The sequence below is a fragment of the Ylistrum balloti genome, unplaced genomic scaffold, assembly GCF_031769215.1.
Source record: "Ylistrum balloti isolate Yb309-2 unplaced genomic scaffold, AGI_CSIRO_Ybal_v1 Utg370056, whole genome shotgun sequence".
NCBI lineage: Eukaryota > Metazoa > Mollusca > Bivalvia > Pectinida > Pectinidae > Ylistrum > Ylistrum balloti.
Genome location: NW_026782106.1, coordinates 1,679,928 through 1,752,016, shown reverse-complemented (window position 1 = coordinate 1,752,016; position 72,089 = coordinate 1,679,928). Strand labels below are relative to the sequence as shown.

Sequence of the window (72,089 nt, the reverse complement as noted above, 5' to 3'; positions counted from 1 at the left end):
ATAGATTAAATTTGGTTAATATGATTTCCGAGGCATGTGATCCAGCACTGCAGTGAAAAACATGTTTAAAAGAAGAAAAATAAAATCTTTCAACAATTTTTATCTTTCTATTAATGTTCTTATAATGAAACAGCACTGCTGCTGGGCAATAGAGTGTAAACGACATTTTCCAAACCAAAGATTCACTTGAATATTCATCACATTGTTGGTTTCCTGATTACGTCATTGGTTTAAATTTTTTATAGAATTTTTTCCTGATAACAAGTGATACATAAGGACAGACAGACAGATGAATAGACAGACAGACAGATAAATGGTTTTGGTTTCTTAGAGAAGAAATTGTTGGAAAATTGACCCCTGTGATCTAGATCTTGATTCTAGTGCTTTTGGTTCAGAAGAATTTGTTTAAATGTTTCATCAACTTTGACTTATGAGACCTTGAACATAGGTCAAGGACATTTCTTGTCGCAAACTTTGTTGGGTCTCATGCCAGAAACCTTTCATTTAAATACAATGATTATGATTTTAGGAAATACGGTTATTCAGAAGAATATGCTTTAAGGGAAAAGTTGATGCCAGACAGATAACAAATGTCACACCACCACATTAACTCATTTAACCCTTACATACTTAATAAGTCATATTTCAAATTGTGATCTGAACAAATATTAAGCTAAGAAAACAAAATAGTTAAAATCTTCATTGAAATAAAATTCTTGTAGAGATGACAGAAATAGCTTTTTTTTTTAAATTGCATTAACAAACAGAACTTTTTTTTGTTATTGAACATAACTTTGAAATATATTTACAACAAGTATAGAAATATCTTATGATTTGCACTGAAACATTTATGATTGAAGAAACTTTTCAGCAGTTATTTAATTACTCGCTAATAATGGCATGTTGATAATTCTTTAAAACAAGAAGAAACCATTACAAGTGAATACCAGTAATATTTTACAAAACAATGTTGTGTACAGAAGAACAGGTGGTTGTATTACCAGTAGTAGGTAGTAATTATTATTCACACTAACCGTCACACTCCCTACAAATAACTGGTTAAGATAGTATTACAATGTAACAAAGACAGGCTGTTAATGTGTAGAATTATCACCACTGTAAATCACCAGCTGTTATATAAGGCATGATCATGGGATTGCATGCATCATCATCAAGCATTCAATTTACCTATATCATTACAAAAATTCAGTAAAATTATATGTTCTGCTCTGCCCAATTTCTGACTTCATCATTTGACACGGCAGGCAAAACATTACGCAAATAATTCTGTCTGAATCAACATAAAGCCTATACATTATTTACTGATGATGTTCAAAAAAATTTCACGTCAAGTAAAATCCTAAATCCTAAAAATTGTTAATTTTTTTTTAAATTTTTATTCCCAACAAACAGATCTCAATTGAACAAACATTGGCAGTATGATATTGGTTGTATTTTCCAACAGAAATCAAGACAATTCAGCAAAATTACAGTCCCTCGCAAAGATAAACCTATAAGAAAAGCAGAAATTCTGGTGAATAGTGGTGTACATTGGAGATAAAACCTGGACAAACATTTCCTTTTTTATATATGTCAAATGTCAAAATGTAGGTCACAATGTATTACTTTTGATTTGTGACACACCGTCTCACCAAGGTGAACAAATATTCCAAATATTACTATTTTCATTTTTTCTCTCTTTTCATTTTATCATTCAAAAGCACCTATAACATCCTTTATTTTAATTCTAAAATTTTATTGATGATGTTGTGTTGCAGAAATATCCACATAATCTTGAGTGTTAAACCTTAAATTTAGTGTTAAAAGGCTTAGTATGATTTTTTTTATTGACTTCATCTAAACCCAACAGGTGTATATAGAATATTATATTTCAGTGAGATAATATCAGTTTCAAAATGAACATGCTCAATACATTTCTGCACATGGATTAAATTTTGCTGTCATTTCAAATATGGTAAACTAGTTGCATCAAAATGTCTATAAACAAAATGAATCACGTATGTACAACATCTCACTAAATTATCCATCTCCACCAAGATATAAAACCACCATTACCGATAACAAACTTTTCACATTTCTAACCTATGTTGTATTAGCCCCACTGAAAGGCTAAAAGATTGTTTAATATCCATGAAAATTGAAATCTTAAGTATACAACTACCCAACTAAAAAAAAAATTCATATACAGATACAAAGTATAAAAGTCATACATAAATTATGTTCATTTCCACTCTACCAAGATATTCATTTACAAAAATAATCCCAGCCCAATCACAAGCTAGATTAAATTGAATGTAAAATGTATATAACATGTTAAACAGCAGAATGTCACAGGATCTAACCTAGAGAAACAGAATGTCACAGGATCTAACCTAGAGAAACAGAATGTCACAGGATCTAACCTAGAGAAACAGAATGTCACAGGATCTAACCTAGAGAAACAGAATGTCACAGGATCTAACCTAGAGAAACAGAATGTCACAGGATCTAACCTAGAGAAACAGAATGTCACAGGATCTAACCTAGAGAAGCAGGATTTAATAAACACCAGCAAGATGACCCTGGATTTAAAAAACACCAGCAGGATGACCCAGGATTTAATAAACACCAGCAGGATGACCAGGATTTAATAAACACCAGCAGGATGACCAGGATTTAATAAACACCAGCAGGATGACCCTGGATTTAATAAACATCAACAGGATGACCCTGGATTTAATAAACATCAACAGGATGACCCTGGATTTAATAAGCACCAGCAGGATAACCCAGGATTTAATAAACACCAGCAGGATGACCCTGGATTTAATAAACATCAACAGGATGACCCTGGATTTAATAAACATCAACAGGATGACCCAGGATTTAATAAGCACCAGCAGGATAACCCAGGATTTAATCAACACCAGCAGGATGACCAGGATTTAATAAACACCAGCAAGAGAGTCTTATCAAATAGTTATAAAAGTAAGGTCAGCCCAAAATCAAGACCTTGATATCATGAGCATAACATTAATAACAACACAAAGTGTTGAAGAACTTGTCACCATCACATCTGAATGTGAATCATGAGTAAGATGAAAACAAAGATATAATGTCTATTGCGTACAGGAAGATAACTTTGATGATGTGAATTAATATCAGATTCAACACAGAACAACAAACATCTTCTGGTAAGAAATCTGTTTTGACAAAGCATGCATACATTCTTTTAACAAAGGTAAACTCCTTTTCATAAAGTTACAGATTTCAAAACATTGAATTATATGGTGTGGTACAGTTGGAGTAATTTGTGAAAAGCATGTTATATAGGTGTATTAATGACAGTGCATTGATCTAGTGATACTCATACTCTCATCAGTAACAAACACATTATACATGATAATTGTAGGCCTCAATTAGCATCAGCTTAGCAGATTAGTAATTATCTAAGCTACACGGATAGTTTCATTGCTTCTACCAGATTCTCTGTCTACAGACACTGGAATAAAAAGTGACGTCTAAACCAGGTACGACATTTCAACACTTTTTTTTTCATTTCTGATTTGCCAGCATGTAAAGTTGATACTTTAGGGAAGCATTTTGATGCAACATAAGTATTGAAAGTTAAATCATCTATAAACAGTTAATTTTGGTATACAAACACTTAGCATGGAAATTAGACCAAAAAGAAAAAAAGTGTGTTTTTATTTATTAATTATTAATGGTTTTTTTTTTCAATTTCTTTTGTTGTCATCCATATTTCCTTTTGACAGACAAATCGTAAGTAATTTCAATATTTACACCCAAATTTAACCTCAGGGCTTTGTAAAAATAAAAACATCTAACAGTGAAACAAGTGAAAAATAGGTATATCTCGGAAGTTGACTGGCTATCCTCAGTATGTTACTACATCATTGCTCCTACAGAACACCCATGTCAAACATTAGCAGACATTTCTGAGGATAAAGATTAATGATGATCAGTTCTGTAACTTGATGCTTTAAGCAGATATGCAGCATAATGAGAATATATAATTTGTAATTGGGTTGAATATTAGTATGTTAAACACCACAAACATGGAAGATAACTATCACCATTAAAAAGAATCTACTATTACTGGTATGATTTCAATAACTGTTGTGCCCATCAAAGTAGCTATTCTGTCACCATCGTCAGTGGCCCATCAAAGTAGCTATTCTGTCATTGTCAGTGGCCCATCAAAGTAGCTATTCTTTCATTGTCAGTGGCCCATCAAAGTAGCTATTCTGTCATCATCAGTGGCCCATCAAAGTAGCTATTCTGTCATTGACAGTGGCCCATCAAAGTAGCTATTCTGTCACCATCGTCAGTGGCCAATTATAGTAGCTATTCTGTCACCATCAGTGGCCCATCAAAGTAGCTATTTTGTCATCGTCAGTGGCCCATCAGAGTAGCTATTCTGTCACCATCAGTGGCCCATCAAAGTAGCTATTCTGTCACCATCAGTGGCCCATCAAAGTAGCTATTCTGTCACCATCAGTGGCCCATCAAAGTAGCTATTCTGTCACCATCAGTGGCCCATCAATTAGCCAATCTGTCATAGTCAGTGGCCCATCAAAGTAGCTATTCTGTCATCGTCAGTGGCCCATCAAAGTAGCTATTCTGTCACCATCAGTGGCCCATCAAAGTAGCCAATCTGTCATCGTCAGTGGCCCATCAAAGTAGCTATTCTGTCATTGTCAGTGGCCCATCAAAGTAGCTATTCTGTCACCATCAGTGGCCCATCAAAGTAGCTATTCTGTCATTGTCAGTGGCCCATCAAAGTAGCTATTCTGTCACCATTGTCAGTGGCCCATCAAAGTAGCTATTCTGTCACCATCGTCAGTGGCCAATTATAGTAGCTATTCTGTCACCATCAGTGGCCCATCAAAGTAGCTATTTTGTCATCGTCAGTGGCCCATCAAAGTAGCTATTCTGTCACCATCAGTGGCCCATCAAAGTAGCTATTCTGTCACCATCAGTGGCCCATCAAAGTAGCTATTCTGTCACCATCAGTGGCCCATCAAAGTAGCTATTCTGTCACCATCAGTGGCCCATCAATTAGCCAATCTGTCATCGTCAGTGGCCCATCAAAGTAGCTATTCTGTCATCGTCAGTGGCCCATCAAAGTAGCTATTCTGTCACCATCAGTGGCCCATCAAAGTAGCCAATCTGTCATCGTCAGTGGCCCATCAAAGTAGCTATTCTGTCATTGTCAGTGGCCCATCAAAGTAGCTATTCTGTCACCATCAGTGGCCCATCAAAGTAGCTATTCTGTCATTGTCAGTGGCCCATCAAAGTAGCTATTCTGTCATCATCAGTGGCCCATCAAAGCATCTCTTTGTCATCGTCAGTGACTCATCATCAGTAGTTTTTCATTATGCCATCGTCCGGTCAATGTAGCTAATAGTTTCTGTCTTTGGTCAATCAATATAAAAAATTTGTCAAAAAAAAAGCCCCTGTCCAAATCAATGTCTAAAAATGAAATAACTGTTCTATGTAGATAAAGCATTCAAGCTAACACAAAAGGCAACTAAGAAACCAAAAGTAAACCAGTGGTATGCAAAAATAAATCATTCCGTGACTAGCTTACCTCCTCATTGGGTATTTCTTTGTCATCTACTGCCTACAAAGAGACGGGGTTATTGTGGTTTTTTTTTTTTTTTTTTTTTTTTTTTTTTTTTTTTTTTTTTTTTTTTTTTTTTTTTTTTGTTTCTAACTTTTTGTTTTTAGGGGATTTTTCGATATTAGTTTATATTATGGCAGATTAGAAGAGTTATTAAACTGTAAAATATATATTATAATTAAATCAACAACCCAAATCCCAGCAAAAGAAACAGTGCAATGAAAACAATAAAGCAGTAAAGAAAACACACAAAGAGCTCTCAACCTGCTGAAACACCAAAATTCAGGGGATATTTTTATTGATGAAAGATGTTGCATGTTTTGTCAATAATCCTCCTCCCACCAAAACCCTTTAAGGTATTCAATAACGGTCACAAATTTTAACATAAGTGGTTCTATGAAATCAATACTGACATTTAGTTCAGGACGAGTCACAAAGATATATTGAAGAAAACAGATTGGCTGCAACAGAAATTTAAGTAAAAGACTTGTGACTAACATCGCAGTAAACCTGTGGCTAACTTAAAAGAAGACTTGGTTAACTTAGTAGGAGACTTGTGGTTAACTTAGTAGGAGAATTGTGGTTAACTTAGTAGGAGACTTGTGGTTAACTTAGTAGGAGAATTGTGGTTAACTTAGTAGGAGACTTGTGGTTAACTTAGTAGGAGACTTGTGGTTAACTTAGTAGGAGACTTGTGGTTAACTTAGTAGGAGACTTGTGGTTAACTTAGTAGGAGAATTGTGGTTAACTTAGTAGGAGACTTGTGGTTAACTTAGTAGGAGACTTGTGGTTAACTTAGTAGGAGACTTGTGGTTAACTTAGTAGGAGACTTGTGGTTAACTTAGTAGGAGACTTGTGGTTAACTTAGTAGGAGAATTGTGGTTAACTTAGTAGGAGACCTGTGGCTAATTGAGGAGGAGACGTATGACTAACTTAGCAGTAGACATGTGGCTAATGTAGTAGGAAACCATGGCTAACATAATAAGTGGCCTGTGGCTGACTTAGGAGATATGTGGCAGTAGTAGACCTGTGGCTAACTGAGAAGGAGATGTATGAATAACTTAGCAGTAGACTTGTGACCTATGTAGTAGAAGACCATAGCTGACTTACCGTTGTATCAATGTTGTCTATGTTCAGATTTTCTAAGTCCAGTTCTAATTCCTGTTCAATGTCAGCCATGTCAGCACTTGATAATTGTCCACCTTGTGTAGGAGCATCAGCAGGCTGCTGTGAGGATTCTTTCACCACCTTGGCTGCTACTGGTTCCTGCTTGAAATAAAACATGACACTCTTAATTACATACATTATCTATATATAATATCATTAAATCTTCTCCAGAATTTCTAAGTCACAGAATCCTCAAGAAATAGCTGTTAATTTGATCTACATCAAACACTCTAGGTATTATAACACCTATGTATGTATAGAATCTACCAAAAAGCTGATAAATATACCATTAGTGCATACTGTAGTCAGTAACCTAATATTACATAACAATAATGTTGGTATACAGATTGACCAACCAATCAATGAGAACCTTAATATGCTCCTGTTGAAGCAACACTCTTCATATGAATATATAACAAAAAATCATGGTATTCACCCTCCTAATGTCCTTTTTACAGAGGTAGGTTAATTCTGTTTCAGCTTGCTAACAATACAAGATTTTTTTCATCCTCCCCACTTTGACTCATTCAAATAACTGAAGTTTTCAACAACATAAAAATTCACAGAAAGTTCTGATTAAACTGAAAACCTCTCTGCAAAATTGATCAAAATGAAACTTCTTAATGTTGGATGTGGATGCTGCGAGAAAGAAATAATTCTCACTTCTGCTCCTCTCTCGTGACGAAACAAGTGAACACTACAGGAGTCTGATCAGATGAGTTTATCTTAAATGGTGACATAACTGATATAGCAGTGATGTGTTACCTGTTGATCAGGAGCTGATGCTTCCTCAAACTCTTCATCTTCATCTTGTGCTCCACTAGGTGTGAAGTTGAAGGCACCTCTCTCTTCAGCCTGAGTCATCTCATCGACTGGGACACGACTAGTGTTAGGCTAAAACACAAGCACAAATAATAGTATTGTGGTTTTCATTACATCAATAAAATTTGATAATCCCAATGTGTATTTACGGACCTCATCAACTACCCACATTCGGCAATAAAAAACATCATGCCAGTGGCATTCCTTGTTATAACAAATACTAGATCATTCATCGTATACATTGTATTATATCCACTGATGCATACAAAGGGTTTTCCTTGGTAAAAATCCAAATCTCATGAATGTACGAGTCAAGGGACTCAAATCACATGATATATTGGAGCAAAACTTCATCAATGTTGGGGGTCCTTTGTTAATTTAACAAGTCAAATGCTTTTTTGAAAGTCAAGAAAAAACCCTCCTTACAGTATAATATTTTAGGAGCAAATCAAGGACTTTCCATGTAAAACAACACTTCTGAAGTGTGATTGACACAAATATTTTGTAGTATGTATTTAATGTTTCAACAGTAAACATGTGACAGGGCTTCTGAATAGTCAATACTCTCATACACAGGTCAACCTGATAAAATACTCTAATTACAATACCACAACCGCTTAGAAAATGTGTGTGTAATGTTTCTCTGTGACTACACTCTGTCAGACAAGGAAGCACTAATAGAGTGAAGTGTAAAACATAGAAATCTGATTAACAGCAATGTTTTGTTTTTATTTTTTTTTAATTATTATTCTGATACGACATCTAGTTCCAAATCATACAATCAAATTATGATTATTCAGGATGGTTCAGTCATTTGAGTGTCATAGGAAAAAAAAAGATAAAAAATATACCTGGATTCCAGGATTATTTTTTGTAAAACTCATAGGATTCTTTTAAGTGTTTACATAAGTTAAAATACAAAGGGAAAAACTTCTACAAAGATAATTAAAATAAAGATACATCACAAGAAATTGGAAATGATCACAAGTGTTAAGTCACCTTAGGTATTTACCCTCAGCAACAAATTTTATAAGAATTGGTTACGAAAGTAATTAGCTATTGTTACTTTGAGAGAAATTTTGACAGTACAAAGACAAGATTCAAGTATTAGATGTATATTTCCTGAAACAGCATTTCTTGGGGGTATATTTCTAAGTCAACAGTGGGTAGGCAAACTGAACCATATAGAGAAGGTTTTATTCTGGAGGTCTGATGTCTGATAGATGGTTAGCATCATTAAACTTGAGAAATTTTCTGTTATGCCTCTTACCGGGACACTTGTGTAGCTGTTGGCTGGAAGAAGTTGGGATCGCTGCGGCTTTAAATATTGTTCTGTCTTTAAAGCATCCTTTAAACCTGGAAACAGGTTTTCGTACTCTCCAGGATCTGCCAACGAACTAGCAGCCTTCTGATTTACTTTGGACAACTGCTCCCTCCAAAGCTCCACAACCCTGTAAACAGGAATATGTCACATAAATCTCATTTTATCTGGGTTTTGTTATTAAAAAAAACATAATTATGTTTAACTTGAACATCATAACTGAAGCAGAAAATTTGAAAACAATGCATATATTAAACTTATAATTACAGTTTATTATTCAAGATTTAGAAATACACCCATACAATAAGACAGAAAAGCATCTTATAATACTGAAGAGATCTTGTGGCCAATCTGATGATTAATAAGTATTCTACGCCAGTCTTATCCAATATTTACCTTGACACTTGGCTGGGTAGGTATGTCCTAGCGAAGAAAGCTGCCTCTGGTATCCGCTCCGTCCTGATCAATACTTCTAAACATTCCTCAAGTCTACAAATAAATCATGTAGATACTTGTAGAGGACAACCATCAGGACCATGAATTTACTTACATAGCAACACACCCATATATGTCTGTAAAAAACCTATCTATATCCGTTACTATTCTGCTGAAATACTAACAAATACTATCCCTTTTTCCTGTAATAATCTCACCAAATTTTTAATTTTTTTTGTCTATCCTCACCCCTAAACTTATTACAGGATTAAAATATCATAATGTTTAAGTATCATAAAGGCATTATGAAATCTTGATATTAGAAACTACTTACCTTCCCAGAACAAAGTTTGAAATAAAGGAAACATTATTCTGTCCAGCATTTGCTGCAGTTTCACCAAGTCTGGCCACCATTTGACTGTTACCAGCAGAGCTTGCAAGGAGAAGGAGGCCACCAAAGTCCTGTGCCTGGTGTAAACATTCCTGGGCCAGTCCAAACTCACACTTGCTGATTGCCAACTCTGCCAGCTGTTTCCACTTTTGTTCTGCCTAAAATTCGGGACAGAATTCATTGAATATCTGTTTATTTATTCATTGCTTATTTACTATCCAGGGTTTAGCCCTTCTACAACTTATAATGACCACATCAAACTCTAAATCTTCATAGCTTCTCAAGTATTGTATTGCTCAGATACACATAAATCAATACATTAATCATAGATGTATGCCACATCAATTTCTCTTTTCATTTTAAAATTTCAAAGTGTTTTCCTGAAATAAAAATCAGGTAATATCTCACCTCTGATTCTTTAGCTATTTGGTATGCAATCTTCAGATCACCTAGTTGTACAGCAAGTTCAAACTTATGTTCAGAGTCACAAGTTACAGCTAGTGCTTGTGATTTAAATCCCTTAAAAACAAAAATGTACTAAGTAAACAGACAGTCCCAATATTCTTACATCAGTAAAGGTTGTAATGAAAGGAGCACGTTGCAAATATCTTATTTACCTTTTTCAACTTTTAATAATTGTTTTTGTGTTCTGGACAAATTAAACATATGATTTGTCTTTAGAGGAATAGCATTGAAAGTGCACATTTCATTTATTATAAAATCAATCATGAGATTAATTTATCGAAGAACATGAAACAAAGAATTTATCAAACCTGTTTCTCCAGGAAGTGGGCAACCCTTGTTCGATGTTCCCTGGGAACAGTAGGCAGAACTTTATCTGCTGTCTCAAAGTCTCGCCTCATCACAGAAGTTTGGTACTCGAGTACCGATAGTAAGAGAGAATAGCTGACAACATTTAGTTCTTTATCACCGAGGTATAGTCTGTTATCCTTCGGTATGTAACCCAAGAGATACATCATTCTGAAATAGTCATTGGTCAAATCTAGTCAATGCCCCAACACAAGTGTTATGAAATGCATTTACAAGGATATTATGTTTTTAGTTTTTTCTAACATTCCAATTCATTTCTATGTAAATATCTTCTGACCAGTTGTCATCTCAACTGACTGACCACAGTGATCAGGTTCCCTGACCAATTATTACCCTAGCTGATTGAGTCATCAGAGGTACTACATGTAAGGTTCCGTTATTAAACACTGTATATACAAAAGTTTTCACATTTAATGATGACAGTATCATAAATACACAAAATCCTGCTCATTTGAGAGAAGAAGTAAGAATGAAAACATTTTTCTACAGTGATCTTACTAAAAAAATGACCACAAATTCTGTTTATGAAAATTACCTATCTAAATGAGCAACTGTGACAATCTCTCCGCCCACGTAATAGTTGAGTCGGTTGACACTGTTGGTGTATATAAAACAGTCTCCAACCCAGATACCAGTCTTCACTGTCTCTTCAATCTCTCCGACAACCTACAAACATAATCACAGTCATACATTTACTTGTTTAAGCTTTACTTAACAATGCTGCATGCTAATGATTTTTACCGTTCTTGTCAATAAATACAGATCTATTACTAACATCAAATGCCTCCTCAATTCCATCCTCAGTGATGTCCTCCTTGTGTTCTTTAGCTTTCTCCACAGCCTCAGCGTTGTACTTTAGAATGAAGAAGGAGTCGTCTGTACAGATACATACCAGCTCACCGTTCTCACTCCAAGACACCTGAAATCACAAATTAACAATCAAAGTAAAATTTGATAAACTAAAACTACATCCTAAGAATACACACACTCACATACCTATCATAGATTGGTATAGTTGAAAGCTGTAAACTTACCTTTTCATTCTAACCAGGAAATGACCTTAAAAGCAATTTGAGTGAAGATTTTCCCCGTTTTGAGAAATGAATGTAAAGAGAATTTTCAAATCAGCTAAATCCAGGAGAAGCTGATATGAGAGATTATAATAACAATGACTCTACATCCATCTATGATTATTTGAAATTTGAATCACCCATATATACATACCAACCAATTATATACACTATACGGTTCTGAAATATTATATCTTTGTTTTCTAGGGTTTCCTAAGTAACGCAATTGAATCCCTTCAATTCTCCAGACACTTAGATCATTGACCCTGTGCTGTCATGTTGTGACCTTGGATGAACTTAATCCAAATTGTTCAAGGCAACATGTAACAGGCCTCCCATATGTTGTTCAGTGAGGCTGCTTATATGTATAGTCACCAGCTAAACAAGGTGATCGTACTTTATAATGTTTGGTCCTTAATGACTCTAATTGTCAAAGTGCCTTTAAAATCAATACAGAAAAAAAAAATCAAAATTACTGTTAATATCTCAGCAGTCAGAAATTGTAGTCACTAGGTATATACTTACAAATTTTGGTGTGATTTCAATTCTTCTAATGAGATCGGTGGAGTCCCACTCATAGAAAGCCAGACCACTGACAGAACGAACACCAAGCATGTAACCACCATATATTCCTATGAAAATGAGAGACATTATTAGAACACGACTTTCCATTTTCATGATCACAATTTTAAAACTACACTATATGTGTCCCATTTCATGATCATAATTCATAATTTAAAAACTACACATTGTGTCACTTTTCATGATCATAGTTCATAACTTTAAGACTACACACTACATGTGTCCCTTTTCATTTAGTATATTTTCAAAACTATATAGAAAGTGGGGTTGTAATGAGTACCAAGTACCTGTTTACAGGTAGTTTGAGAAATAACCGGGTTTGATAACATGTACCCAGGTACCCGTCAAACTAGGAAACATTCTGTCTTTCATCTGTGTTTACATTGCAGATTATTAAAGTAATATAATATCTCACTCATTAGTTCTGTTTTCATTCACCAATGATGACATGTTATCTGTTTGTTACATTTTCACATTAAGCATTGTCACACTTAAGTTTTCTCACAACAGCATTTTGTTTTGGGAACCGGCAAACGTGTGTATACACAGCATACTTGTGTACTATACTTTTACCCTGTTACCATGGATAACACGCGAGGATTACCGAATATCTCATTGGTATCAATTATTTTAGTGTGTTTTGGGTTGAAACTCTTGCTGGTGTTGTTCCTAAGATGTTGTTATTGAGCACGATAACTCTGTCAAATACGGTAATGTCTCAATCCCACTTAACTTCCTGATGTGCATGTAACATCCTGCCATATTTGTGGTAAGCTTTACAAGCACACCTTGTCAACTTTTTGAACTGATTTGATTTGTCTCGAGATTGTTTAAGTTACAGAACAATTGATAGTGCAAAGAATGAAATACAATAATATTATCAGTGAAGCATTGTGTTCATACAATGTATATGTTTGATTTTTATTTATTCCCGGAAGTTACAAACGCTTTCAACAAGGTAATTCCAAAATTTTGCACCCCATGACAGTCCTAATACAAAGTGAATATTTTGTATTAAATTGCCCTTAGGCTAACGGTTTGCATTTTTTTTCCTTATTCAAAATTCATGTTTCATGCAAACAATTTTCAAAATATACAATTAAACTGCATAACTTACCTTCTGCCCCAAAGTCGGGCTTGAAGGATTTTTGCTCCTTAAAATTTTTGAATATTTTAACCATACTGGTGCTCTCTCTGGTAGCATAGACTGACGAGTCGTTACTCCATACAAATTCCTGCGCAGACCCAAAGCTTTTGTTTCTCAGAGCCATAGCTGTATATATGATGTATTCACCATCTCCACAAACTACTACAAACCTACAAATAGCATTATTAACGATTAGTTACACATGGCAAAAAGTTCTCAACATACTTTAACAATGAAATAAATACTCTGGAATTTCTGTGTACACAAATCTATTAATTTCAGGTATTTCTGGAAATATAAACTTTCAAAATGAAAGACACGTTTTATGGAGTTACTGCTCCGTGAAAATTAAACCTATGAAGCAAGAAAATTCACAGAAAATAGCTTAGAATTGTTTTCAAGCATTACAGATAAAAATTTAAGATGACATTTGCCATGGACCAAGACAACATATTCAGTATGTCTAGTTACCTTCCATTGGGATTGTGGGCTACATTTTGTGGGTATATCTCACAGCTTCCCATGTCCTTAACAGCTAGAGGTAATCGCTCGCCATCTTTGATTTCTGTATCACTGATGGCCTTGATATTGGCCTGCTGTATCTCAGAGTGTTTGGCCCAGATGATTTTTCCACTACTGTCCATTGACATAGCTGGTTCCTCTCTTCCAAGCTGACAACACATGGAAATTATTTACATTATTAATTCAATATTTTGTATCTTCAAAATTTCCAATACAAATTCTCTAATCAGTCTGGATTCTTTTCATAATCACACAATTCTACGTCATATCTGTATTAAGATTAGAAAAAACTTCAGTGTTAATTTTCCATGAATATTCATCAGGTACAAAATCAGAATGAACAGAACAGAAATATATATGATGTAACGACTAGATAGTATCCTCTATCTTTGTATTGTGATATAAATATTCATCCTGTCACTGAATTTCCATAGTAGGAATACACATAAACAATATATTTGCTGTATATGGCACTTAATCGTACAGAATAACTTTCTGATTTACTTAGGTCTTTCATTTAAAAACAAAAAATAAAAGTTTATGTAAGTGATTTTATTTGTTGTATCAAACAAGCTTATTTGCGAAAATTCATAAAATTATTTCTGTGCATCATCGGACACAATTCAGCGTAACAACAACGTAAGGTAAACAAACATTGAATAGACCTAACAAACAGCTGAAATTTTGAAAGTCAGAACTGTTTTTAATAAGTATTGGAGGACAAAAAGAATACATAGTCAAATTCTTAAATATGAGCTACATTTTGGCTTGGGACAGGATAACAAAAGTGCAATACAGGTTTTCTTTCAAGACACTGACCATGTATTCTCTATTGAATGATAATAATTTCAGAAATGACCATTACACCACTATCTCTAATCTGTTGTAAAAAGTATATGTACCTTAATGATTATGCTGCCCTCATCATAGCCAAGAGCCACATTGTTTGACCCCTTCTGACAGGCAATAGTCCACACCCTTTCTAGACCATAGTTCAGCGTACTCTCCAAACGGTAGGTGTTAGCATGCCAAATACGAACTGTACCTAGACGCAGAAAAAAAAATGGCACATTATAAAAATCACTTTTGTGTATAGCTGTATAGTCTGTAGTCCCAAAAAGTTATGTTCTATCACCTAAATATGACAAAGTTTATGCAAAGCGGATAGTGCATGACAAAGGACGAAATATGATGACAATAGGTCATCCTGAACCATCAAGTCAGATGACCTCTTATCACAACATTCTAACCTGAACACTTTGTTGAAAGTGTTAGCCCTACAATTTTCTTCCATATTCAAAGCCGCAATACAATTGTTTTCTTAATATATAATAACTTCTAACAAACAGTCAAAAAACTGAAAAAATGTTTTAACATCGCCTAAAACTGTCTTACCATCCTCTGATCCTGTCATGATGATAGGTAGTTCTGGATGGAAGGATACTGTAGAGATATTCTGAGCATGTCCTTCCAGTGTCTGTACACATGTTTTATTCTGCCAATTTACAAATAATGATTTAATTATAAATTCAGAGATTTTTCAACTTTTCATTTTTTTTTTAATGTTTAATCAATTCCTGTTTGTATGTGTGTATTTTTTTAAGATAAAATATGTGTGTATTTCTTTAGGATAGCAAATCTGTGTGTTATTTTAAGACCCTACAAAACAATTGATGATAGTGTCCATGTACTTATTATTACCAGGTGTCTGTGACAAAAAAAAATTTAGGAAATAATCATTGCTTTTACCAATCAAAATTGTCTGGTTTCCTCTTTGTAAACTCACTATACTGACCTATGGTTTTTTTTTCAAAATGATTGATTACCAATTATGAATAAATTCAAACACTGTTTTGCCTTCTATCGATGCTGTAAATCACCTGATAATCCCAGATTTTGATAAGTCTGTCGTCAGCTCCAGAGATGAGATATGGTTTATCTCCCCCTGAGTAATAATCTAGACAGTTAACTCCTTTCTCATGCCCTTCCAGAGTGAAGTTAGGTGTTGGGGAGCCCAGCTGCCACACCTGCACATGAAAGAGATTCAGTCGTGTCAATGTCATAACGAGATTCTTAAAAGTGAACCTCAATTTAATTTTGTGAAAAATTCTGTAAGTTATAGCTTGACATATAACTTCAAAACAAAACTTTCAAACACTACCAACTTTAAATCTACCATGGTGGTCTGGTAGTGAAGTGGATTTAAATTTTTTAAAACAACTGGCCAGCAAGTGATTCATTTTGTAATGTTTCACTAATGTTGTTAAATAAACAAACCTTAGGCTTACAGAAATGTGTATCAATGATTCAGATGATAATTACATATAAGTTATCTATAACCACCACATTGAAAAATATATGTTGACAGATTTTCCTTAATAGCACATATTTTCAAAATGCAATGACTCAAAGTATATAACTTTATCGTTGATGCTACAGAGCCTGGTGATACTTGGCAAAGTCAAGTTATTTCTCCTTTTTCTTGACAACAGTTTGTCTGATATAACACTATTGGTTATTTGAGTATCTAACCTTGACAGTTCTGTCTAGAGATCCACTGGCAAATGTGTTGTTATCCTTGGGGTTGATGATAATTTGCATGACATAATGAGTATGTCCTTCAAACACCTGTGTACATGTCCACTTCTTTTCCCAATCCCACAACTTGATTAACATGTCATCTGTAAATAATAACAATAAACAATATCTGTATCAATGTGTTGTCTGATCAGACAGTGCTCTACTGACTAGGAAAACATGTGTATGACTTATTGATTTTACATGTTAGATCAATATGATATTGGTCTATCACTCTGATATATTAATAGCAATCTGTATTGATAAATCAGGTCGTCACTGATTTAGACCTCTGTCTGCTGAATTTATAGTATATATCCAGCACATCCAATTTTCAGAGGATTTGAAAACGACAAAACATCATCCCAATGTCAGAGGTATTTCTGCAGATCTAATTTTCTGATGTTCAACAAATTGATAAATTGAAAGATGAATGTAATTGCATTTAATAAAATGTTTTAAATATTACTTACAATAATCTAAAATTTTTCATAATTTTAAAATCTTAAAAATCGAAGGTAGCTTTGAGACATTAAACAGATCTAGAAATTTTGACAATTATTTGAAGTTTTAACTGACCACTGCTGCTGAGGATGAAAGGTTGTGTTGGATGGACAGCAAGCGACCGTATGTAATCAGAGTGAGCCTCAAATTGGTGAACTCTCTCTAGCGTGTTGTAGTTAAATGCACGGATAGTCATGTCATCCTTCAAAGATAAAACAAAGACTCAGCTCATTTACAGCATCAGGGTTGTCTATTAAACTATATGAATTGAAACTAGTAAAACATTTTACATATAATGAATTATAGCCATAATGATGGTGTTTGCCCAAAACATTTACTAGTAGAGAACTGTGAATGTTTGAAACAAGATGCCCTGGACCTTAATGGTCATCCAAGTTCTTCAAATGCTTTTGTTGTTATTGCAACATATCAAACCAAAACACTTAAAATTTATCATGGATGATACCTGGATAGTTATAAATCAAGTAATAAGGCACTCCTGACTTTTCAATTGTCCAAATGGGGGAACTACATTGTTGTCAACCAGAGACAACTGATAGAAGTTTCAAAAAGTGCCATACATGAATGAAATAAAATAGTTGTATAAGCTCTGCAACACCATCAATGCACTCAGCTTTTTTTCAGTATTTTTGGAATGACCCCAATGATGTATAAATTTTACTGGGGTAGTCGCCAGGAACAAAAGATTGGGATTATTCACTTACAGATCCTGTTATAATCCAGTTCTTTCTTGGGATAAATCTTGCAGATCTCACAGGCAGGTCACATACCTCAAAGGATTTGATGAGTTGCTGAAGTTTAAATAGAAGTATAAAGTAACTGAAATTTTCATTTAATGATCCATTTCCTCTAAATCAATCTATAGTAACTTGCACATACTGTCTTCACATAAAACGAAAGGTTGGCACTTTAATAAAACCCTTCTGAAAGTTCTGTAAGGAAAATAAATAATAAAAAAAAAATACTCAATAGTTATACGATTGAGTTCAACAGCAATGAAATCCTGTCTAAAGAATACAATTACATTTTTGCCACGTTGATAAAGTCCACTGAATTTCATTTTGATTTTAATAAAATATTGTGCATGTATCTAAAATCAATGACAGACTTACTTGTGATTCATAGTTCCAGATGTGAACATTGCCATTATACAGACTGGCCAACATCCATGGCTCAGTTGGGTGGAGATCTACACATTTTACCCGGTCAGATCGAGCTGACAATTTCCGTTTGATGTCCAAACGAAGTGGCTATAAAAGAAATAAAATATACATGACTGAAAGACGCACAAAACCACATTGCATCAAACTATATCATGTTAACATTGATAAATAAAATTCAGTTGATTTTCTTTTCGGGTTTGTTTCCTGCACATACAAAAATAATAACATACATTGCATATTGTGTACATGTAATTGTATACCAACAACCCCAGTCTCAACTTAATGAATTACAAGGGCCGTTGGAAACGGGTTATGTTTCCTAAATGGGACAAAATTTAAGAATGAAATATAACAAAGGGCAATAATTCCTAAATAAAGCAAAGAGTTTTATGGTTTTTGTACACTGCACTTTTCCTCACCAAGATCGGTCTACCTATTAAGTTTTATGTTAATACCTTTTATAGTTTTGTGTTATGCTCCAGACAAACTTATGACGGACAGACAAAGCTGCGACTATATGCTCTCTTTCCTGGGAGCATTAAAAATTGGCTCTCAAATGCAGTCATTATTTTGTAACATGTCATAGAATTAATCTGAACTTGAAATTAATTGTACACACAATGCAAATGTAAACCAAATATCAAACTAAATTCAACTTTGGTTTTAAATACATATATCACATAATTGCACTATATGTCAGTGCTAGTACGTTTCACACATTTATCAGATAAATGTGACCATGTAGTCATCAAAACATCACACTCAAACCATTTGGTTGTGTTATAAGAACTTCTTTTCTATTGATAGACTCGAAGAAAATGCTCTGAAATAACTGCACCATTTTATTCATTTACGATCAGTCGGAGACCTCTGTCTTGGTTAACGTAAATATTACTATTAAATTTTCAATGTGATGTGCTATAAGTGTGCCTTTTCCATATTATAACCTATACGTTTTTGTGAAAAGTGATCCTGGTTATCCGACCTGTATCATAGAAAGGTGTAAATATTCTTTGGGCCTATAGCAAACCAGGAGCATTGAGCAAATATGCCCTTAAACACTGAAGACCAAGAACAATTTCTTTCCTGGTGAGGGGACGGGGAGTATGCCAACATTTCATTACTTCCATAATCAATGGTAATCGTGCTGTAACCACTCTGCCCCCTTGGCACTTTTTAGTTGACATATCATTTTTCTAGTTTGATCGGTTCGCGTGAACATCTACCAATACCTTTCCTACTGTAATTTATCAACACTTTAGCAAAATCTTACCATTTTTGTCCGTAGTATTTGCAAGCACAGAAATTATGTTGTTTTCCACACCGGCAAAATAGTGTACGTTTGCTGGAATTACGTGGCTTCGTGTCTACCCATGCGTTACCGGAAATCACGTTAGCGAGAACTGCGCGAGATTACTTCAGAAAATGGCCGGGAAACAAGCACAGACACTTTCGCGTTCTTCTCGCTAAATTGGAATTCACTGGTTCTGAAGTATAATTCACGACAACATCTGATGCTAGATGTAGTGCATACGATAATCATTATCGTAAATTTATTTTTATTTTATATAGGAAACGTTACTGCGTTATTTGCAATTTAAAACTTCTTGTTGATAAGGAAGCTGACAGGTGTCTTCTGCCCTGTGAAGATAACTCGCCAAGATGAGAGTAAACGGCCTTGTCCCAGCTCGCTTTCTAACGATCATAGCCCATATGGTCATCGTCATAGTATTATTATGGTCACGAGTATGTTGTTTTATATTTCTAAATATGTCTCCCGTTTTCGAATTGAACTGGGGGGGGGGGGGGCATTATCCAGCATAACTTGTTCTTGTTAAAAATACTTAACTCCATTTTTACAGGAGGTCAGTGCTGGACATGTGTACGTACATGTAGACTACACGTAGTTTGCGCAGAATGGCAGTTCCAACTGTATGCTCCCTATGGAGTTGGAGAAAAATTAGGACCAGTAGCTAAAGGCCTTATGCCCATAGTCCAAATGGTCCTGGCTTTCATCTGTCTGCGACCAAGACAAAATTAAAACCTTAAAATAGCTGATAGATATTCACAACCCTGCAGACAAATTTGATCAAAGATTACAATTTATGAACCACATGGGAGAGATTTTTTACTGTGATAAAGTGGTATAGTGGTGGATCCTCTGGTCACTATTAGCAAATTATTATAGATTATATGACATTATATATTGGATAGGTTATTCATTTATGAATTTTGAATATTTGACCATTAAAATGTAAAAGGTACTGAAAAAAAATCTCTGACGTCATAATTCTTATTTTTTTTTGTCTTTTATTAGGATGGAAATGTAAAGCAATGCCTTCCCCTAAGTTACACAGATGATGAATACAAGACCAAAGACACAGAGTAAGTATACATGTGAATATTATATGTATTTTTATGCTGCCAAAAATTGGGGGGGGGGGGGGGGCATATAGTATACTCTGTACACATTTAAGCAAGGATATGAAACTTGGTGTATATATTGGTCATGTGCAGTGTACCAAATTCAGGATCGCAACCCCTAAATTACAGAATTATGACCTTTGTTTAAACTTTTGTGTCTAGAGCATAACTTTGTCCTGGTGTATACATTGATCATATGAAGACAATGTGTAGTATACCAATATTAAGGCCTGCAACCCCTACAGAATTATTGCCCTTTGTTAAAATTTGTGTCTGGAGCATAGCTTTGCTTACATTAAAACTAGCTTGCATTAAAACTACAAGCATGAAACTTGGCCTATACAATGGTCATACTAAGATAATGTGCTGTATATCATATTCAGGTCCTTCGACCCCTTAATTACAGAATTATTGTCCTTTGGTAAAATTTTGTGATAAATAAAGTTATTTTTTGGGCAGCATTCATCAATTTCACTGATACTTTTTATTTTACTGTTGTCATAAAAAATCAAGTCAAATGCGCATTTTTATAAATCATGATCAGAATTGTGGTAATTGCTTATGATCAGGTAATTTTTCTATTAATTGCTTGGTGAGTCTAACTAGAGGGTAAAGGGTCCAGGGTTAAAGTCCTGGTCAAGATGTTGCATTGATTTTCCCATCTCATGTGGAATTAATAGGGCATCACAGAAATTTTGAGAACAAGGGAACAAGTTGTCTATTTAAACGCTAAATCTGTACATTTTTCTTCATGTTCTTCATAAATACATGTAGGATTCAGAAAGGTGTGATTATGTATCTGTTTTATTAATTTTCAATAACATTATTGAATGCTTCATCTTTCATCCATTATGATGATTACCTTTCTTTTATTCCAGAATGATCATTGGATTATCAGTGACTCTGGGTCTTTTTGTCATAGAACTCATCGGCTTCATCGGTGGGATCTCTATGTTTATGCCATTCCAAAGTTTACTTTGTATCCTTTTCAAACGAAATGTAAATACCTGTGTAGATAACAGTGATGATATTTGATAAGAGAACAAATCTCACGATATATAACAATTGACATGGTGGTTTCTAGGTTCTTTTTAGTGTTAAACAGTGATTTCTCAGAGTTGATATATAAAGAATCCACTCATTCCTTCTTGCTAGCTCTCTACCTCAAATTTTTACATCTTATAGTCAATCATAACTTAGTTTCTAGTATTTTGTAAGTTCCTGAGCTGTTTGTACATTAGAGACAGTATATTCTTGAAGAAGAAGTATGTCTATTAACATTTGTTGATTACTTAACTTGGTTAGTACAGTGAATAATTCAAATGATTACAAATTTTATATACATATATGTCTTAGATAAGTTCTAAACTCTTTTTCTTTTGTGTGTTAGGTGCTATAGATTTTCATAGTTAAATACATGCAGCATGCAATAACACCTATTGAACCTTGTGATTTGTTTCACAGATACAATCATTGTGATGGGATTTTTTTTATTTAATTTTTCAATAATGCTGATTTACCTTCAATCTGTAACTGACAAGATCCTTGTATGCTTCATGTAGCACTGTGTTACAAAAGTCTAGTGTAACTGCTGGAATTATTCCTCCTTGACTGCTGGTCCAGCTATAAGTGCCCACTGTGGGGCCTGTGTGTCGCTGTCCTATTTCCTGTTTTGGTCTTGGCCATGTTATAGGTACTGGTACATTTTTGCATTCTGCAGTGCCTTACCCACAATGACGGAGGTCATCACCATGATTGGTGTTAGTTTCTGTCGGCGGGGATTATGATAGCAATATAATTTATAAACTAGGGATCCATTATTATTGTCAACATCATGTTAAGGAGATTTATGTTTTGTGTTTCAATAAAGTGTGATAAACTGCTAGAAATAATACTGCCATATAGGTAAAATTTATGACTAGCTATACATTAAAAAATATTGCAAATTTTCTATGAATTGTAACTAAGTTACCTCCCTTCATCATGATTGCCTCCTTGACTATACACCAGCTGTAGCAGCTCATGCCGCAGGTGCAGTGACTCTCACATTCTTTCTCTTCCAATTATGGTCATGTGATTACTACTGGTATGTGTTTGCGTTCTGTGTAGCTCTTCCAGCCGTTGGAGAAATATTGACAATGATTGGAGTAGCATTCTTTAGAAAAGGCTTATAGTGAAGAAAGTGTGTTAAGTGTACACAAACAGTAGTATAAAAGGTTCCTGGTGATGTGACTATAGGCTTGTATAGCTCCTAACACACAGGAGTCATTTAATTATAAACCAGTGAAAATAGCTTGTTTTGAAAGTATGTAGAATTGTTCTGTTTTTAGACATCGTATGAAACCTTTGAGTGACATTTTTAGTCATGATAAAAGTTTCATCCTCAGTATACAGTCATATTTAGGAAAAAATGGTGGCTGTGTAATTACATATAATTATTTATTATTACAGACTTCATTGTAAGTATTGTAAGTACATGCAGGCTGTAGCAGAGTGTAAAAAACACTTGATAATCATTAATTTGCAGGTGAAGGTCGATCTGTTGTTACCTTACCACAGTCTACCTATCTATAAGGTATATAAAAACAGACCTTAAGGTTGGTGATGAATACACATATCTCAGATTTATCAAACAATGAACCGTCCAATATCAGTTACTGTTCAGTAGAGTTACTATCTTCTGTTTTATTGCATTTAGGGTTATCGTGTTGGGCTTAATGAAGGGAATACAGTGTATGTTGTACATGTATACATTACAGATAATGGGTTCATTACATTCAGAAGATTTGAGGTCCAGGGTTAAAGTCCTGGTCAAGATGTTGCATTGATTTTCCCATCTCATGTGGAATTTCTAAGGCATCACAGAATTTTGAGATCAAGGGAACTGGTTGTCTTTTTGAAGGTTTGGGGGTAAATGTGCAAATACACTATGTCGCATATATCTGGAGGTCGGAAATAGATGTATATATGTAAACAATGACCAACAGAGCCAAGAAAAAAATGTCTTTTATTCATGTGCTGATACTGTAGAAGAGGTTTTTGCAGAAGAATTGCTAGAGTTTAGGATATCCACTATAATTAATTTACATGCCCTATGTGTTACTGAATTGTGCAAGCATTATTATTACTTACATAGTAGAAGAGTATTTCTTTAAGCCTCGGTTGGAAGAATTAAATTTCATTGTTTACAACTTAACACTGTACATCTTGTGTTGAAAAGACATATTTTAGAATGTACTTGTATCAAATAATACATGTGAAAATTTAATATTTTGAAGCAGGAGAATTTGCTCTATTAACTGTACATATTTGAAAGTGTCCTTGGTTTTGATTTTTAAAATATCATATGCTTTATTGTCCAGACTCACAAACACTGATGTTACCAAAATGAATGTTTAAAATTTTGTCTATTTTACATTAGTTGTGATACAAGTAATTTTATTTTATATTAATCACTGTTGTTTGTCCTGATGTAAGCGTGCAAGTGGTCTTACTGTTGGAGTAAACCAGGGTGGCTGAGGTAACCCCACAGGATCGGAGAGGTGACCCTCATAGCTTTTTAGGTCATCTGACCGAAGGGTCTGATGACCTATTGCGATCACCTTTTGTCTGGCATCGTCCGTCGTGAATATTTTCAAGTTCTACATGTCTCATTGAGCTGAAATTTACCTGAAATGATCGTGACATGATCCTGACCAAAGTTTGTTAATTTCGGGTTGGTTCAAAATCCAACATTGCCGCTATCTTGAAAACACATTTTCGACTTCTTCTCAAGTTCAAAATTTGAAATCTTGTATTTTATGTTAGATGATCATTAAGGCTAATGGGCCTCTTGTCTCATCTTTTTGGGGAATTAACATACAGGTGTCTAGGAGAAAGGCAAGTGGGTAACTGCAGTGCCATCTCACCATCCAGTGGAGGGCAATGGATTACATGAAACACTATGCAAATATATTTTTTTCTAGATGAAGGCAGATTGGACGTCTGCCTTTATTTCAGTAAACAAGCACACAAGTTACCATTCTGATCAGAGATTGTTTCTTAGGATAGATATTTCACTGTATCTTTATAATGAAGCATTGATAACAACATACTAAAAGGCTTACAGTTTCGATAGTTTATTATGCTGGCTTATGGAACAAAAATTCAATATATTCATTGAAGGATGCAAAACAAAGCCATACAGCCTCTCAAATCAATTCTATCGCGAATGGTAGACAAAAAAAACTAGGATTGTGAAAGGTGAAACAGCACATTCATTTTGTCACAACAGATTTTTGAATGTATACGTAGTGACAGTAGGTGCAGATGAGTGAATGTATCTGTTGAATTTTGAAAAGCAACGTCATTATAATTTTCATGTATGTTTTTAGATGTTTTTTTGTTAGTGTAATGAGAACCAGCAGTAAATAATATGAAGATTTCGCCATGAATTTAAACTTTCTTCATCAGATATTATCATGATACTTACATCTAATGTCATATGTATCAGCAACATATGTATGTGTGGCATTTATATCTCGTCTAGAATTGATATTAAAAATGGTTTTAGATATACTAGAACTTTAGTTATTTTTTCTTTATCTTTTATCAGAGAATTCATGAGTTTCATCTAAAATATACTCGCGGAATAGAGGAAATGTGCATGTGTAAAATGTACATGTATTAATCATTTCTATTAATTAAAGCTTGAAACTTTACACAGGCAAAATGTGTATGGCTCTCTATCATTATCACTGCTCAGTGCATGAGTTGCATGGGTAGTTTGTCTGTCTGGCCCAGGTCTTTGTTTTCACGTTCTTTTTTGGCCAGCAGTCAACCGCAAACACATTTGTCACCTATGTAAGAGCATAGTGTAAATGCCTGTTACACACGAAACCAGTATATATTTGATACACCATGCCAATGTTGAATGAAAGTGACCGATGTCGCATCATAGGCATGATCAAAGCTGGTGTACATCATACTGATATTGCCAGACAATTTGGTGTGCAATGAAATACTGTAGACGTGTTGTGGAGACGGTACCAACGGTTTGGGACCACCGGCCTCGGTCAGGACATCCATGCCTAACATCTAATCACCTGATTACTTATATTTTTGACCGCTAGAAGTATTCCTGGCCTCCGAAGAATTAGTCCCCGAACAGTACATAATCATCTGCTTGAATGAGGTATACATCTATGATGTCCAGCCATTTGTCCAGTTCTCCAGGAATTTTTTCATGTAGCACATGTAGCCTAGTGTAGACGACACATACACTTCACGCAGCAGGCCTGGGCACATGTTTTAGCAGATGAGTCCAGGGCCCGTATTCATGAAAACATTCTCATACTCAAGCATAGATTTTATGCTAAAACAAACTTATTTTATAATTCATCTTAATCATATAAAATAATACAAATGTCAAATATAAACATGAAATGTAACTTTGATTTGAAATCCCTTCAATTTGTTTTTTTTAATCTTTAGCAAAATCAGTTGTATTTATTAATTTTTAACTTATACAAGACATAAGGCTTGAGCACAAAATTCATTCTTGAGCACGAGATGGGTTTCATGAATACGGGCCCTGGTTTCATCTCAACAGCAGCGACAGTTGCTCTAGATTGTAACATGGTGTTGGTGAACGTTTCCATTGTGTGATTTGCTGGAGGTAGTGTCATAGTGTAGGGTGGCAGAACAGCTCTTGTGGTTGTGGACAGCACACTTACAGGCATCATATACCATGACAAAATCATTCAGTCTCACATCCTTCTATTTGTGCAGCAACATAACACCCTGCTGAAATAGGATAATACTTGCCAGAAGGTAGGGGCTGTCAAGTACATTGTAAATGTGCTGCCCTAGCCTGCAACATCATTGGATATGTCACCTATAGAACATGTGCAGGTTCCTTTTTAGTTTCTAAATAAGCAGTTGATTTTGAACTAAAAGACTGATAAGGAGAGAAAAAAAAAGAGATCCCAGAGAAATTTTGGCACCCACTGTTGTTTCATATGCAGGTTCCTTTTTGTTTCTTTTTGTCATTGTTTGTTTTCTCTCTTAATTACATGAAATTTGAAAATTCCTTTTAGCAATAATACTCTGTACCTGCCAAATCCAAGATGGTCGCTTTTCAGCGAATTTGTTTTTCTGACCAGTACCAAAATCCAAAGGGGAACCTACTGCTAAAATGAAATTTGAGAACATCCTGTCCAGTACTTCTCTAGAAATAGTGATAAAAAACTAAAAAATCCAAGATGGCCTCTTGTCAACTGTTTTGTTTCCTTATCAGACTGGAGCAAGGGGGAAACCTTCCACGAAATCTGAGAAAGGTCAAACCAGTACTTCTGAAGAAGTACCAATAACAAATACAGGTATTCATTCTTAAAATCAGAGATGGCTGCCTGTCAGTCTTTTTAATTTTCCTGGTCAATCCCAATATCAGAAGGGCACAACTAGTGACCAACATGAAGCTACAAGTTATGAAATTTGAGAAAGAACTTTTCATGAAATAGCTTTAAAAAGTTTCATTTTCAAAATTAAATACGGCTACCTCTCCCACAATTTTTTTCTGATCAGTTCCATACTCAAACGCGCATGATTGACCACAGTAACATAGGAAACGAAAAGATACAAATGATATTTCAAAGGTATGTAACAGAGGTCATTACTTCATTTCAATGCAACTGCTAGGATTCAAACCCAAGACCTTTGTCTTACTGTTCTGAGGCTCTTGAACCATTTGAGCTAAAGGGAAGTTCTCCCTAGCTGAGCGTGATATCGCAGTTAGTACTTTACCAGCGTTACATACTCCCAGTCCAGGAGATAATTTGCCCTCAAGTTTCCAGGGATTACGGCAGTACTTGTGAAAAAAAATCCTCATATTGCCAAGTCCTTATGGGGCACAAAGTACAGGTCATTATTTCATTTCAATGCTTTCACAAAGATTAGAACCCTTGATCACTACCTAATATCATTAGTATGACACTTACCTGATCTAGGTAAAGAAAATGTCTCCCTAGCTTAGCAGTATATTCTGTCTAGTATTTTACCAGAGTTACAGGTATACCACCATTTTCACAAAAATGATCATGATGAAACTTTGCAGGTCTGATTCCTTTAACCCCTAACTATACATGCTCAAATACAACATAGAAAAAGACAATTAGCTTTTCCACTAAGTGACCATTTGGGATTTTACTCTCCAAATGTTGTGCCTCTAAAAAAACTATTAAAATCATGATGAAACTTGGTATAGAAGATCTCCATGTTAGGACATTAACAAGCTCCAATTTGAGATTGAAAAAGCAACTGCAATAGGTCATTTCAGACTTTGTCATGGGTGACCAATTAACAAGTTTTAAACACAGAACACCATCTTTCTCTTTGTGTGAAAACAAACATATCCACTCTTGTCGTAGTAATAGATATATAACATAGCAAAGTTCCTATACATAAGAACAAATTTGTATCATTTAACATTTTTATTGTAGTAGCTTTTGGATTATTACAAGCATAAAACCTATATACACATCAGTGAAGTACACCCTAGTGAAAAAATCCTGTGAAAACTGCAGCGATCACAGCAATCTATCAACTTATTTTATAAGACCGTTTTTTATTGTATCTTCTGTACAGGTATTTCACTCTCTTATTCATGGCTGCATATTTGGTGGGATACACCACCTTCATCTTGTTTCCAGTCATTCGCAGCCTTCTGAGCAGTCTCTGTAGTTCTGACTGGTCTTTCTGTCCAATAAGCCAAGTTGGACCCTTCTGAAGGTCAGCAGGGTGAATATCGCCATCCCCCAGAATATCTGAAAAACAGGGATTTGTTTACAGTTATGTTGGCAAAGTTTAAAAAAAAACATAATTTTGTCATGTGCTCCTTCCTGTCTTTTGAAGATGGGGTTGTCAGAATTCTGTTACCAATGCATATTGTATTCCTGTCTAATAATGTCTTCTGCGAGTCCTAAATCAATTCCTGATTCAATGACAATTTTCTAGTTGTTGCCTGTAGAACCTGATCAAACTTTGCAACTAGTTAAAATATAAGAATAATTATCTACTCATTCTTAGGTGTATAGAGAACAAAGAGTAGTAGAATTTTGGAATCACTAGTTTGACGAAGGTTGATGAAAATTATTGAAAGGTTTTACGATTGTCATCGTGATCTCACTGAAAAATATTCTATTTGTCAGTTGGTTCTGCTGACACACCTGGTCTTATTCTTCTTGCATTTTTCATGAGTCTCTATGTTTCATATTTTGCCCTAGTTTTTGAGTTTATAATAATAATATTAAAATGATATTTTAGTTGAACATAACAGGACAATGTGATAAAGTCAGTGTCAAACATTGCTGAATAGTTGGACTTACAGGGTCGGAGATATTACATAGGAAAGTATTAGTTCTAATGTATATCTATCTATATATATATGAATAAAGCAACTACAGTAATACACATCAAAACATTTGTGTCCCAATCTACAGTCTCCAGCCATTACATACCTATGTAATCATTTTGTCCAAATAAAGAATGCTTTTCATCCCATCTATCCTTCACTTTATACTTTTTCATGCTCCGAAGTGGCTTGTCATCACGGGGAAGAGTACCTTAAAATAGATACAAAAAATCTTGATCTTGGATCATAGACAATAGGTAAGGAATTAGCTATCACCGATAGCAAGAAAGGTGTTAGTGATCACAGACAACAAGGCAAGGTTTTAGCGATCACGAACAAGGAAAGGTTTTAGTGATTACAGACAACAAGGAAAGGTTTTAGTGATTACAGACAACAAGGAAAGGTTTTAGTGATCACAGACAAGGAAAGGTTTTAGTGATCACAGACAACAAGGAAAGGTTTTAGTGACCACAGACAACAAGGAAAGGTTTTAGTGATCACAGACAACAAGGAAAGGTTTTAGTGATCACAGACAACAAGGAAAGGTTTTAGTGATCACAGACAACAAGGAAAGGTTTTAGTGGTCACAGACAACAAGGAAAGGTTTTAGTGGTCACAGACAACAAGGAAGGTTTTAGTGATCACAGACAACAAGGAAAGGTTTTAGTGATCACAGACAACAAGGAAATGTTTTAGTGATTACAGACAACAAGGAAAGGTTTTAGTGATCACAGACAACAAGGAAAGGTTTTAGTGATCACAGACAACAAGGTAGGTTTTTGTGATCACGGACAAGGAAAGGTTTTAGTGATTACAGACAACAAGGAAAGGTTTTAGTGATCACAGACAACAAGGAAAGGTTTTAGTGATCACAGACAACAAGGAAAGGTTTTAGTGACCACAGACAACAAGGAAAGGTTTTAGTGACCACAGACAACAAGGAAAGGTTTTAGTGATCACAGACAACAAGGAAAGGTTTTAGTGACCACAGACAACAAGGAAAGGTTTTAGTGATCACAGACAACAAGGAAAGGTTTTAGTGATTACAGACAACAAGGAAAGGTTTTAGTGATCACAGACAACAAGGAAAGGTTTTAGTGATCACAGACAACAAGGAAAGGTTTTAGTGATCACAGACAACAAGGCAAGGTTTTAGTGATCACAGACAACAAGGAAAGGTTTTAGTGATTACAGACAACAAGGAAAGGTTTTAGTGATCACAGACAACAAGGCAAGGTTTTAGTGATCACAGACAACAAGGAAAGGTTTTAGTGATTACAGACAACAAGGAAAGGTTTTAGTGATCACAGACAACAAGGAAAGGTTTTAGTGATCACAGACAACAAGGCAAGGTTTTAGTGATCACAGACAACAAGGAAAGGTTTTAGTGATCACAGACAACAAGGAAAGGTGTTAGTGATCACAGACAACAAGGCAAGGTTTTAGCGATCACGGACAAGGAAAGGTTTTAGTGATTACAGACAACAAGGAAAGGTTTTAGTGATCACAGACAACAAGGAAAGGTTTTAGTGATCACAGACAACAAGGAAAGGTTTTAGTGATCACAGACAAGGAAAGGTTTTAGTGATCACAGACAACAAGGAAAGGTTTTAGTGATCACAGACAACAAGGAAAGGTTTTAGTGATCACAGACAAGGAAGGTTTTAGTGGTCACAGACAACAAGGAAAGGTTTTAGTGATCACAGACAACAAGGAAAGGTTTTAGTGATTACAGACAACAAGGAAAGGTTTTAGTGATCACAGACAAGGAAAGGTTTTAGTGATCACAGACAACAAGGAAGGTTTTAGTGATCACAGACAACAAGGCAAGGTTTTAGTGATCACAGACAAGGAAAGGTTTTAGTGATTACAGACAACAAGGAAAGGTTTTAGTGATCACAGACAAGGAAAGGTTTTAGTGATTACAGACAACAAGGAAAGGTTTTAGTGATCACAGACAAGGAAAGGTTTTAGTGATCACAGACAACAAGGAAGGTTTTAGTGATCACAGACAACAAGGAAAGGTTTTAGTGACCACAGACAACAAGGCAAGGTTTTAGTGATCACAGACAACAAGGAAAGGTTTTAGTGATCACAGACAACAAGGAAAGGTTTTAGTGTTCACAGACAACAAGGAAAGGTTTTAGTGATCACAGACAACAAGGAAAGGTTTTAGTGATCACAGACAACAAGGAAAGGTTTTAGTGATCACAGACAAGGAAAGGTTTCAGTGATCACTGACAACAAGGAAAGGTTTTAGTGATAACAGACCACAAGGAAAGGTTTTGGTGATCACAGGAAAGGTTTTAGTGATCACAGACAATAAGGAAAGGTTTTAGTGATCACAGACATGAAGGAAAGGTTTTAGTGATAACAGACAACAAGGCCAGGTTTTAGTGATCACAGGAAAGGTTTTAGTGATCACAGACAACAATGAAAGGTTTTAGTGATCACAGACAACAAGAAAAGGTTTTAGTGATCACGGACAACAAGGAAAGGTTTTGGTGATCACAGACAACAAGGAAGGTTTTAGTGATCACAGACAACAAGGAAAGGTTTTAGTGATCACAGACCACAAGGAAAGGTTTTAGCGATCACAGACAACAAGGCAAGGTTTTAGCGATCACGGACAAGGAAAGGTTTTAGTGATTACAGACAACAAGGAAAGGTTTTAGTGATCACAGACAACAAGGAAGGTTTTAGTGATCATACAACAAGGAAACATTATAGTCTATATACATTGAGGTAGTTCCAATGAAATGATTCAGTGTAAAGTTTCTGTTGTCTTCAGATGCATTATAGGATAATACTGCATTATCTTAAACTTTTATCTCAGCAAATTTTATTATTTCCATAGGTGTACCAATCTGTAATAGCTCCTCTACAACGTTATTCTTTACTTCACCTTCGCCATCACATAATATTTTTGTCACTTACATTGATGAATTATAATGTTTTAGGTTGGTCATTTTTTTCATTTTTCAAACTTTCATGGTTTTACTGAAATAAGTTTGAAGAAAAAAAAGGATTTTATCTCAAAGAAATCATGACTCACACATTATTGTTTCTTCTACTGATTTTATAAGTAACTATTCTTTTGCAGCTTCAGTGCAATATATCCCATTTGTGAAAATATGTGCAATAAATATAATCACTCAAAAATAACCTTTGTATTATAGGCAATGATTATTCTTACCTCCCTTGAACAATTTTTCATGGTATCCATATGACCTTGGAGTACTGATCTTGAACGGTGATTTTGGCTGGTATTTGTTTGGTCCATCTTTAAATCTTGTCCCAGGAATCTGATTAAGATCTTCATTTTCAAGATTTTTCCTCTTATTTGATTTGGGTTTTTGTCGTTGAGTCCAGGAGCTACAACACGACACCGGGGTACATGATGCCAGTGGCTGGCGTATTAGTGAAGACTGATGGTAGGTCAACAATGGCCTAATGTTATATGGAGCGGCACACTTCTTCGTGAGGTTAGAAACACAAGTAGAAAATGACACAGCACAAGGTGTTGTTAGACAGCTAAGTAATTTTCCTAAACTACATGCCATTTTGTTTCCTTTAAATGACAAGTTATCAGCTAAATCTCATCTCACTCAAGGATCATCTGAAAGAAAAGAAAGGAATGTAAATTTGCATCTGTCAATTGTATCATGTTTTTTATTATTTCTTTTAATTGTTACCCTACATCAGAAGGATATCTTATGACATGCATCATCCTTTATTAAACAAAAAAGTACACAAACACAACCCTCTTATCTCAGCAGGATCCATAACAAGAGCATGCCCATTTGCATTCTAATCGAGACAAAGGATATGTACAATGTTAATGTAAAATTCTGTCTAGAGCAGCAGTAAAACCACAATTTTTTTCTATTTTTTAGCTAAGATTTGAATTACAACTCTGTCGTGTTGTATGGCATCACAATTACATTGACAGAGTTTATATATACAATTTCTACATGCTAGAAAACAAGCCACATCCCTGTCCGAAATGTGGCTCATTTCCAAGCACGTTGTATTTTGGAAGAAGTCGTTTTAAGGTTTTAACACATTTGACCCCTGTGACCTTGAATATGGGTCAAGGTTTTTTTTTTGCAAACTTTGTTGGGCTTCATCAAAAGAACCTTCCAGCCAAATATGTTAACTCTACGCCTTTCAGTATTTCAGAAGAAGTTGTTTAGATTTTAAATGAAAAGTTGATGGAGGCAGGACGGACAAACGACGGACACCTCGCTATGGCATAAGATCACTTGGCCCTTTGGGCCTGGTGAGCTAACAATACGGATACTACTACTACCAATATGATCACCCATATGTTGAACGATAATGTGGCTCAATTTTGAGCATGCAGAACTCATAATGTTAACTATGTCAATGCAACATATTTCTAATGTCTCGTTTGTATTGTCAATACCACATGATATAAGACAATTGTAATTATGTCATGGCTGAGCCTTAATTTTAATCTTAGCTATGCAAATATTTTTATTGTTGTTCTGTGTTATATATGTCTCTGATCAAATAAACAAGTTTTGATGGATCGATTTTCATTCAGTGGTGCAGGAGAAATAGAATACATGGTCAGTTACTTAGAATGTAAGCTGTATTTTGGTTCGGGACGGAAAGACAAAAGTGGTTACCCAGTGGCTCGCCACTTCTGTCTGTCTTCACCCTCGCCAAAATACACCTTTTTTAATGCACTGACTATGTATTCTCTTTATCTGGCTATTGAAAGAATCACGACTCCGAATTGAAACACAAAAATGAGTGAAATGAGGATACCAAAATTGTGACGTTTCACAAACATTTTTTGGAAAAATTGGGTCTGAATACTTTTCACGAGGGATTTTAGATTTTGAGAAAATTTCTCGAAAACTGTCACGAATCAGGCAGACAACTTATAATTTGTCGGTGGAAAGTTAAGATCGTCGGCCTGGGTTGGTTATGCATTGGAAGGTAACCTTGATTCTAGCATAGAACATTCTTATTAAATACGAGAAATCGGCAATTCATAACGAATGATGATATAATTAGTAATAAACGTACAAGATAACACGAAACATTACACCCACGTTTTTTCGTCCTTCTCGGTCCTATAAGCTTCTTTTTAACAGTGATCATCCTTCAAACATTCATGTGATCAATAGTAGACTAAAATATTTATTATAATACAATTCGCCCTTGTGGAAGGAATGGGGAATTAGCTCAAGTGGTAGAGCGCTCGCTTAGCATGTGAGAGGTACCGGGATCGATACCCGGATTCTCCACCTGTTTATTTTTGTGTTTTATCGTTCATATTTCTATTTATCTTTCTTTTATTTTTTTTTTCCATTTTGATGGTTCGAAACAAGAAAAACTATATGCAAAGACAATCCATGCATGTAATTAAGTGGATAATTTATTTTGTAAAAGACAGGCAAATATTCAACAATTATCAGTGATAAAAAGCTAGTACACATGAAGAAGAGACATTTAGATATTATATAGCATTTCAAAAATATTTAAAAACAAAATTGATAAGCCTACGCTATAAATCAAAGTACTGATAGACTGATAGCTATGTCGAGAGATTATTCTATTCTACATAAAATCATCTATTACGTGACTTTGCTCCATATTGTACACTCTTTATTGAATCAAACACCAGTTCAAATGGATAAATGAATTATTTACATATAAGCAAAGTTTGTAAACTTATTTTTTCAGTGTAATAAGGTGTAAACTAACTGCATAAAAACAAATGGCCTTGTATTGCTGGCCTGGTATTCATCACCAATGTGTAATGTTTTGTGATGTAATGTGTCTGTCCTTAAATTAATTTATCTTAAATTAAGAATTATGTCCGAATAATATGCTTGTAGAGAATAGTATTACATTTAAGTGTTATGCCAAGTTTTCCAGAGAGTGTGCATGGTCAATTTCATAATTCATGTACAACAATTCTTAAAAACCAGCAGTCAGCAAAACCTAGATTTGTTTGTTTGTTGTGTTTATCGCCCCGTGAACAGCCAAGGTCATCTTGAGGCGGGGGTCTCCTTGTAGTAGTTTGTGACTACCTCACTGAACAACACGCGGGAGGCCCGTCGTATGTCATCCAAAGAAATTAGGGTAAAGTGTCTTGCCAAGGACACAACCAACGACAGCACAGACCGGTCAGTCCTCAGGCAAAAAAATAGGTTTCATTTACTCTGAATGCTCTCTGAATGGCATGGAGAGGTCATCATCACAATTATTAAAAAAGATGTCAGGCTTGTTTTTTTCCCTTGGAGAACAAGTTGACAATAGGCATTAAAGATAAGGATTGATTCACATAAATTTGCTCGTACATGTAAGCGAGTAGTAGATAGCAGCTACTAGGAAAGATGAAACATTTTTTTTCTCCTTGGCAAAAATCACATTGTTTTAAAACAAAAATAAAAACACAAGAAAAATATATCTTTTTCAGATTTAATAGACTAAATACCCCAGATAAATTTTACATGATGAAATTGTACAATTAATCTTAGTTCAGAAGAGAAGGTACAATGTACATGATCATCGGAAGATAAATCTTTACTACAATTCCTACTGATAGATGTAAGGACCTGAAAACAAGCTAAACCAATAATAATATATAGCTGGACATCAGGATTATATATATTACAGTAATAATTCCATCAATTAATCCTTAGATACTACCATTTAATATTGTAATAATTGAATGATCATCATGCATGATTTCATATTTATATTGTGCAACTATCCAAATGGCCCTTTTCAATCCTTCCTGAAACTGATTTATCATAAAACCGAGTATTATCAATGTCAGTATAGTCAGCACATCAGTTTTAAATTTCCTGTCACGTTCATTTGAATCACAGTTTTCTGCACTCTTGACAAAACCAGTCACCTTTTGGTATTCTCCTATTTTTTACACACTTGAAGTGGAGCCATACATAGGGACAGTTTTCATTGTCGCATCCAATTACAGAATCTGTATCTGGGTTGTATACAGACTGACACACACATATCAACCTGTTCGAATCTTTACTGGTGTCCTGTACACTTACACTGGGAGAAATGTCTGTTCTTTGTTCCGCAGAGTTCATGATAGATGATGTAGCCAAAGGACGAGAGTATAGCTTTCTGATCAATTCAGGTAAAATCGCCCTCAAAAAGAAAGTCGACGACTTCTTCACAATTGCCTTGCAAAGTTCCTGGTCTACTTCTATTCTCTCTGCATGATAGTCCACATTTGTCCACACAACAAAGTCTGAGTACTCTTTCTCACAAAGAGCTGACACTGGATTTGGTAGTAATATTGGTGGGTCTTTTTTAATCTAAGCTGGTCCCCATGCTTTTCTAGACAGAAGTTGCTATCCAGTGAGTCTTTAATAACTGAATCCCTCTTACAATAAGGGCACTTGATTTCAATACATACTTCACCACAACAGTCACAGGAAGCAATACCATCTGGTGAGGCTCCAATAAAGGGATATTTCTCACTAATAACAAATCCACTGTCCCGTACACTGAAGTTTTCATGGTCCTTTTGCATCAGTTGGGTGTACGACTTGAGCGCCTCTTTTTCATGCTGACATCCCCATTTTGTCGCCTTTGTTGTGAACTTGTTCACGTTCGGATAGCAAATAGACTTCACTAAACTCTGTGAAGGGTTGTCCACTGATGTCTTGCACACGTTCTTCATCCGTGACGCAGTTATTCGTCCAGTTCTGAATCAATGCCATTCACGGCTCTTTGCTTGCTCGCGTGTAAGTTCTTAAACATTTTTGATTTCCTCTGGTTCAATCGTAATGTCTTTCACAACTTCCTCGCAATGTTTTAGCAAATGTTCCTTGTCTACATTTACATATTTCTCATCCTGCAATTCTGACAAGACTAGTGGATATTTCTTGCTCAGCACATTTGGAATGTAGTGTTCACTATACTCTGGTATAAGAGACAACAACACTGGTCTTGATCCAGAGGAGTGTAACGCAGAAAATAAAGTTCTGAGTTCATCACTTTTGGTTTGGCAACATCTGGGACAGATTTTTTAACAGGTGGAGTGAAAGATGCGTTAGCAATACATTTATCCAACTTCGTTTTCTTGGTTTTGGCTGAGGTGAAGTCAATTTCCCGAACTGTCTTACCTTTGACTTTCTTAACTGAGGAAGGGAGAAGCCAATACGCCTTGTCTTGTGTAACTGTCTGAGAGTCTCGGAGTTTCACTGACGCATCACACGCAAACATGAGTGCACCGACATGACTACAAGACTCGCCAAGTCCAACCCTACAGTTACAATGGGCAGCCATGACCTTACCGTTATTCTCTGCTATCAACCACGGGTGTAATGGTGAGTCATTCATACACTGAGAATGGCGGACTCGTGCCGATATCAGGCGTAAATCATTATCCATCTTCACAGAACCGAGATCTCTCACCCAACCACTGACGAAATAGTTGTACGATTCTAGCGATTTATAAGCCTTCAAATCGTCCAGAGTGTAAGCACTTTGAGTGTTGACTAAATATTTCACGATATCTGGGTATGCGATGGCAGGCAGTTCGTGGACATCGTCACTCCATTCTGACTTCGTAAGTTCGTATGGGTCCTTTCCACCGATAATGCTGATTTTCTGGTCATATGTGGCTTTAGAAATCACATCCGGGGTATCTCTGTAACGTTCCTTACTAGCAAGCTTCGGTTTGGAAGGTTTGTAATCACTCATCCTTGTTGACATCAAAGGTCGAAAATTTGCATACAAAATAACGCCCACTGATTTTCCGCTTGACCTACAAGATGGCGGCGTTCAATCGAAGTGTCCGGATGTACGGATCAGTGAAAACTAACAATTAATTATTCCGTAGTTGTCTAGATAAGCGCTACCTGTAGTCATTTGTCCGTATCGTACTGTATTGTACACGTCACAGATCACGTGCACGTGCTATTCGTTACTGAAGTAGAACACTCTCTAAGAAGGAAAGGGGTTACTGTACAACCCGCTAAGAGCTGCTTGACGTCGTGTAACACAAAGTTATATACGTCTCTGTCACCACAATACCTTGCGCGTAACGACATTGTCACAAAGGAAAGTCAATGTATATTTAATAAATACATTCAGATAACTTTGAATCGATAAAGTGCATGTTTTACTGTACTATAACAATGAAAAATATCTGCTTTTTTGCATGTAAGGTTCAAGTTAGAATTTATCAATTTAAATTCTCAGTATTCATTGAACTCATACAGTATAACATATATTAAGGTTGGCGTTGATCTGTTTGGTTGTTAGGAAGGATATATATTTCCAAGGAGGAGAGTATAGTAGAGTAACAAATGGCTGTCTCTCAGAGTTAGACGATAAAATAGACATTTACTCTGAGGAAGCCAAGTCAAAGTGCACAGACATGAACATTAAGATAAACAATGTTAGAAAAGCATTGACCTTAGTTGAGACAAAGGAGGAGATTCAGCTCTGGTCGAACATTTACGAATGGTTAAAGGCGACGGAGAAGTGAAAGAGATGATGAAAATAAAACCCTTGCGAAAAATGGGATTATATTGTCCGCGTGGACTGTTGATGTGAAAAATGAATTTTTCCAATAAAGTACGAACTACTAAAGCGGGGAAACATGATGATGACGATGACGATGATGATGATGACGATGATGATGATGATGATGATGATGATGATGATGATGATGATGATGATGATGATAACGATGATGATGACGATGATAATGATGATACTAATGATGATGATGTTGATGATGTTGATGTTGATGATGATGATGATTATGATGATGATAACACCATCCGTGTGTAAAGTTGATGACTGAATGAACTTTTCCTAAGTATGATTGGATAAAACAGCACAATGTACTGTATGTATCTGACTTGTTTATTGTTATCTACTCTGTACATAAAGGTTACAACTAACTACTGTACATGTACTTATGTTAGCGTAATATCAGTTTTTTGTAACTGTAATAGAAAAGAAAGCTGGTCCCGAACGTTAATATATGTACGTTTACAGTATTTTGTTTCATTTAGGGTTAAACAACATGTTTCTGCCATGTATTTAGGGCAAAGAATTGTACCTGCTGCCCAGTTGGATGATTGTTGGAGGCTTGACTGAATTACGATCTGATATTTTCTCTTTCTTCTTTACAATGTTTTCCAATGTCATCCTTAATATTTCCTCATGTCCATTAGTTGAGCATTAACGATTTAGGTTCTGTCCCTTACATACCAGAGTTTATGAAAATGGTACTTACTATTTCCTACTGTAAGCCTAATACAAGTCTGACAAGTGGTTCTCTCGTTGTCAGTATATTATTAACAGATAGGGAAGCCTTCAGCAGTGTACTTCAGTCTGTTACAGTACCAAACTAGTACAAGGAGGCTTCCACGAATAAGCTTCCATCCACTTGCACTTGGCTCACTCTGATAAGGAAGCATTTTTTTTAAAAATGAGTATAACTGTTGACGGACGTTAAACAATATATAACCATTAATCTCAAATCATGCGTTTTACTGGACAGATAAGGAAAAACAAAAACAAAAACTGCCGTTATGAAATCCTGAACTTTTTTACTCGATTTCTTCTAGGTCGTCTTTATCTTCTTTTTAATTTTTTACTTTATTACTTGGTTCATATAAAATATGCATGCCGATTTTTTAGAATTACAAACATGTCTGTGTGTACTAATGGCGCACATTCAGAATTATCATAGTTGAGCACTGGTAGAAGGTCAGTGTGCGATACAATGCGACGTTTTAGTTTTTAGATTAGTTATCATTTTTCTATGTTTGACTTTTGAGTTATTACAATACTATTATTATTGATGATTTTCAAGCAGTCTGTGCCCACACCATGAAGTAATTTATCAAAAAAACCATATTTATTTTTTCTACAGTTTTTTAAGTTATAAGTATGACTATATGTTGATATTTCATTAAGGGGGAAGTCGTTTGATACACATGTGGCACTGCACAGTAAAATAACTTCATCTGTTGATACCTCCTTGAGAATAACAGAACGTAATTCATTATGATAAAGCGTAGAACACAGGTGATTGTGCTCTTTAATCAGACATGTGTCAGGGGATGCTGTTTTTTGTTGTTAATATACTATAGGGTACTAACACGTCACATGGTATTTTATCATCATACTGAAATGTTTTAATCATGCGTATGAAAAATCATCACCAAAGTAAAATTAATTATTTTTCAAACTTATTGCGTCGCTCTGTATTTTTTGTCATTTTGAATAAGTATCCGAAACCAACTGAAGATTTAAACAAACAACTGAAAAATGCTTCTAATTTGCTCCCAATTTTATTTTGAATGCTTTTCAAAGAACAAAGACAATGCCAATGCCGAAGTTGTACTGAATGAATCTATGACTAAATTTCAGACAGACCATTAGAAAATACATGAATGAATACGTGTACATGTCTGTGTGTTTCTAGAGTCGATCGTTGTATGACTATGGCAGTGCCTATTTCATTTCCATATATATTTACAATTAAATAAATCAATGGTACAATATATAGATTACAATTACATGTCCTGGTTCTGTAAGTCCTGAATTTCCCTAGTCGGTGTGCGATATCAGTGTCTCTGGTTACAATTGGCAATTTTACTTTTCTCGAAATAAAGTCTACCACCTTGTCGTTACACTCGTCTACCGTCTCCCTCTCATCTGTGTCTGGTGGCCCAGCGATCCGTATGGAGTTTTTCCGGCCGTGTTGCTCAAGATCATTCTGTTTTGACTCTAATTCCTCGCATCTAGCAACTTAGCTTTCCAGAAAACGGACCCTGTCTCTCAGACTGTCGTTTTCTGACCCCAGATCATAGATCCTTGACTCAAGCTTCTCTATCAGGCTCTTATTCTCCTGCTTGATGCCTCGTCTCAAGCTATACAACTTAGTGTCCATAAATTCTTTTGTCACCATGGCAGATAGCATGCTGTGAAGTCTCTCAGCAGTAGATTTCCTTTGCTTATCCAACCAAGTATCACTCTCTCTACTACTCTGGTTTCTGGTCTTAAGTCCTGAAGAGGCTCCTGGCGTAGGTTTTATAGTGTTCATGATAAATATATGTATATCACTGTCCGATACAGGAACAATGTATACTAGTATAACACAGGTATAGCATATAAACTTTATTTATTTTTTACAACAATTGCGAAACACGTTATGTCAACTTATACTAATTACTCTTGTTGGCCCGGATGTAAGCACGCGAGGGGTCTTATTGCGGGAGGAAACTGGAGTACCCGGGGAAAACCAACGTGGTCGGGCAGGTGACCCCTTACCTTTTCACGTCCTTTCCGGGAATCGAACCCCGGTCGGCTAGGTGAAAAGTGAGTGCGTTACCACTGCGCCACCCGACCATCCAGGTATAGCAAGGTGAGTTGTGGTCACCGTGGTCAGTTCAAATCGTGCCCATAGTAAGTCCAAAAGTGCGCTAAAATTCCAAAATTTCCACAAAAAAAGTCTCTCGAATGGTCAATGAAACAATTGAATGGGTGGAGGTCACGTGACACTTGGTAATGGACTGGTCTTTTCTGAGCTCCGCTAGAAGGCCTTGATTTAAGGTGTTTTTCCACGGTTTATACCCGAGAAATTTGTCATGAATGTCTAGTGTAGTTCCATGGAGTTGTTAGTCGTAAGTGAAAGATAAAAGGTCACATCTAAAAACGGTCACAAATGAAAATGCCACGCCGGTTCTACCAACTGTGGCAAAGAAGCATGCTTCGAAAGCTCAGTGACAGACACCGTATTTAACATTATATACAAACCACACCAGCCCACTCCTATAACACAACTATGGACCAAGGGGAACATGCATAAAAAAATTGAGAGGGACCAATCTAGTACCTCTCGAGAAATAGCATTAGAAAACGTGTTAACGGACGGACGACGGACGTAGGGCGATCTTATTCCTGTTTGTGATGATATATCTAGATTTGTTTTCGGTAAAGAGACCATCGACCGTCTGTATGGACAGGACTTATGACTCCTAGATTGTTTCATGAAAACCAATATACACAAGATGGTTATATATATATTTAATTTATGAATTGTACAATTTGTTTAATTTCGCTTCACATTTCGTCATTAAATTTATGTGGATATGTCAAGGTCCAGCTGCTAACGATCAATTGATGTCGTTCATAGGTTTTAAGTGATGATGTTTCTGATAAATCAAAATATGGTTGATGTTACCTATTAGAAATGTAAACGATAGATCGTACATAGTCACAGCTCGTTCAACCGTGGCAGTGTAACGTGTTGTTAAACTGGGTTATGATCTGATACAAGACGGTAGCTACATTTTTCAATACCTGTAAAAGCAGAATGTCATCCCAGGAAGGCAGCCGTAAACGAACTGCTCAACTACTGAAACTATGTTTCGTTGTTATGTTATTCTTTGTAACGTTTCAGTTTATATTTTATTTGGTCGTTCAAACAAAAATTATAAGGAAAATATACACTAATATCGACATAATTCTAAACGAAAGCGGCAGTTTTCTTGAAAAACTACATTCAGGTTTTGATATAATGGAAACACGTGCTAAATCTGCAACCGCCATCAGGAATGCAAAACACATATATCTTATCAGAACACCTGAAAATGCAACCAGGATTGTTGAAAATGCAACTCCAGTTCCTGCGAATGAATCTGCCATCAATGGTACAAGAGCTCTTCCATCATGTCCTCCTACCCCGCCAAATAGAGGTAAGTTTTGCGTGGCAATGCAAGATGGATATAAAGAATCTTGATTTACAAATAAGAAATTTGTTAAACATGTAAATTAATTAAAAGGTGGAAAAGTACGAGTTATTGGTGGAGAAACAGAATTTACAGATGGATAAAAATTATTTTACAAGTCAAACATCAACAACCTAACGCGTTATCTTTTGAAATGGACACTGATACTGTTTGTGTCGATAAGTACCGTTAGGTGAGTTTTCCATTAGTCGTCGAGCACTGGGTTGGCAGTAGCCTTCGTATGCGTTAACTGAACTATTTGTCACTCAAAAAAACAATTAAATCGTTTTAAGACTTCCTTTAACACCCATACCCAATGTAAATGCATAATGAGAGATATCTGTATGTCTGAAAAAGTTTAAATCTGTACGGGAAGAAACCTATAAGGTAAAATTCGTCTATCTGTGCTGCTTGGTTATTTTATTTCATTTTTTGACGTTGTTAATTAACAGATTATGCAAACTTTGAAATATAAAATATAAAACAAAAAGTACACCATTTGAAATAGCTAGAACAACGAGGAACAAAATCTTTAAACTGTCACTGTTGACACACATTGTGAACCAGTTGACACGATAAACGTCCGTGCCAATAGTCATTACTCTACAATTAGGGATGGTAATAAATAATTAAAATTTTCGTATACTTATATAGAACTAAATACTATGTAACAAAACAATTCTGTGTAAGTTCCAATATACAAAACTGAGAAATATAATAACCAGTTATTCAATCTGGTGTGTAATTGTTAACTGTCAAAAATATCATATTGATTCAAAATACAATTAAATCGTTTTATGACTTCCTTTAGCACCCACATCCAATTTTAATGCAACAGCTTTTCTTTAGAAGAGTAGAAATGTAGGACTGTATTTAGCACCATACCATATTGATTGCCGAATAGTTTTACAATGGAAATGAAGGTAGGCCCTGCCGTGCACAGTAACAACACGGACTTTGATATACATCCGTGCCAATACATTGTAGTTATACATCGTTACATCACATTGTTCACAACGCCAGCGTTCATGTAACATCTTGGTTTTTTGTAATTATCTAAGTTTGTTTTTTGATATGTTTAGTGACATGGTCTGTGTTCTTTGAAAATCGATTAAAATAAAATTGACGACAACTTCAAAACATGTATCAGCTGTTTATTCATATCTTCTGTCGTTATGTGGCGCAGTAGTAAATAATAGATTTGTTACATCCATTTGTCATTCTCAGATATCATGGCTAATTTGATATCAGTTGATTTACCTCTGCACTACATTTTCTTGTAGAGGGAGTCTATAATTGTTTATGTACTTTAAAAATGACCATGCATCTAGAATTTTATCGTAATATCTTTTTAATAGAATAAAACAGATTTTAAGTTGCATGGTTATCAATTTGTTGCGTATATTGAAAGAAAACAGGCACATTCTGACCTGCTATGAAGGACATTGTTTCTTGGTGGATAGAAATAAATAATACAGAAAGTTTTACCTATTTGTACTTTATTTTTGTATGAGTAAGACAATCTAGTATGCTTTCTTTGGTTGTGGATGGATTGCCTTCAAACGGGAGAACACTCGGAAGATAACCTACAAAATAGAATTGACCAAAGCAATCCAAAGCCTTTCATACAATTAAATAAATCTAAAAAATCTACTGAAAATAACTAATTATCACCAAAGTAAAATTAATAATTTTCAACCTTATTGCACATTTTAGAAACGTGATTATAATTGTCACTTAATTCATGCTGTTGACGTATATAACATGTCTCTACAATAATAATTATCTTAATTGAATACACAAGCTATATGTACGTATATGATGAATATATATATATATATATATATATATATATGGTATATGGAATATCAACTATCGGCAAGGCAATTGCTCAAATCCAAATGACAAGGTTGATATACAGAACATCGCCCACAATAAATATTTAAGATATAAATCTTTTGCATGAAGAACAACAAAAGTATTAATTATGTATGTTTGTGAGTGTATTTCATAAAACATGTCGACAGGTATATAAACAAAAGAGGCATTATCATATGATATTTACAAACGATGACGAAATTGATAAAGCTTTATCAAAACTTTACGAAATGATCATCAATATTACAATCAAAATTAAACATTAAGACATTCAAACATTTCCTATGATATATGGAATATGTTTCTTCATACTTAACAAAGTTTATAGAGAATGAAATTGTTTGAAAGGTGACTATTGTTTAAGCATATCCTTAAACATTTATATGTAAAAAGATGTGTCATGAATAAAAAAATGCAAGAAATGCCAGCTGCTGAGTGCAAACAGATTAAGTTTTCCAGGTAAGTTTACCTGTTTAAACTGATACTACTTTAAGAGAAAGACTATAATCACTATAAAAACTTTCCTGTAGGGGATTAAGATGTTGGCACTCAGATATACACCCCATGCAGTTTAATTTTTTTAATTTCAATTTATTTATTTCTCTTTAACCATACAGTACAGAGAAAACATATTTACAAAGCAACAAAGTTAAATAAAGTTGTTCAGCCAGATAGAAAGTATGAATACATACATTGTATACCATGTACATGCAACATAAGTTATGATATAATAAGTTTGTATACATGTTATTACTTAATGATTAATATATCGTATATATATTGTACATGTATACCATAACATATCATTTCACAGTACAAGTGATACCATTCAAATATATACATATTAATCATAAAACGTCAAAATTAGAACTGAAACAGCTCAGTTCATGATTTGTACTGTATTATGGATGACAGATATTAATAAAGATGATTCTAATAAATTTACAAAGTTTTTTCAGAGTTTTATCGTGTTTAGAGTTAATAAGATCTCTAAATTTTAATACATTGTATAATAATATTTGTTTACATATAATTTTCTATGCTCAACAAGTGACTGGCATTCTAGCAAATAGTGGAATTCGTCCCCTATTTGTTGACTATTACAAAAAGTACAAATTCTTTCGTGACGTGCAGTGGCTGTCCACATTTGTACATACAGGTTGAGGCTTCCTTAAGCCATTTATAATTCATTTGTTTGTTTATGTATTCAATTTCGTATTTTTAAAACAGGGAAAAGCGGTTGTAATTTGGGTGTGTTCCCTGAACGCCAACATTTCTAAAACAATAGGTTCAGATATCAAAGGGACAGCAATTATAGTCTGTATCATTATATACATCTTGTTTTACCTGAGATTTTTACCTGTGTTTTACCTGTAAAACTTCTATAGTCTAGTATAACAAGTATAGAATATATATAGTATATAGTCTTAGATACATTTCATTACTTTTATTATTATTATTATTTATTTTACATATATATTTATATAAACTTACATAATTTTACTCCATTTATTTTACACAAGCACTATTTTCATACTATATATAAGTATGATGCACTAGTTTCATACTTATATATTTTGTACAAACAATTTATAAACTTACATAATTTTACAAATATTTACATTCACACATTATTTTTTTACGTACCTATTTTATGGCTTTTATTTGAAATAAATGAAGTTTCAAGTACTTGTAGCTATGAATACTATCTCAGTAATATACAAATATACAAATATTTCAATTTACATTCACACATTATTTTTTCACACAAACACTACTTTTATACATACATATTTCATATATGTTTATCGGTAATACACAATTAGTTACAATCACTGTTCATAAAACTATCCAAGATGAAGTAACTCTGATGCAGCGTCGGCGTAGGTCATAATGTCGATTATGTTGTTCTCGTATCTGGTTTTCAATGTCTGCCATAGCTGTCTTTAGTAACGTGAAGAATCTTGTGTAGATCGTCTGACTTTTTCCGGGTAAGAGGGCGTAGATTACTGGGAACATGGATCCGTCAATCTCGATGTGGATGCTGTATATTTGGTGGAAAAGGCTTGGGCAAGTGTAGAAGGTCCCGTCGCAGAAAATCCTGTCGGCAGTTGCTAGGTTGGTCAGGTTGTCTGTGGTCGCAAAGGCTAGGATCCGAGATATGTCTCCATCATCAATGAAAAGGAAGCTGTCTCCGGTAGCAGTTTCGGTCCATCTCCCCTCCAGCTGTATCTCGTGCGTCGTTGTCGGTAGCTTTGGTGTCTGTTTACGTCTGGCTCTGTATAAAGTTGACTTCAAGGAGTTGAATGTGGGTATCCTCTCCACTACTGCTAGGGCGGCAGCATCCCACTCGGTGTCACGTAGGCTGTTGAGTTCCTCTTGGTAAATGCTTGGGATGGGTCTGACCTCTTTCTGGCTACGGGTAGTGATGCTGGACATAATCTCGCTGGCAACGACGGTGGCGTGGTCTCCTGGGTGGGTGTGTTGATGTTGTCCATGTCTTACGATGATGTTGTTCCTGGTAGCGATAGTAGCTGGGCAGTTGGCGATGGTGCACCTCCAGTAAGTCCTTAAAAAATATATAATAATGAGTACATTTTTGTAATCATTATTTCGATGCAAGTTATAAACTATTATTACCTTTAACAAATTATTTTTACAATATATATTTTACTGGGAATTTATTAATAAGTTTAAAATTGTTTACAAATTTTAAAGTCCAACATTATAAAATATTATGATATTATACATATTTTCATTACCTTTCCCCTCGAGAAAATTTTACTCTATAAATATAGCCTTGATAAGTCAAGTTTTGACCTCCTACTCTGTTTCTAACAAATCTAAAATCCAACTGACCATAAGCCATTTGAATAGTAGCAGAAGAAAATGAGTTGTGATGTAAAGCAGGATATTTCCGAACATTTATACTATTTTGTGTCAGCTTAGATACTCACCTCTATCTGCCAAGCAGGAAAAGCTTGCCATAATTAACAGTTTTTGTCGCTGCATTTCAATTAGATGAGGCATATGGTTAATTGTAATAGTGTTCACATCTTTGGATAACAGTTCACATTAATACTATGTGATTAACAATCGTTTAATTATCTTTTTTATAATGTATATAATGATATTGTAATTTAAATAGATTTTTAAAAATTCAATAAATATCACGGAGGCAAACAACACTTTTCTATATAATCTTTATTTCTTTATAATTTTTAGTTTTCATTAATATTTTGTTAATTTTGAAAAAATCTACATATACATATATATATAGCAAATTTTTATTTATTTATTACTATCTAAAATGGGTACTTGTACAGGTAGAATACAGGTAAAAAAAACTCAGGTAACTTAACCTTACTTCAAGGAAATAGACTATAATTGCCCTGGACACTTTTTTGTTTTAAAATGTTGGCGTTCAGGGAATCAGCTGTAATTTGTATAATGAGGCCACTTAATTTCTACCCTTTTTGCGTATAATGTACTCAATATCCTCTCGTTTCTTGATTCAATCAAGTTAACCAAGTTAGCTATTTTTGATTTATAATTTTGATTCCATGCATGATATTCTTAAATAATTAAATTACATATATAATTGCAAACAATGCACGAGATGCCAGAATACTGCTCAAACTTAAAGGTTGATTAGATATTGCCAGATTACATAGTCTCACCTCTCCATGCCATATATAGATGATACAATTACCCACCCATTCCCGTATATCAACCAATATATGCTATTCATTTTACATCATTGTATGTAATGTGTATCATCAAGCGTAATAATACTGGATGTATTTCATTTCGGGTAATTTGACACTGTATTGTATTATTTTATTAACTTAAAAGGATTAATTGGTACATTAAGTAAAATATACATAGTAACCGAGAAAATAGTTTTTAAAACTCAGTTAAATTAACTCAGGTGAAATATATGGTTGGTATGGATATTACTTAAATTAATTATTTGCTATTGTCTTTGTAAAACAATTTATTTTCTTTGTCACATAAAAAGTGGACAAATAGAAACAATCCATCCTACTCTGATTCCCTGTCCTGGAAGCTAAATATTTCATCTGCCAACACCAAACATCTTACAAATGGTCAAGTGTACATTCTCGATGTCAGGACCTTTAGTAGATCTCCATAGTTCACAGGCATAACACAGTATGCTAGTAACATAGGTATGAAACAAATGTAACATAGTTTTACAATTAAGATTAAGACTTTCATTTGAGAATTTTGAAAATAAAGCAAAAATTGTTTTACGTCCCTGATCAGATAGTTGTTTCTCAATACTATTAATCTTAAATAAAACACCCAATTATGTGAATTGATCTACACAAGTGACTATTTTACCTTATTAAACCAAATTTCCTCATTTCGAATTTTCCCACCTTTTTCGGAATACCACATTATTTACTGTCAAATTCCATTGTACAGAGTAACTAGCAAGCGTACCCAGTAATTCTTGTAAACCCTCAACAGTCTCTGAAAATAAAACTAAGTGGTCTGCATATGACATAAGAAATAAGCTTAATTCCTCAAAGGTATACTGACTAGTGCATTCCGAAATAAAAAAAGGTTCAAAATCATTTACGCACATAGAAAAAAGTACCGGAGACAAAATTTCCCCCTGTAATAATCCGATATTATTTTTTTTTCAATTTTAATAACTACCATTAAATTTTTCACAAGACTTTACATGTTCGTGTAATGACTTAATAATCAAATGTTTTCCTTAAACGCCTTATTTCGATAATTTGTATCATAGATTAATCCTATCAACATAATCAAGACTTTTTTCTAAAATCTACAAAACAGCAATAAAGTCGTTTATTTTCGCTAAAAGATTTTGTAATTATTGAGTGTAGTACAAAAACAGTATCAAAAGTGCTAAGGCCAGGACGACAACTAAACTGTGTCAGTTATAATATTATAGGTTTCAGATCATTTTATTAACCAATTATTCAATATATACCTATACAACTTACCAGACGAATTTACTCTGAAATTATTTGGGTCAATTTCAATGTTTATGTATATTTAATATACATTGTATTTCAATACAAATATTATATATATATACTAATTGATACATTACATAAACACAAATCAACATCGATGTTTTAACCACATTATGGATACCATACAATATAGTTCTATACCTACATTTTCATTTCTAGATTCAACAATCTTCCCTCTATCTTACTTGTGTAGGATGTTACCTATTTGATGATCATTCTTCGCACTGTGTGTACATTGGTGTAAAAGTAATAGTACACTTCAGTTACAACCAGCACAGTAGTTAACTGGAGTTGACACCGTTGTGCACTGGAGTTCAGACCATAGTGCACTAGGATGTTTACTCTTGTGCATTTGTTCACCATGTGAGCAGCAAAAATGCAATAGATACCAGATAGTTAACTCTCAGCTGTGTCATTTCCACAAATATGATAGCCAATCATTAAAGCAATTTATATATTACATATCCAAACTGTATAACTTCATATTATTTGTGCTTTCCGAAAACAAAACTTTCAGTAAATGTGCCCCCATCAGAAACCGGAAGTTGACTTTTGACACAATTTTTTTTTCTACTAATATCAATATGCAAATGACCAATATCAAAAAAAATCATTTAAGATTTTAAACAAAAATTGACCTTTGTGACCTTTAAAGTAGGTCAGGTCAAAATCATTTATATTTTTAAATCTGATAGATAATAACATGGACATCCAACATATGAAGTATCTATATTCTAGACCTTTTGGAACTTCTTCAAAGTTTGTTACTCAAGACATATTTCTAATATTGACCTCTATCGAGAACCGGAAATTGCAGTTTCATGTAGGGAATGATAAATACAATCAATAGCAATTGATCACGGTATTCTACTGGCAATATTTCACCCTTCAGTGCCTCTTGGTTGTTGAGAAAATACCATATAAGTCTTTCAAATAATTCAATATGAGGCCTTGAGAGTGTGTCAAAGTCATTTATATTATCAAAGTTTACAGCCAATGACAAGAGCTTAGTAAATATGAAATATCCAGGCTCTAAGCATTATGGAACTTAAGAAGAAGTTTTTCAAAGTTTGTTACGTTGCAATTTTCAAATTTGGCCACTATCGAAAACTGTGAGTTGAGTTTGCGGACAAACTTTTATTATTACATTACATAGAAATTGATCAATGTATGCTATTGACAATATGTCATCACCATGTACTTCTTGGTTATTGAGAAAACACTATTTAATGATTTTATCATAATTAATACATGTGACATTTGAAGTAGGTCACGTTTATTTATATTAACAATGACACGAGCTTCCTAAATATGAAACATCAAGACTCTAGACCTTGTGGAACTTGGACAAGAGGTTATTCAAAGTCTGTTACCGAAATAAAAGTTTTCAGACAAGGTCTTATTTATACATTCCGTAGCAATTGATCACGGAATGCTGCTGACAAAATTTCATTACATTTCATTTTCAAAAATTTCGGAAGAGAACAATAATAAGAACGAGAAATCGTTTGCCATCAACCATGTTATAACGACATAAAAATTTACTTTAATGAGATAATTACTATGTTATAACGAGATAAATACCTACTTGGTTGGGATAATTACTGTTACAACGAAATAAATACTTACTTTGATGAGATAATTACCATGTTATGACGAGATAAATACGCATTTAAATTAAAACATTGCCATCCACCCCCACCCCCATCCCTCCTATTATTCACCCATCATCTTTATATGTACACATGGTATGACCATATGAATTTTAACGTTGACCAGACAGAAAGGCTTTCTATAATGCTTTGCTTATTAGAAGGACACGAGTTTAGACACAAATGCCATAGAAAATATTATCAAAACTTACTTATCCATCAATGAATTGTCAACACAATCGTCACTGTAAATAAAAGTGAGGGACCTGCCTTGCCAGTTAGTGTACAGGTTGCCGAACTGATTTTTCTTAGTAACTACGTGTTTTCCAACTTTCTCCTGTGACAATGGCCATTTTTAGCCTGAAGCAGAATGTTCGCCTATGAGGACAACTTTGTCCGGCCTAGATATACAGAAATGTTTATAACACGGTTAGTTACTACCCCCTACATAACCTTTAGCATTATCCTTGATAGTTTCAGCTTTCCCGGCGAATAACCGAATAAGCAGATAACCTGAATACTTATCACACTGAACACTCCAAGCCAACTGCACTCTGTATAAATACAGCGACTGCATCATACTTTATATGTTGAATTTAGTGCTACATTATAAAACTAAAAATAAAAAATGATTTCTGTGCTTAATTTAAATGATAATATGCTTATTAATGTTTATTAATTGTAATCTTCATATGGTCTATCATTAATGTCATATTAATAAAATAAATAAAATGGATTAAATTTATATTATGTCTGAATTTCTTATTACTTACCTTAAAACTGTTACAAGTATTTATCAGATATGTTTTCCTGAGTTTACCTGTATACCACCCCAAGTACCCCTTCTTGGGGCCCCTCAATTATCTTGAACAATAGAAAAATAATCCCTTTGATGTTCTGCAGAGTTGGCGTAAAGGGAAACAGCCTTATCTTTCCAACTTTTCGTGGATAAAAAGGACGATGAAATAACCTTGATTCATTGTCATATCATGACTTTTTATTTGGATTCACTGGAATATTGACCCGGTTCATAATATACATATGTTCTTGACTTCGTTCAATATAATACTATTTTATTATATCATAAGAAAAACTGCGAAGTTTATTGAATTAGGAGGTTAGCGGACCTCCACATTTTTTTTTTTTTTTTTTTCATTTTTTTTCTTTCGATCACTCTGGATTTTCATCAGTATACTCGTAGGCATAATAAACTATGCTTTTGGCGAGTCCTAAAAGGATGACACAGCCGTATGATGCATTAATTCATTGATTCACTCTACTGTATCAAACTCTGAATTAAAAGGTGTTATTCATATGTATGCCTTTTTTACATTATTTGATGAAAGACGAACAACTCCACGACACAGTTAAGTTCGTAATCAGTCGTTTTGTATTGAAATGTGTTATTTTTTACTTGTTTGTCTTTTGTGTGACATTTAACATATTAACACATAATCTTCTAAATTGTTTTGAGAGCGACCTTAAAGGATCATGTACCTTGGTCATAAACATCACATCATACAACACTAATTATGATATGTATTCAGAATGTAAACAATGGCTGATCCGGTGGTTTAGTTTTTTCTTGGGAATTTAGCTTCATCGATCCTAAAGCGAGTTGCTTTGTGATTTCTTTCCAGTTGGCCTATTAGCAACCTACAAGGAGATACTTTCTTTTGAGCAACTGGAGAAAGAGCTGAAAAACGTGAAGAATGGGGGACGTTTTACTCCGACAGAATGTCACACGGAACAGCGTGTCGCTGTTCTCGTCCCTTATAGAAACAGACTGACTCAATTGAGATCGCTCCTACACAATCTCCACAGCATGCTTATGAAACAACAAATTGACTATGGAATCTTCGTCATTGAACAGGTAATCAAATTCATTACTGAATGAACTTAGTGATTTCTATATACTAAGTACATGTAGTGTTTTTACAATGAAAACAAATATTTCTAGATCTTTAATAGGTATATGTCTGTTTTGTGTATAAATAGTGGGTAATACTCAAGAAATCTGTTTATAGCATTAATGACTGTTAACTATTCGTTTATCAGCATCATCAGCCAAAACACACCTCCGGCTTAAACTTATGAATTTATATTCTACCATCTAACCTTTTACTGTTAACCATGGTCGTCGTTGATGAAGAAAAAGCAGCCTTCCCTTCACATTGCCTTGACTTGTTGTGCATTTTCAGGTGTGTCCTTGTAAATCTTTCTTTTGTTCCAATTTCCTTAGTGTCATCGAATTTGAGTTTGAATTAATATTCTGATGACATGACAGTGTTTTCTTCGTTGATTTTGAAAACGAATCATATTTGATTCGTGTTAGAGATTTGGTATTTTTATGTCTAGTTTGTTATCAAATTTGGTTGCCGAAAAGTAACATCTCTTTCTTTTTTATATTGTTCTCCTGGCTAATTATGTAAGTTGAATCTGCAATAATGAAACGCTGGAAATTTCCAATATTTGTATTAATGCTATTGACGAGGTAATACGCACAGAGTTGGTATTCTCTGCAGACGATATGCCTGCGATCTTTAATTGTGGTAACCTACTTGAAAAAAAAATGTGTTGAATTTTTGTTTTTGTTTTGTCACAACCAACTCAAAATGAGGCTGAAGCAAATTCTGATGTGGGGAAATTTTGGAACTTTCATGAAATATTCGAAGACGACACACGAAATATCACATCTTTAACATGTCCATACAGATAGCGAGGACTCACCAGTTTTTTTAGTTTTGAGTATTGATGTTTATTGACAAAAACGAATGTTGCCAACAAAAAGTTTAGGTGCTATCAACATAGATCAATCCAGCTAGACAAGTTCTCGCAAGTATTATCGATAAATACCATGCAATTCTTAATGCAAAGAAACCCTTATGAAAAATAAATCATGATTTAAACTCCAAATGAATTACTTCTTGTTGGATTCATTGCTCCATAAACACCCAGTGTCATTTTTAAGGCGAGGCTGCCTAGTAGTAGCTACCTCATAGATAAAAATTCACACAGTCCGTAGTATGCCATCCAGAGCAATTAGCCCAAAGACAAAAACATATTAGTATAGAAAGGCTAGTTTCTTAGCTCTCTGGGAATAACAGACCGCCACGGTTAGGGAGCATCAAACAAGACACCGCAGATTTCGATCACTTTAGTTTTCTCCGTGTCGCCTTCTAGACTTCAAAATTTTGGCCCTTAGCATCACTGACGCGTCCTAGAAAGACAAACCAGCTGTAAGGCGCAGTTTACTTCATTATTTGGCCTAATTCTAGTTCGAAATTTTTATTAAAAGGTGTTATTCAATTGTGTGTCTTTTGTACAATATTCGAGATTGCAGGTGATAGACATTGCTGTTGGACTTGAAGTGAAACTTACAAAAAATTATTGAATTATGGAACTAGTCCATATCCCCATCTAGATTTTGATTTTTTTCTTTCGCTCACTTTGGATTTTCCTCAGCCGCCTGTTGTGCTTCCAAATTTAGGCCTTCATCATCGCTGACTAGTTCTTTAAGGATGGAATAGCTGTATAATGCAGTTTAATGAATAATCTGGCTCTGTTTAACTCTAAATTTGTATAAGCAGGTGTTATTCACTTGTTTGTACGATATCTAACTGACTGAAATAGAGGTCCCACTAAAGAGAATTGGTTTAACAATGGCTGACATCTGATGTATTTACTAATTACCTCTTGTGTACATTTTGTAAATAGATAATAACACTTTAATAATAATAATGATAATGATAATAATCTGCATTGGTTACTTCACTTACTACTTATAAGAACGTAGGGCATATATAACACAGAAATAAGAAACTCCCTCTTGAGCTGTCCGTTCGTCACATATGATGTCTAATAGTAACTGTTTGTACAACGTTGTGTGTACTTATATGTAGCATGATATATCTGAAGGCCTTCCGAACGTGTGTTACATACGTTTTTGAATGATATTGACTAGTATTTCAAACAATGATATATGTACGACTTTCATTGGTCAATCTAGGTGGGAAATATTACATTTAATAGAGGTGCTTTACTCAACATTGGGTTCGTTGAGTCCATCAAAGCCTACAATTACAACTGTTTCATCTTCCATGATGTTGATCTCATCCCTGAGGATGATCGTATCTACTACGGATGTGGACCAAACCCTCGCCACCTGGTGGCAGCGATGGATAAATACAACTATAGGTACGGCCATTCTGATTATTGCTGTATTTTCACTAACACGTTAGAGTTAGTGATCATTATATCACCATACATAAGTTAGTAACCACACAATATCAGCAATATATGTATGAGCAGGTAGATTTTCTTCTTGATTAAATCATTCATGTTTGATGAGGAGATCTCATACAGTTTTTCCGGAGACGTATATATACGTCTCTGAGTTTTTCAGAGAAATATAGGAATTTTATCGATTTGTTAAAAAAAACTTTTATGACATTTTTTCCAGAGAAATATAGAAATTTGATAAAACATTTTATCATCACTGAAATGACGATGCAAGTAATCTTGCAACACCGACGTGTGTATATTTTGCACTGTTTATGTACTAGGACATCCGTGATAATTGATAGTAATATTGGTTACAATATCGTCACTTTTCTTCCCCGAAATCGCTCATGCTATTGCTAAAGCTCATGTGGCTTGCAAAGCAGTTTACATGTGGTTCCTTCATTGGTGTTGTCAGGAATGCGGTCGTTTGTAGTGACGTAATGTGATTGTTAAGGAACGATAACTCTGGTAGAAATTGGGTAAAATGGTAGAAAACAATGTAAAGTAACCAATTCATAATTGTGCCGTTTTGTTGTCAAACGTAAAGTCTGACATCAGAGAACGCTCTAATACTTCCCAAATGTCTGTGAATATCCCTTCATTTTATATATGAATCGGCTTTTTCATTGTTTTTTTTTTTTTTGATAAAAACGCAATGATAAAAATAATGAATTATAAAAAATATATAAATATTCTATTATATTCGTAAAATATATATATGATGTTAATCGGGAAAGCATTGAATTTGATCAATGTATATTTCGATTAGTCATGAAATATGTTATAGTTTTCTTTTTATATTACATTTCACAATTATTAAAATATATTACTAGTTTATAGATATAAAAAAAAATCTCGAAAATAACAACCTTTACAGTAATTTGAACCATTTCAGGCTACCTTACCAATCCTATTTTGGTGGTGTTTCTCAGCTGCCGAGAAGTACTATTGAAAAAATGAATGGCTGTTCGAACTTATATTTTGGATGGGGAGGAGAAGATGACGACATTTATCAGAGGTAAATGTTTATGGTCTGTATGAATGTTGGTAAAACATTCTGTAGTAACTAATATACAAGCAATGTAATGGCACCCATCCTACCATATATATATATATGTATTGCCTATAAACACATATATGGTCCGTGAATGTGGAATTTACTTTAAAATCTCTGTGGTCACATGTGTGAGATTTCTATCATTTAGAGTATTGTGTTTTTGTTATTATGCTACTATAATTTAAATTTGAACAGCAATCAATTTCAAAACGGATGCGTTATTTATCGGGGACAGGAAAAAACTGAAGTTTACATTAGATTTAATGCATGGGAACCTGTCGTTGATTTGCAGAGTGGTCCGAGCAGGTTTTAAAATAGAGCGGTACAGTAAGACAATAGCCCGCTACAGAATGATCAAACACGGTCGAGATAAAACCAACGCAGTGAATCCTAAAAGGTATGTTACCATTCCCATATCAGAAGAAAAGGACGATAACTTTTATCATCACACACCAGGGTTTCTATTGAGCAACTCGTGAGGATATAAATTGGTTAGAGAGAATGTTTTAATTAAACTCATCGACAAACTATTTTTAGGTCACTGATTTTTGGTTTCTATGATAACTGGATATGATTATGATAAATTTCTGCTCACATCTTTAGAAATAAACATGTACATAATTTCCTGATAGGTATTCTCTGCAGATTTTTTAGTAGAATTTAATTTGTCTCCATGACATGAACTCGAACAAAATTATAGGTAAGTATTCTGTGTTTTATAAATCATAACACAAATATGTCAATTTCAGGTTTTCCCTGCTGCAAAATACTTCATCACGAATGCAGTCTGACGGACTGAACAGTCTGAAATACAAGCTACTTAAAATAGAACATAATAAGTTGTTCACTAATATATCCGTGGAAGTCAGAAAGGAAGACTACGGATTATAATGTGAGTATAAATTATAAGAGACGGTACATCATGGGTAATGTTCTAGTAAATACCATCGTTTGATACTACATCATGGTCGTCATCAACCTGCATCTCAAGACAATAGTCTGTTTATTTACCAGCAGTCGACATTTATCATGCAAAATAATGTAATAGGGAACGATTTCTACCATAAAAATCCATTTTTATTTAGGGAAGCTAAATCTACCTCAGCCAATAGGAACAGTCCCTGACGGGGTAAACGGTGGTATAGAAGGGTCCCTGACGAGGTTAACGGTGGTATAGAAGGGTCCCTGACGGGGTTAACGGTGGTATAGAAGAGTCCATGACGGGGTAAACGGTGGTATAGAATGGTCCCTGACGGGGTAAACGGTGGTATAGAAGAATCCCTGACGGGGTAAACGGTGGTATAGAAGAGTCCCTGACGGGGTAAACGGTGGTATAGAATGGTCCCTGACGTGGTAAACGGTGGTACAGAAGAGTTCATGACGGGGTAAACGGTGGTACAGAATGGTCCCTGACGGGGTAAACGGTGGTATAGAAGAGTCCCTGACGGGGTAAACGGTGGTATAGAATGGTCCCTGACGGGATAAACGGTGGTATAGAAGAGTCCATGACGGGGTAAACGGTGGTATAGAAGAATCCCTGACGGGGTAAACGGTGGTATAGAAGAGTCCATGACGGGGTAAACGGTGGTATAGAATGGTCCCTGACGGGGTAAACGGTGGTATAGAAGAATCCCTGACGGGGTAAACGGTGGTATAGAAGAATCCCTGACGGGGTAGACGGTGGTACAGAAGAGTCCATGACGGGGTAAACGGTGGTATAGAATGGTCCCTGACGTGGTAAACGGTGGTATAGAATGGTCCCTGACGTGGTAAACGGTGGTATAGAATGGTCCCTGACGGGGTAAACGGTGGTATAGAAGGGTCCCTGACGGGGTAAACGGTGGTATAGAATGGTCCCTGACGGGGTAATCGGTGGTATAGAAGGGTCCCTGACGGGGTAAACGGTGGTATAGAATGGTCCATGACGGGGTAAACGGTGGTATAGAATGGTCCCTGACGGGGTAAACGGTGGTATAGAATGGTCCCTGACGGAGTAAACGGTGGTATAGAATGGTCCCTGACGGGGTAAACGGTGGTATAGAAGAATCCCTGACGGGGTAAACGGTGGTATAGAATGGTCCCTGACGTGGTAAACGGTGGTACAGAAGAGTCCATGACGGGGTAAACGGTGGTATAGAATGGTCCCTGACGTGGTAAACGGTGGTATAGAATGGTCCCTGACGGGGTAAACGGTGGTATAGAAGAATCCCTGACGGGGTAAACGGTGGTATAGAATGGTCCCTGACGGAGTAAACGGTGGTACAGAAGAGTCCCTGACGGGGTAAACGGTGGTATAGAAGAATCCCTGACGGGGTAGACGGTGGTATAGAAGAGGCCATGACGGGGTAAACGGTGGTATAGAATGGTCCCTGACGTGGTAAACGGTGGTATAGAATGGTCCCTGACGGGGTAAACGGTGGTATAGAAGGGTCCCTGACGGGGTAAACGGTGGTATAGAAGGGTCCCTGACGGGGTAAACGGTGGTATAGAATGGTCCCTGACGGGGTAAACGGTGGTATAGAAGGGTCCCTGACGGGGTAAACGGTGGTATAGAAGAATCCCTGACGGGGTAAACGGTGGTATAGAATGGTCCCTGACGGAGTAAACGGTGGTACAGAAGAGTCCCTGACGGGGTAAACGGTGGTATAGAATGGTCCCTGACGTGGCAAACGGTGGTACAGAAGAGTCCCTGACGGGGTAAACGGTGGTATAGAAGAGTCCCTGACGGGGTAAACGGTGGTATAGAAGAATCCCTGACGGGGTAAACGGTGGTATAGAATGGTCCCTGACGGAGTAAACGGTGGTACAGAAGAGTCCCTGACGGGGTAAACGGTGGTATAGAAGAATCCCTGACGTGGTAAACGGTGGTACAGAAGAGTCCCTGACGGGGTAAACGGTTGTATAGAAGAATCCCTGACGTGGTAAACGGTGGTGTAGAAGGGTCCCTGACGGGGTAAACGGTGGTATAGAATGGTCCCTGACGGGGTAGACGGTGGTATAGAATGGTCCCTGACGGGGTAAACGGTGGTGTAGAATGGTCCCTGACGGGGTAAACGGTGGTGTAGAATGGTCCCTGACGGGGTAAACGGTGGTATAGAATGGTCCCTGATGGGGTAGACGGTGGTATAGAATGGTCCCTGACGGGGTAAACGGTGGTATAGAATGGTCCCTGACGGGGTAGACGGTGGTATAGAAGAATCCCTGGCGTGGTAAACGGTGGTGTAGAAGAGGTTATCTGTAACATATAGAACAACCTTATTAACAAAAGGTCTTTGAACTTTGATCAAGTAATAAAATATAAATCTCGAATATTTAACAGAATTCATTCAGTCATGCACCTTCCAATGATATTTATTTCAATCACTTTGAATTTTTCCCACCCGCCTCATAGGCTTTAAAATTTAGACCCATAGTATCACTGACGAGTCCTCGACGAACGAATCAGGTGAATTCTACAGTTCAATTTCTGGCTTGGCTCTATAGTATCTAATTTTAATTAAACTAATGTGATATCATGATGGCCGAGCACCAAGGTATTCATGCAAAAAAATAGAACTTATCGGTGTTAGCTGCTAGGAGGCGCAATCGGCACACAGTCAATATGAATTAAAAGTGTTTTCTCTGTGTCTTCTCAAAAAGTCAGCATATAGAATTTAAATATATCGAGAGCTTAATTATTTGAAAAAATATTTTTCAGAAACTATTTTTACTCATTACATTAGATTTATCACCACTAAAATAGAAACGTTTCTCGAGCTATTTGATCAAAAGTATCTAAAAAGTATATTAAAATTTCTTAATGTACCTCTTCACTCGTCACGAACATTAACGTAAAAAACTGAAGAGTATTAATATCAAGCCAAAAGGCAAATGCTGGTTCAATCTTTGGATCCGCTTGTAACCTTGATAGCCTATCTGTTTACATATATGTCGCTCGAGTAGAGCGAATTTCTCTGTAGCTCAATCTGACCCCAGTGTCCAGGTTTCAGATCCTAACGGAGACAATGATTGATTGATTGATTGATTGATTGACAGGGTTTCCGTCTTCTTATCACGCCTTCTCTTTTTCGAAAAACCACAGAGGGATCTTCAGCGTGCGAGATTGGACCCTCACACGGGCCACCGTTTAAATTCCCATCCTCTGGACATTGGTTATTGGTCAGTGGTTAGATCGGCGCAGGTGTAATTACAGTTAACACTTGTTTTTGGGCTTTTTTTCTCGTCTTGAAACCTTGCCAATCACATCAACAAAGCTACTTTATCACTTTACCAATGCCTATTGCTTTCTGTGATTCCACTGCATTCGTTCTGCATACAGTATAGTTAAGGTGATTTGGATCTCTAACCCTGCGGGAGCGACCGATTTGCTGACAACCGCGGCGGAATCGCGGAGAGTTCGCGGGATAAATTGGTAGATTCAGTCGCCGCGACATCGCGGGGAAGACGGACGACAGGGATTACGTTACTGTATACGGTTCAGACATGCCTATGTCAGTCCGCCGGGACATCGCCGCGATGACAGGGATTAACTTACTGTATACGGTTCAGACATGCCTATATCAGTCCACCGGGACATCGCCGCGATGACGGGCGACAGGGATGAACTTACTGTAAACGGTTCAGACATGCCTATATCAGTCCACCGGGACATCGCCGCGATGACGGGCGACAGGGATTAACTTACTGTATACGGTTCAGACATGCCTATATCAGTCCACCGGGACATCGCCGCGATGACGGGCGACAGGGATTAACTTACTGTATACGGTTCAGACATGCCTAAATCTTTATCAATTCATTCGTTGTGACATACATATGTTGATACAGTAGAAGAGAATAATGTTCCTAGATTGTAATATCTACATTCAACAGCTGCCTTGAGCTTCGGTACAAAGTATATACATGTAATTAAAAATACCGTGCATCAAACGCCTACCCCTACCCCTCACCCCATCCTACCTTCTCTCCATTCCTGAATTTTTAAAAAGAAAATTAACCACGTGTATTCCCCTAAGTAATTTTAATTTTCAGAAAGTACATTACATCTATGCTACATTATTCTCTCTGTATAGTCACGCATGCGCAATGCATTTCTGATACTGTTTATGTATTGTATATCTCTGTACCAGTTGTAACGATGTGGGGAAATACAAATATTATATACACATACATGTGTGATCGATGAGAACTGTACACGGTAAACACCCTTCGCAAGCTTCCATCTGGGTCAACAAGAGTTACTAATTTAAGCTGAAAAAACTTGCGTCGCAATTATTGTAAAATAAAGTTTTTTTTCACTATTATAAGTGTTGCTAGAGCAACAGCAGTACTTAGTGGTTCACAGCCAGACTTTGAGCTCTAGCAATACGGGGGGTATTCCCAGTTTGCCAGATTTTAGATTTCAGATTTTATTGTACGTTCAGACACACAGAGTGTGTTACAAGAGGTCACATATAAACAACAAATATTAAACATGGCGGAACACAATAATAACAGCTTTGATACATGTATACATATATACGTTGAGTTTTCATATTTTTCAGAAGTTTTTCAAGTTTTTCTAGAAATCTATTCATATGAATTAGCAAACGAACGTTACACAGAGAAAAAAGACCTTCCATTTTCGTACGACTAGGATATATACAGTAATATTTTGGAATATATGAATGTCGGATTTGACATACCAATTCATGTTCACAAATAAATAAATGATGATACTCATCGCCAAGATCTCTAGAGCACAAATTACACATTCTATCCTTACGAGGTGTACCGTTCCATCGCCCTGTTTCTATGGGTAAATGCAAATTTGATGTACGTAATTTTGAAATATACTTCCTGTCTCTTTTATTTAATTTCATCAGATAATCTTCTATTTGAAACTTAGACTTAAAAATTTAGTATATCTGTCATCTAGATGACACATCGATGTCGTTAAACCATTTCTGAATAAACTGGTCCCTTAGTCTTTGTTTTAATATAGATTTTAAAGTAGCTTTACTTATTGTGCACATTTCCTGTAGATTCCATACAAAGTTTAAACCGGTGTTGGAAAATATATTTTTCACGTAAGTAATCCATTTGAAACTCTTGTTTCCATTTTCGTGTAGATAATACAATAATTTATCAATGTTACTAGATAACTTATTACTAGATATCAAACTATACCAAAACATAACCATTCTACATTTAATTTCGATACTTAATGGGTATCGACCTAATTCACCGTAAACCATATAATTCGCTGTACTGCATCTCAAATTCAAAATACGTTTACAAAATTGCAAGTGAATTTTCTCAATAATATTTGTATTTTCAAATCCCCATATTTCTACTGAATATAGGAGTATAGGTTGTACAAGGGAATCAAAAATCTTCAATTGTAGATCAACTGGTAAAGAAATGTTTCTAATCTTTCTATACACAGCAAATAAAAATTTTTTCGCTTGTTGTGCAAGTTTATCCTTTGCTTTGACAAAAGAGCCATTATAGTTAAATAAAACACCTAAATATGAGAAAGGTTTCAAGATTTCAAGTTCTTCATTACAGAGTAAAAACTGACCTCGTGTATCATATTTTCTTTTAGAGAATATAATAATGTTAGTTTTTTGAGTGTTGACAGTGAGTTTCCATTCATTACAATAATTTTGAAACGTGTTAAGTGCAGATTGTAATCCATCTGCTGATTCAGATATTATAACAGTATCATCTGTGTACAAAATAAGAAACAATCTAATATATATACCTATGTCATTACCCAAGTTTTTAATTGATTGGAGACATCTGATATCATTTTCTAGAAAAAAATCTTCTAAATCATTTAGATAAATTGCAAATAAAAATGGAGATAAATTTTCCCCTGGATTTACCCCGACATTACAATTGAACAGACCTGACATATTGTTTCCTTGTTTGACACATGATTTAGTGTTATCATACAAATTTATTATGACTTTCAAAATTTTCCCGGTAATATTACTTTTCTGGACATTTTTCCATAATCCGATACGCCAGACCGAGTCGAAAGCTTTTTTTAAATCTACGAACGAACAAAACAATTTTTTCCCCAGTGAAAAATAAATAGATATTAGAGAATGTAAAATGAAAATGCCAACACCAATTATCTGGCCCCACTTGTATAAAACATCTCAACTTGAGATTTCCTCAAGTCGAGATTTTCCTCAGCTGATATCTCCTCAAAAACGGCTTGTATAAAATTTTCTCAAGGAACAGGAGGAAGGCATCGGCTAGGATATCCTGAAATTCCTTGAGGAAGTTTCATACAAGATATTTTCAAGGAGATATTAGCTGAGGAATTACATGCTTGAATACATCTGATTTATTAGTAGAATTCCAGAGTTACACGTTTCCTGGATTCTCTTCTCTCGTGTCGGACATACAATACATAAATGTATACACCTGTATACAAACCTGACCAGTACTAGGGAAGTTGACATGTCCTTGGCGGTACTGTGTATTATACGGGGTATAAGGACTCAACATCAAAGTTCTATTGATGTTGATTTAATGTCTGGAACAGCGAAACATGAAACGACACAGTATATTGTACTATAATAGTTTCCATTTTAATTAGAAAAAACCAATAACAAGAAATCAAATCTATAAATCTATATTAGTCTATACTTAATATTTCCATTCATTTTAATTTAATAATTGAATAATAAAGGAGAGTCGTCCCACATATATTTTTCATTAAAATTTTCCATGCTTTGATATGTGTTTGTCCTGTTTTAAACCCTCTATATAAATATTGCAGGAAATCAATCTATTTTTATCGGTATAGTGAAACTTTTCTGAGAAATACTCAATGCGATATCGTGCGTCTGTATTGTTAAAAATTTCAGTGAGAAGTTGATATTTTCATGTTCTACAAACTCCTATACAATATAATGTACGTCCTATTTAGACTAGACCTACATTCTACCTGTGATATGATTTAAGGAAAAGCAGCACTTGCTACTACTACATGTACATGATGTTAGTACCCTCTACCCTCTACCCCCATCTTTTACCATCCTCCCTCTACTCTCAACCCTCTACCATCTATCCCCAATCCTTTACTATCCTCCCTCTACTCTCAACCCTCTATCATCTATCCCCATCCTCTTCCACACTCTCTCTATTCTCTATCATATATCCCCCATCCTCTACCATCCTACCTCTACTCTCTACCCTCTACCCCCATCTTTTACCATCCTCCCTCTACTCTCAACCCTTTATTGTCTATCTCTTATCCTTTACCATCCTCCCTCTACTCTCAACCCTCTATCATCTATCCCCATCCTTTTCCATACTCTCTCTACTCTCTATCATCTATCCCCCATCCTCTACCATCCTCCCTCTACTCTCAACCATCTACCATCTATCCCCAATCCTCTACCATCCTCCTTCTACTCTCAACCCTCTACCATCTATCCCCATCCTCTACCATCCTCCCTCAACTCTCAACCCTTTATTGTGTATCTCTTATCCTTTCCCATCCTCCCTCTACTCTCAACCCTCTACCATCTATCCCCTATCCTCTACCATCTTCCCTCTACTCTCAACCCTCTATTGTCAATCTCTTATCCTCTACCATCATCCTTCTACTCTCAACCATGTACCATATATCCTCCAACCTTTACCATCCTCACTATGCTCTCAACCCTCTACCATCTATGCCCCATTCTTAACCATCCTCCCTCTACTCTCAACCCTCTACCATCTATCCCCCATCCTCTACCATCCTCCATTTACTCTCAACCCTCTACCATCTATCCCCAATCCTCTACCATCCTCCCTCTACTCTCAACCGTTTATTGTCTATCTCTTATCCTTTACCATCTTCCCTCTACTCTCAACTCTCTACCATCAATGCCTCATCATCTACCATCCTTTCTCTACCCTCTATCATCTATCCCCCATCATCTACCATCCTCCTTCTACTCTAAACCCTCTACAATCTATCCCCATCCTCTACCATCCTCCCTATACTCCCAAACCTCTATTGTCTATCTCTTATCCTCTACCATCCTCCCTGTACTCTCAACCCTCTACCATCTATCCCCCATCCTCAACCATCCTTTCTCTACCCTCTATCATCTATCCCCCATCCTCTACCATCCTCCTTCTACTCTCAACCCTTTATTGTCTATCTCTTGTCCTTTACCATCCTCCCTCTACTCTCAACACTCTAGCAGCTATCCCCCATCCTCTACCATCCTCCATCTACTCTCAACTCTCTACCATCTATCCCCGATCCTCCCTCTACTCTCAAACCTCTATCATCTATCCCCCATCCTTTACCATCCTTCCTCTACTCTCTACCCTCTACCATCTATCCCCAATCCTCTACCATCCCCCTCTATTCTAAACCATCTTTCGTCTATCCCCTATCCTCTACCCTCCTCCCTCTACTCTCAACCCTCTATCATCATCTATTCGCTATCCTCTACCATCCTCCCTTTACCCTCTGACATCTATCCTCTACTCTCTACCCTCTACCATCTATCCCCAATTTTCTACCATCCCCCCTCTATTCTAAACCATCTTTCGTCTATCCCCATCCTCTACCCTCCTCCCTCTGCTCTCAACCCTCCACCATATATCCCCTATTCTCTGCCATCCTCGCTCTACCCTCAACCCACTACCATCTATCCCCATCCTCTACCATCCTCCCTCTACTCTCAACAATTTATCATATATCCTCATCCACTACCACCCTCCCTCTTCCTTCTACCATATCTCACCTAATATCAACTATATATCCCCAATCTTCTATCCTCCCTCCACCATATACCAAACACCATATAACCTCTACCATCCTACCATCTATCCCCTCTAATCCACCATATATATCCCCATACCCTAACCTAACTTCTACCATCCTCCCTCCACCATATATATCACCTAATCCTAACTACCATCCTCCCTCCACCATCTATCACCTAACCTCTACCATCCTCCCTCCACCATATATATCCCCAATCTTCTACCATCCTCCCTCCACCATCTATCACCTAACCTCTACCATCCTCCCTCCACCATATATATCCCCAATCTTCTACCATCCTCCCTCCACCATCTATCACCTAACCTCTACCATCCTCCCTCCACCATATATATCCCCAAACTTCTAACATCCTCCCTCCACCATATATCACCTAATCCTCCCTACCACCATCCCTCCACCATCTATCTCACCTAACCTCTACCATCCTCCCTCCACCATATATATCCCCAATCTTCTACCATCTACCCTCCACCATATATCACCTAACCTCTACCATCCTCCCTCCACCATCTATCACCTAACCTCTACCATCCTCCCTCCACCATATATATCCCCAATCTTCTACCATCCTCCCTCCACCATATATCACCTAACCTCTACCATCCTCCCTCCACCATATATATCCCCAAACTTCTACCATCCTCCCTCCACCATCTATCACCTAACCTCTACCATCCTATCCCCTAACCTCTACCATCCTCCCTCTACTCTATACCATCTATCACCTAACCTCTACCATCCTCCCTCCACCATATATATCCCCAAACTTCTAACATTCTCCCTCCACCATCTATCACCTAACCTCTACCATCCTCCCTCCACCATATATATCCCCAAACTTCTACCATCCTCCCTCCACCATCTATCACCTAACCTCTACCATCCTCCCTCCACCATATATATCCCCAATCTTCTACCATCATCCCTCTACAATCTCTCACCTAACCTCTACCATCCTCCCTCCACCATATATATCGCCAATCTTCTACCATCCTCCCTCCACCATCTATCACCTAACCTCTACCATCCTCCCTCCACCATCTATCACCTAACCTCTACCATCCTCCCTCCACCATCTATCACCTAACCTCTACCATCCTCCCTCCATCATATATATCCCCAAACTTCTAACATCCTCCCTCCACCATATATCACCGAACCGCTACCATCCTCCCTCCACCATCTATCACCTAACCTCTACCATCCTCCCTCCACCATATATCACCTAACCTCTACCATCCTCCCTCCACCATATATATCCCCAAACTTCTACCATCCTCCCTCCACCATCTATCACCTAACCTCTACCATCCTCCCTCCACCATATATCACCTAACCTCTACCATCCTCCCTCCACCATATATATCCCCAAACCTCTACCATCCTCCCTCCACCATATATCACCTAACCTCTACCATCCTCCCTCCACCATATATATCCCCAATCTTCTACCATCCTCCCTCCACCATCTATCACCTAACCTCTACCATCCTCCCTCTACCCTCTACCCCCACCCTCTACCATTCCCCTCTAGAGGGTACTACATTTTGTATCATCAGATAATATAAAGTACAAATGTACTTTTGTTTCATGAGAAACTTCTGAAATTTGTTTAACATCGGTTTGTATTGTAAGTGGAGCCTTTATCAGCGAGCGTTTTTTTTGGTATTTTGTGTGTGACAATTCAAACCAACAAGTTTCTGTCTGTCTTATAATCAACTTCAAACGACAGGGTTTATTGAAGTTTATTGCCCGCAATCCATTTACCAAGCACGTGATTAGAGTGAGTTATGACCCGTTGAATGTAATAAAAGCATTTTCCATCTATCACCTAACCTCTACCATCCTCCCTCCACCATATTAAATGCTTCAACTAATTCAAATAAATTAAACAAACATATACATGCATTTTAATGTTTTGAAACGCATGTTACATACAATTCGTTGAAATGAAATCTATTTTAATCATTCAACAATCCCTGTGTTAAGATGGCTTTATTAAAAGAAGACGCGTACTAATAAATGTGTGTACGAATGGAAATAATTGGGCAGAAACGAGAAAGAACAGAGAGTAATTCATCCTGTACTCCTTCAGTGGTCCCCAAAGTAGTTATCATGAGTTGAAATCTATTTTCGTTTCCTTGTATTATGGTAGGTTTTCAGCCTTCATTACATGTATATATGATCATGTTTTATTTGCCGTAACATTGATGGATTCTTTTGATACAATTGACGGCGTATTTTTTTTAATTTATTGTCTAAAGTTCATTCGGTATGTGGTAGATGTCTAATAATTACGGATACATTTTAAAGTCGACTGATAACAAATACAAAATTTTGAACTAGAAACATTAAACAAGGAAGCGAGATGCAGATCAATGACAAACGTGTTTATAATTGTCACAATCATTTGGAATATTCTTTCTTATTTGATTGTATATCTCGCTAGTTTGTTTATTTTTATCTAGTGAGAACCGATGTCATTTCTCTGTTTAAACATATGAAAATATAGGATTTGATGTCACATGACTATGTCTATTACTCTCTTTTTTAAATCATTTTCGAAGTTTTATATGAGAATATGAGATATATTCATCAAGAAATAGATAACATGCCATGCTCCAGTGATTGCAACTATTTTATGTGTGCGCTTTTTATATCTTCAGAGGGCGATTAAATCACCTTGTTGAAAAAAAGGACGCTGTCAGAGCTCCGGTCTACACTAACAGGAAGGACCAGAAACTTGCAGGATTAAAATACACCAACACAAATCTCATATTGTATGAAAAATATGAATGTGTAAAAAGCAAGGAGCTTGAAGAAATGCAACATAATCATCTATTTCATGAATATACATGTTGTAATCTGTAATTATTTTACTTTGACCGAGACTCTTGTAAACAAATCAAATTTGTTGCCCAATTTGTACTTGATTTCATATCCTATTTTGTATCCCACATCAAACGAGCTGATGATTTAAGAAAAAAAATAATAAAAAAAGAGATACATGTGGTTATTAAACTTATACGCCATACTCATGATTCAACTTTACAATAATGAACATGAATCAACCTGTCAGTAATTGGCTACACCAGAGACGTCTATATCACATGTATTATATATGTCTCTGGCCATACTATGTCTTTGAACATTGTACTATATATATGTCACATACATCAATCCTTTTAATCAAGGGATCCGCAGTTTGAGGGACTTTTTTTATCACGTGATAATTGTTTTAATAGGTGTTAGCAAGCTATGATGTACTATATTAAGTTAGACTTTAAGTCTCTTCTATTGGTATATAATACCTGCCTTTTTTTTACATTATTGGAGGGTTTACCTTATTTCCATTGGTTATATAATACCTGCCTGTTTTTACATTATTGGAGGGTTTACCTTATTTCCATTGGTTATATAATACCTGCCTTTTTTTTACATTATTGGAGGATTTACCTTATTTCCATTGGTTATATAATACCTGCCTTTTTTTACATTATTGGAGGGTTTACCTTATTTCCATTGGTTATATAATACCTGCCTGTTTTTACATTATTGGAGGGTTTACCTTTATATGTATTACCTTATTTCTATTCATTATTGACTTTTAGGCATGCTTTGTATATTCATTATACTTCGCCTCTGTTCCATCCTCTGTTGTTTCTTCCCAAGATTCAACATGTTTACTTTTTACATCCAGATCAATGCCATCATGTTTGGCCTCCAACGCTATATAATATATATCTAATTGGGATAATTTTATTTAAACCTTTGTGTTTATATTTGGTATAATTATAAATATTGACTGTGATGAAATATATGTATTCTCTATTTTGTGGGTTTTGATATATGAGTTTACAATAAAGAGTCGAAGACAATAAACAGAAATCATGTGTTTATTTGGAATGATAATGTATAATGTTCAGAGAACAGAGGGCCTGATCTACACCTTAGTAAATAGGCACTCACTTGGGTTTGCATATAATTTAATACTAAAATGTAACAAACTTGAAACATACACAAGTATCCATATAGTTGACAATGACAAACAAAAAACAAAGACCTATTGTTCAGAATGAGTTATGCATCATTTAACCTATAATTTTTGTTGCCTATGTCTTGCACATGGAGATTAATGACTTTTGTCTTTACCTACACAACAAAAGCAAAACGTATTACGTTGATATAGATTATACACTGGGCATTTATTACAACAACAACAACAACAGGACAGAAAGATAAATGGTACATCTATATATTATCTACACTGTTGGATCATTTGAAATCCTCCAAACCAATGAATGAAATACCTATTAGCTGAAGATATCACTACCACATTACCATTGGTATTCATTAGTATTGATTTAATTGTTTATACAATCTACTACAAACAAGACCAACTAAATGAAGGGGAACAATTTGTTAGAAGTGTTTTTTCAAATAAGAAACACTATGAAAATGTTCTTACATTTCGAAATACCAGAAACACATTTTTTCAAGAATTTCTTCTGATTTCCCTCTTGCTTCAAATTACAGATTAAATGAACTGATTATCCAGCACTTCTCTTGAAGTATTTACATAGATCATTTTTAAAAAACTGTATACCTGGTAATTTTTGTGTCAAAATGTTCGAGATTTTCTTTTAACAACCACCAAATTATATGAAAGTCAATTAAACACTCACAATCTGGATGTAAAAGGGCATCTACTAGCCCGCACAACTAGGGACCAAGGGGAACCTGCATATGAAATTTGAGAAAGATCCATCCAGTACTTTTCCAGAAATAGCGGTAACAAGAATTGTTTACGGACGGACGGACGGACGACGGACCAGGGACGGCAGGGCGATTTGAATACCCCACCATCTGATGATGTTGGGCTAAAAATATGCTTGTGCTGTATTACTGTCGACATCCAAGATGGCTGCCTGTGGGCCAACTTGATTTTAAATCCGTCCAAAAAAGTACAATGCACAACTAGGGACCAAGGGAAACCAATACCTATGAAATATCAGAAGTATCCATCCAGTACTTCCTCAGAAATAGTGGTAACAAGATTTTACTCTCAAAATCCAAGATGGCTGCCTGTCAGCCATCTTGATTTCAGATCAGTCCAAATGGGTACAATGCAAAATTAGGGACCAAGGGAAACCTGCATATGAAATTTGAGAAAGATCCATCCAGCACTTTCCCAGAAATAGTGGTAACAAACTTTTACTTCCAAAATACAAGATGGCTGCCTGTCGGCCATCTTGAATTCAAATCAGTCCAAAAAAGGTACAATGCACAACTAGGGACCAAGGGGAAACTGCATATGAAATTTGAGAAAGATCAATCCAGTACTTTCCCAGATATAGCGGTAACAAACTTTTACTTCCAAAATCCAAGATGGCTGCCTGTCGGCCATCTTGAATTCAAATCAGTCCAAAAAAGGTACAATGCACAACTAGGGACCAAGGGGAAACTGCATATGAAATTTGAGAAAGATTCATCCAGTACTTTCCCAGAAATAGCGGTAACAAGAATTGTTTACGGACGGACGGACGGACCACGGACCACAGATGCTTGGCGATTTGAATACCCCACCATCTGATGATG

The 72,089-nt window shown here is 35.7% G+C and overlaps 4 protein-coding genes and 1 non-coding gene across 9 annotated transcripts in view; 3 read left to right on the top strand and 2 right to left on the bottom strand.

Annotated features, from left to right (window-relative positions):
- Positions 1 to 19,558, bottom strand: part of LOC132549428 (coatomer subunit beta'-like) — a 21,370-nt gene extending 1,812 nt beyond the window's left edge. Inside the window, exons 1-21 of one of the 3 annotated variants that reach the window (XM_060213364.1) lie at positions 19,474 to 19,558; positions 18,150 to 18,287; positions 17,742 to 17,828; positions 17,092 to 17,218; positions 16,468 to 16,616; positions 15,816 to 15,962; positions 15,331 to 15,430; positions 14,838 to 14,980; positions 13,885 to 14,084; positions 13,384 to 13,583; positions 12,210 to 12,316; positions 11,390 to 11,533; positions 11,150 to 11,280; positions 10,557 to 10,764; positions 10,192 to 10,302; positions 9,727 to 9,941; positions 9,354 to 9,446; positions 8,907 to 9,087; positions 7,580 to 7,708; positions 6,758 to 6,916; positions 5,615 to 5,647 (exon numbers count right to left, since the gene is read on the bottom strand). In XM_060213364.1, coding sequence (XP_060069347.1) covers positions 5,615 to 5,647; positions 6,758 to 6,916; positions 7,580 to 7,708; positions 8,907 to 9,087; positions 9,354 to 9,446; positions 9,727 to 9,941; positions 10,192 to 10,302; positions 10,557 to 10,764; positions 11,150 to 11,280; positions 11,390 to 11,533; positions 12,210 to 12,316; positions 13,384 to 13,583; positions 13,885 to 14,084; positions 14,838 to 14,980; positions 15,331 to 15,430; positions 15,816 to 15,962; positions 16,468 to 16,616; positions 17,092 to 17,218; positions 17,742 to 17,828; positions 18,150 to 18,287; positions 19,474 to 19,476 — 2,805 coding nt within the window. In that variant the 5' untranslated portion in view covers positions 19,477 to 19,558. The remainder of the gene's footprint in view (positions 1 to 5,614; positions 5,648 to 6,757; positions 6,917 to 7,579; positions 7,709 to 8,906; positions 9,088 to 9,353; positions 9,447 to 9,726; positions 9,942 to 10,191; positions 10,303 to 10,556; positions 10,765 to 11,149; positions 11,281 to 11,389; positions 11,534 to 12,209; positions 12,317 to 13,383; positions 13,584 to 13,884; positions 14,085 to 14,837; positions 14,981 to 15,330; positions 15,431 to 15,815; positions 15,963 to 16,467; positions 16,617 to 17,091; positions 17,219 to 17,741; positions 17,829 to 18,149; positions 18,288 to 19,473) is intronic. The other 2 variants (XM_060213365.1, XM_060213362.1) reach the window with 2 other exon arrangements.
- Positions 19,559 to 19,668: 110 nt separating this feature from the next.
- Positions 19,669 to 25,140, top strand: LOC132549405 (transmembrane protein 107-like). Of its 2 annotated transcripts, none has more exons than XM_060213334.1 (4): positions 19,669 to 19,946; positions 20,518 to 20,585; positions 21,503 to 21,603; positions 22,635 to 25,140. In XM_060213334.1, the coding sequence occupies exons 1-4, from the start codon at positions 19,863 to 19,865 to the stop codon at positions 22,796 to 22,798; spliced, it is 417 nt and encodes a 138-aa protein (XP_060069317.1). In that variant the 5' UTR covers positions 19,669 to 19,862; the 3' UTR covers positions 22,799 to 25,140. The 2 variants fall into 2 exon arrangements, with proteins under 2 accessions (XP_060069317.1, XP_060069316.1); XM_060213333.1 differs by having other exon boundaries at positions 22,248 to 22,718.
- Positions 25,141 to 28,080: 2,940 nt separating this feature from the next.
- LOC132549411 (large ribosomal subunit protein mL51-like) lies at positions 28,081 to 34,125 on the bottom strand. 2 transcript variants are annotated; one of them, XM_060213342.1, is made up of 4 exons: positions 34,075 to 34,125; positions 32,210 to 32,632; positions 29,120 to 29,224; positions 28,081 to 28,426 (listed from the first exon to the last, which is right to left on the bottom strand). In XM_060213342.1, the coding sequence occupies exons 2-4, from the start codon at positions 32,574 to 32,576 to the stop codon at positions 28,203 to 28,205; spliced, it is 696 nt and encodes a 231-aa protein (XP_060069325.1). In that variant the 5' UTR covers positions 32,577 to 32,632; positions 34,075 to 34,125; the 3' UTR covers positions 28,081 to 28,202. The 2 variants fall into 2 exon arrangements, with proteins under 2 accessions (XP_060069325.1, XP_060069326.1); XM_060213343.1 differs by having other exon boundaries at positions 34,101 to 34,124.
- A 97-nt stretch (positions 34,126 to 34,222) lies between these two features.
- On the top strand, positions 34,223 to 34,295 carry Trnaa-agc (transfer RNA alanine (anticodon AGC)). Its single transcript has one exon. It is a non-coding gene; the product is annotated as a tRNA-Ala (tRNA).
- Positions 34,296 to 42,583: 8,288 nt separating this feature from the next.
- On the top strand, positions 42,584 to 70,369 carry LOC132549374 (beta-1,4-N-acetylgalactosaminyltransferase bre-4-like). Its single transcript, XM_060213302.1, has 7 exons — positions 42,584 to 42,761; positions 52,998 to 53,230; positions 55,367 to 55,554; positions 56,537 to 56,659; positions 56,991 to 57,095; positions 57,448 to 57,590; positions 69,158 to 70,369. Exons 1-6 carry the CDS (start codon positions 42,584 to 42,586, stop codon positions 57,587 to 57,589), a joined length of 969 nt encoding a protein of 322 aa, XP_060069285.1. The 3' UTR covers position 57,590; positions 69,158 to 70,369.
- Positions 70,370 to 72,089: the final 1,720 nt, after the last annotated feature.

Coding starts and splice junctions, on each gene's coding strand:
- LOC132549405 (XM_060213334.1), top strand. CDS start 19,863: ATGAGAGTAAACGGCCTTGTCCCAGCTCGCTTTCTAACGATCATAGCC. Junction 19,947..20,517: donor TAGTATTATTATGGTCACGA/GTATGTTGTTTT, acceptor GTCTTTTATTAG/GATGGAAATGTAAAGCAATG. Junction 20,586..21,502: donor TACAAGACCAAAGACACAGA/GTAAGTATACAT, acceptor CTTTTATTCCAG/AATGATCATTGGATTATCAG.
- LOC132549411 (XM_060213342.1), bottom strand. CDS start 32,576: ATGGCATGTAGTTTAGGAAAATTACTTAGCTGTCTAACAACACCTTGT. Junction 29,225..32,209: donor TGAAAAATTGTTCAAGGGAG/GTAAGAATAATC, acceptor ATCTATTTTAAG/GTACTCTTCCCCGTGATGAC. Junction 28,427..29,119: donor TGGACAAAATGATTACATAG/GTATGTAATGGC, acceptor CCTGTTTTTCAG/ATATTCTGGGGGATGGCGAT.
- LOC132549374 (XM_060213302.1), top strand. CDS start 42,584: ATGGAAACACGTGCTAAATCTGCAACCGCCATCAGGAATGCAAAACAC. Junction 42,762..52,997: donor TCCTACCCCGCCAAATAGAG/GTAAGTTTTGCG, acceptor ATTTCTTTCCAG/TTGGCCTATTAGCAACCTAC. Junction 55,555..56,536: donor ATGGATAAATACAACTATAG/GTACGGCCATTC, acceptor GAACCATTTCAG/GCTACCTTACCAATCCTATT.